The sequence below is a fragment of the Cyprinus carpio genome, chromosome B8 (genome assembly GCF_018340385.1).
Source record: "Cyprinus carpio isolate SPL01 chromosome B8, ASM1834038v1, whole genome shotgun sequence".
Classification (NCBI taxonomy): Eukaryota; Metazoa; Chordata; class Actinopteri; order Cypriniformes; family Cyprinidae; genus Cyprinus; species Cyprinus carpio.
In genome coordinates this window covers 1,732,538-1,804,626 of record NC_056604.1, presented here as the reverse complement: position 1 = coordinate 1,804,626, position 72,089 = coordinate 1,732,538, and the positions used below count along the sequence as shown (strand labels likewise).

Sequence of the window (72,089 nt, the reverse complement as noted above, 5' to 3'; positions counted from 1 at the left end):
CGGGTAGTCGCCAGTGGCGACCTCAGCAAAAACGTCACTCGCAAATTAATATTTATGGTCGCAAAGGCGACTGTTTTAGTCGCAGTTTGCGAGCCCTGCACCTCTTATTTAAAATAAATACCAAACAAAACAACATCATCATTTTTAAAAAAAATAAAAAAAAAAAATTAATATTTAACGTAACTTACAAATAAATTAATAAATAATTTAAATAAGTAAGTCTTGGAATGTCCTTATGATGTTATTTGTACTTGGTAAATGTTCTCATAATGTTGAGAAAATGTTTTAAGAATGTTAAAAATAAACGTTCAAATAATGTTAGATTTCGGATGGAAGTAACATTAGTAGAACATTTAAGAAGTCTTTTTGTAACATTCTAATCACCACAAGAAAAACTGGCCATTTTAACGTTTTTAGGATATTAAAATAACGTTCAAATAACATTTTATTTTGAGTGAAAAAGTTAACAGGATGAATTTTAAACAACGTTAAAATCACAAGAAGAAAACTGGACATTTTAACATACTTAAAGTACTTAAACACACTTCAAATTATGTTTTATTTTGTGTAAAAATAAAGTTATTGATAGAATGAGTGAACAATTGTGTAACCTTTAGATAAAGTTATAATCACAACAAGAAAACTGTCCATGTCAACATTTTCTAAACATTTTAAAATAATGTTTCCACAGCATTTTTATAACCTGAATTTGTTACCTGAGATTGAAATCTGAAACATTTCGGCATTTTTAGTTTTAGTTTTAGTTTCTTCATGTTTTTTTTTTTTTTATTTTTATTTTTTTTTAATATTAAGAGCTTTTAAGGGTCAATGCATATTTACATTTTTAACTAATTAAAGGTTTGGAATTCAGCTGATGTTAACCTTATGTGACATTAAAAGTGCACTACCATTCAAAACGGCTAGATTTATTTGTTTATAATGTTTTTGCTCACCAAGGCTGCATTTATTCAATTAAAAAGGCAGTAAAAACAGTGAAATATTATTACAATTTAAAATAACTGTTATCTTTTTGAATTTCAAATGATCTTCAGAAATCATTCTAATATTCTGATTTGCTGCTCAAGAAACATTTCTGTGCTGCCTTTCCCCAAAACCTTCTTAACTCTGCATCGTTCTTAAGTTATACCTTAAACTGTACCTTATCGATAATATGTGTTTCCCGAAACATTCTTAGTTGTGTATACCTTCTTCAAGTCATACTTTCATAAGGTTTGTCGGGACCACTCTTATCACTTTTGACACAGTTCTTTACATCTCGTTCTATATGAATATAATAGTGCAAAATCAAAGACGGTGCTGTCTGTGGAGCCATATACTAAAACTTTAGAAAACTTTTAGATCTTGTTGGAGCTCCTGGCAGCTCTCCTCTTTCTCTCTTTTTCTCTGTAATAGCCTAGTAGCTGTTGATTATATATTTCATTTTGTTGCGTTTTTATTGAGTAGGTCATCTAATAACAGAAATGAGTGATATACATCAATACTGTATGTAATGCAGCTGCTGGGCGATCAACCCCGGTTATGGAGAAAATGAAGACAGTATGGAAAATATATTATGATGATATTAATGAACCATTCAAAGGCCAGTGAAGGCATACTGTCAGTAAGTGATACAGGCTACGTTTGTGCACTCTTTTCAGAATTATATAAAATGGATTTAGTTTGCAGTTTGGATTATTTTTTTAAGATCCCATGAGTCCAGATAAATGCAATTTCAACTATTTCTGAAGTGCTTCTTGTTGGAAAGTACTCTTACCATAATGTTTTTCTGTTGGACTTGTGTAGTTGTTTTTTTTTTTCTTTTCTTTTCTTTTACTCTCTTCTGTTAAAAGCTGTTAAATTATTAAGCAGTGTCTTCTATATGCTTTTTTCTTTTCTTGTATTTTATCTGGTGACCACTGGAAGGTGCTCTGGGCATATATTTTTTTTTCTTTCTTGGTTTTCTGGTATGTTGCAAAAAGAAAACAAAAAATTTTTGCTTCGCTAAAACAAAAAAGACCCCCGTCTCTATATAAAAAAATCAACACGTCTTCTATAAAGAACACCACTTTCTCACATAACGCTTTAAGGCAGTTTAAGGCATCCTTGATGAATAATATATATATATATATATATATATATATATATATATATATATATATATATATATATAATAATCTTACTGACCCCAAACATTTGAACAGTATGAAAGTCTGTGAATGTCTCATGATAAGTCTGTTTTCCAAGTGAATGTTGTCTTGAGTTGAATCTCCTTCATTTCATGTCCTTCTGCATCAAACACAACTTTACAAATCCTGCATTGGGACAAAGGTTAATTATAGTTGTAAATCAATCATCCCGTTATGATGAAAATCTCATCAGAGTTGTGGAGCTCATTAGACAAATGACACGATTTGTGTTGCTCCTTTCAGATCTCTGCATTTATTCAGTGAAATTCCTTGGAAATCAAACCAATTTCCAGCCAATGTATTTATATTTGTATAAACATTGTTTCAATGCAATTAAGGAGAACTTTTCTACAGTTCTAACTGGAAGCAGATCATTTTTCTGTTTAGCTTTTCAGTGATAAAAAGGCATAAATCACATTTTGTTTGTCATTGATCCTTCAGTAACTGGAAAATGAAAATGGTTTTATTAGAAGTTGGTTTGTTTTTCTCTGCGTACTTCTATCATCTAATTCAATACAGAATCTCGTCACGAGGAATTTTCCATTTCTGTCTTCTCATCTGCTGCACAGAGGATTTTACACAACGCTTCATATTTCAGCGGATGATTTAAAACATTTTCCTCTGCATGTGCGTTTAGACTGGAATGAAATCAAGTCGCCAGACTCTTGCGGCCTGTTTTAAACGAGTGCCATTAGATTCGTTCACACTGTCGGTGATTTACAAGGTAATTACAGTCATCTGCAAAAATACGGATCATCTGCATAATCAGACATTAGGGTAATTATTACTGTGCACTTACTTAAAATGATGATTAAATAACGATAAACAGCTCTCTCGGACAAATAAGGAATCTCACTATAAACTTTTTCTCTCAGATTCACGCTGCGTCTGAAGCTCTTGGCAGAGCTGATCCTGATTCTGCAGGCCGTGACAAAGAGTCTCGAGGACAAATATATCGATCAGAAGTTACTCAGATGACTGAGTGTTCCTGCAGCTGATTTTTATTTTTTAATCTCACACCTGATCTTTAGAGATAAGAGTTCATTGTACTACTAAACCTGCAGTAACTTGATAATCTACCCAGCGAACCGGGAACGTTCTCAGAACGCTCTGGCAAGGTTATGAACAAACGTTCTTCCAATAACATTAATACAATTTCCTTATCTGTCTTTAATGTTCTCAAAATGTTAGCACAAAAACTTTTTTGTATTTTTTTATTTTTTTTTTTGAAGCGTTTCTGTCGGACACTTTTCTGTTTTTTAAATGTTACTCTTTGATTTAGAATGTTCAGAGAATATTCAAAAATAACGCTCTCGTAGTGTAATTCTAAAATGGAATGTTCCTCTAACATTCGTAAAAAAAAATGTTTTTTGAATGTTTGAAAGTTTTTGAATCAGAACATAGTTTTGTTGTTGTTCTCTATGACTGTGCGGACCATAAACCATCAAACTTTAGGCCTTTTTAATTTTTTTCCGAACAAAATTGAGTTTGTCTTGACAAACTTTGCCTTTCTTGTTTTTTTATTCCTTTTTCAATTTACTTTCATACAGTATATTCAAATTACAATTCTGCATCCTCAGTTGAAAATAATAAATTTTCAGGAATTAATGTGGCATGTTAACTGTGAATCAACACTACTACTTTAATGAGATAACACTTTATAGATTGAGTTTTGATTAATTTGACATCAGTTTTCACAGTTTTCTATGAATCTGATCATATGCTGCAAAGAAAAATATCTTACTCAGTATCATTGTCTTGTTTTCCATTACAAATATCTAAACATTCTGAAATCAAGTTACAAAAAAAAAAAAAAAAAAAAAAAAACACAAAAAGAGCAAATTTCCACTGAAAATAAGAAACAAAAATATATGCCAATGGGGAAAAACCAAAAAAAAAAAATGAGATAAAAGAAAAACTAAATTCATAAGAGAAGAATAAATGTTATTCAAAGTGAAAACAATTTTATTTTTCTGACCCCATTGGCCCCATTTTTATTATTTTAATCATGAATTCAATTTTTATCAAATAAATAAATAAATGAAACATTTAGTTCATGATTAAAATAATTTAATTTAATTTAATTTAATTTAATTTAATTTAAAATCTGCCAGTCTACCTGAGTGTTTATTTACTATCTTTGTTTTTAAATGAAATATTAGTTCAGTCTAATATAATCAGGTTTGCTAATGTATTAAATATACAGAGCTGCTAATGAAATCTATTTTACAGTACAGTACAGGTTCTCTAGATGGAGCATCTCTGGCTCTATAAAGGTCGACAGCCCGTGATATAAGGTAATATCTGAAAGACCTCCGGCGTCTCCTCTCAGAAAACAATCCCATCTCTGTTGTTCTGCTCTGAAGAGGCTCCTTCAGCCGCCGGTCGCAGCATTCGCTGATTGCTCTGTTTTGCTGCTTTGTGTCAAATACAATATTTCGAGGCTCATTTGAATGATCCTGCTTCTGATATCACACAGCATAACAAGCCAAGATGAGATGGCCAGTCTGAGGACATGCCAATCATCTCTTTATATTGGATTTGGCTGCACTGACATAAACACGCTGATTGTGAGTTTATTAGCCAATCGTGTTGCAGAATCACACAAGCTATTATCATAAATCTATTCATCTAATGCCACTCTCTGAGTCTGAACTTCATGCAGAATATTAGTATTTGTTCCGTTTATTTGTTTAATGCTTTAACTTATGTCTTTGACGTCGATATTTGACGTTGATTTAGGCTTTTCTCGTCAGTTCATGGCAGCCGCAAAGCATTCTTTGGGAAATGTGATTGTGAAAATCATCGTGAGATACTGCCAGACGAAAGAGGTTTGGCCGTCCAGACAAGAGCGAGCGATTCCAAGATACACAGTTTTTCAGAAAACTAAAAGCTGAACATGAGAAGGAATTGGTCTTTTCAAAACCATGATTTTAGGAATAAGTATTTACAGGAAAACTATCAAAAACATATTTTGGACATCGTTTTGATGCAAATAGTCAGATCATAATGATAAAACTATAGATTGCTTGGAAATCTCTAATGATATAATCACCAAATCTTGGATTCAATATAGTAACAACTTGGTTTCAGGGTTTTTTTTTTTTTGTTTGTTTTTTTACTCTGATTGATCGTAGGGCTCTTTGACCTCAGTTTATGAGTGTACGTTGCCAAAATTATCCACAAAAAAATAAAAAACACATCAGAAACAGATTAGAACAATCAAACATCAACAAAGCCAAAAAAGAGTCAAAAATAAATCCAAAATCTACAAAAAGATTAAAAAAAAAATTAACCCAAAATATACCAAAAAAAAAACAAAAAAAAATAATAATAAAAATAATAATGAGCAATTTTTTTGAAGGCTGGTTATTTTTGACCAGAAACACCACAAGAGTGGGGGAAAACAATCCTAAAAAACGCAAAATTTATCAAAAGATACAATACAATAATATTATCGTTTTCTGGAAAAAGAAACTTCTCTCTGAGTCAAAATGAACGGAAGAGCTAGCTGTCGAATTTAAACTGAAATAATTGTTTGCGGGGTTAATATTCAAATATGTTGAAATTAGTTAAAGAACCCTTTTTTGAGTAATCAGCTTAAACATTTGTGTTTAGGCTACACATTTTTAAGTTCATTGTAGTTTGTTGGTTGAACATCATTATAAGTAACTTAAAAATAATTACAATTTAATAACCAAAACATAGCCAAAACATAGTTTTTAACCTTTTTCAAACCTCTAGCATAACATCTAAATAAACAGTCATTAAATATTGGCTTGTTTGAAAGTTTTCAAAAAAGTTTAGAAGTGTCAGTCATTATTATTATTATTATTATTATTATTTTACACAACCCTCGTATCTGTGTTTTTTGTCTGAGAATGTTATTAACATTTTCAACAGGTCAAATTTAAGCAAAACAAGATAGTTTATTGAGTTTTTTTAATTGTAACATGGTGTTTTTACAACCTTACTATTATTATTTATAAATTTTTTTAACATTCTAAAAAAAGATCCGTTTCCTTGAGAACAAAGTACATAATTTTGATAGTTTTTTTTTTTTTTTATTTTTTTTAAATGTTAATTCTAAGCTCGAATTATCTTTAAAAACAAAAAACAAAAGTTTTGAGAATTACAAATAAAAATGAGATTTTTTTTTGATTTGCTTAGTTTTTTTTTTAAAGTTTTGCATTACAATTTAGGCTTTTTTGATACATTTTTTCAAAACACATAACGTTTTAAGTTTCATTTTTGCCTTCTCGACAATAAAGTCCAGGATTTGCAGAATTGGCCGCTAGATCTCTGCAATTTGACTGTCCAATTACTAACTTATTTCAACGCATTTTTCATAATATTTTTTGTCATCTATTTGTCCAACTCCGCCTCTTTGATTATTGACCAATAATTACAACACTTAATGATCTGGGGGAGCTTTTCCAGGCGGACCCAAAATACACCAACATTTTGGTCCAAAGAGTATTTGCACTGTTGGCCCTTTTTTTTTCAGTCTCCAATTTGATGGAAAATGCATTGTTCTTCACCAAACTTGTTGTGTTGGTTTGTTCCTGATGAGCAACATTTTTGGTACCATCTTTTAGTCAAATTTGGGCAGTAATTGTGAGTGACGCATCCCCACACATTACAACACAGACTGATGGTAGCGCTCACCCTTATTATTATTATTTCATGCGTATTACTTTGCCCCGGTCCTCAGCAGTTTTTTTGCAAATCGTTTCTAACCGTATCCAAGATGTTGCGTTCTGCGATTGTGAGTGAGCCTTGAGAGCACTCACAGTGGCATAAGATCGTTTTTTTTTTTTTTTTTATGCATCTACACCGAGGCCATCTCCAGAAAGTAGCTCAACATGCGCTATCCTTCTTGAAAAAAAAAAGGAGACGATCCTGAGCCGATTGCGGCCTTTCTTTTGAAGCCTTCTTTACAAGAATTGAACCTCTTTTGAAGTTCTTGTGAACCTATAATTGTTTGATGTTAGGTGCAATCTTAGTATATCCTGCTGTGAAGCCATTTTTTATGCAATCGCAATGATGGCCTGCACGTGATTCTTTGGCAGGTCCATTTTTTCGGAACACAGTCATAATTCTTAATGTTGAAGTCATTTTGTGCTTCAACATCTCACCTGAAACAAGATGATTATTGAAATTAAGAATGCTTAGATATTTGGTTTTTTTTGGGATTAATTTACTGGGCAAACTATGCACTATCAAATAATGTTCTGGAATAGCAGATTGCTATTATAAAAACTAAGCAGCAACGGCATGTTTCCACAGCTGAGCGTCACACCAAAAACACCCTCCCACAGCAAGGTCTGTTTCATGTGGAGTTTGTGAACTAAACTAATCTTCCGTTGGCATGTTTCCACAGCTGAGCGTCACATCAGAAAGACTCGCTCACAGCAGCGTCCCTGTGCCAGGTGAACAGAATGGCTTTGTGTCGGTCTGCCAGCCTCCTCACCGTTGCACAGAAAGCAACAGAATGCTGCAGAGTCTGCTGTGATGATTAGCACTGCGTCACACACCGGCTTCAGATCGCCGCAGACGTGACAGGTACACTGACGCAACCTCAAACTCATTTGCTTTACTGCTTCATTAAAATCAAGCTGGAGGTGTGGTGTTTTAATATCGTTTACCAGCTGTTTTCTTGTAAGCAGTGTTGGAAATCTGCATTGAAACGCACTGTACCTTGTCTGCTCATAATAGCAACAAGCTACTCGTAATTAGGTTTTAAATTCTTACGAAAAATAGTTTGCTGCAGTGTGAGTTACTAACAAAACATAGCTACGTATTTTTAAGCTACACTGAAATGTTTTGATTTAATTCGTTTAAGTTTGCGAGGAGTTAGCAGTTGGATTTACGTTGAAACAGATTTCTCTCAGAAATTGTTAGTTAATTTCACTAATATTTACAAAGAATCAGCAAATAACACTGAATTAAACAAGAAGTTTTGTAGTAGGAAAACTGAAATAATATTTTATTATAAAATGTACTCCAGTAATATTTGTTTTGCTTACAACTTCCAAAAAAAAAAAATTTTTTTTATTATTTTATTTTTTTTTATTTTTACATTATACTCTAGACAATATATTTTCAAATAGGTCACTTTTTATTTCGAATTTATTCAGAGCCATACTTTCTGGCACAAAAAAATGAATGATTTTGAATTAAGAAATCTCATTAAACTTGAGCAGATCAAATTAACTAAATTGCGTAAAATAGTAATTAAGAAAAACAACTAAAATGCAGCTTTTAAGTGAATATTTGCTTTAAAACGCTGTAAAAGTGGCACACATAGAACTGAATCAGTGAATCGTTCATTGACATGAATCATCCAAATGAACTGATTCATTGAACTGGTGACAGCAATAAACTTGAGCAGATAAATGAAACTAAATTAAAAACTAAAACAATTAGAATATGGTCTGTTTTCTGAAAGCAAGGTAAAACAGCAGTTTAATTAAATATTGGTTATAAAAAGTCCAAAAGTGTGATGTATGGAATTGAATCAATGAATCTGTTCAACTATCCAAATGAACTGATTTTTTTAAATTCTGAAAAAAATATTTTTTGACACATACTGTAGATGTTCTCCAAACCAAATATATATAAAAAAAAAAAAAATAGCCATTGACTTCCATAGTATGGAGAATAAAAAAATACTATGGAAATCAATGGCTATCATCAACAGTTCTTCAAAATATTCTCTTTTGAGTTCAGCAGAATTTTGCAACAAGTGGAAGGTGAGGAAATGATGACATCATTTTCATTTTTGAGTGAACTGTCCCTTTAAAAAGTAACGTTTTCTTATTGATTCCAAATTGATAAAATGGAATATCCCCTAAACATTCATATAACTAAGAAAAAAAAAAAAAAAACTTGAAAAACTGGACTTCAGAGAACATTGAGAAACAACATTTTCATAACTTGGGATCGTATTCATATGGGAATGTTCTTATAAGCGAGCTGGGATCATCCCACGTGTGCAGTGTTTCTCATCACCTCATGTTGATTTAGTATTCTTCTGAGTTTTCTGAAGAACTGCACCTTCCTCTCTCTCGTTTCTTTGCGCCTGAGGTTTTGGCTTCCCTCCATCAATTTTAGCGCCAAACCCTTCTGTAGATCACTTCAGCTGCGGTGGAAATAATGAGTCCTAAAGGAAACCATACTGTCGACGGTTTCGGGCCAAAAGATAATTACGAAAATAATTAAGATTTTCCGAACGCTTATAATCCTCTCGTCTTGTCATTACAGCATGGCTGAAAGTCACGGCATCAAAGGAAGCGATATTAATGCTGAAGGTCAGAACATCAATTCAGGCTGTTCTGCAAAATTCCCAGTGAAGGACAGAGGCGCGGGTGTGTGTCAGGTGAACGGGATCGGGTTCTGAATGAAAGACTCGGAAGACGCACTTCAGGGAGAGGGTGCTTGCTTTCCAGGTCATTATTCAAACTCGACGTGAGATCAGTTCAGCTGTGTTCATGTTGAAGTGTCACGTAAGCCTGTTTCAAGGCCCATTTACAAAAACACACTTTATGAATGAAAAAAAAAAAGTCACATATGCACTAGTGAGACTTTCACTAGTGGCTTGGGGTCAGTGAGATTTTTTTTTTTTTTTTTTTTTTTTATGTGTTTGGAAAAAAAGTATTTTCTGCTTACCAAGACTGCATTTGTTCAACTAAAAATACAATAAAAATTGTGAAATATTATTAGAATTTAAAATAGTGGGGTTCTATGTGAATATGTGTTAAAATTTAATTTATTTTTGTGATCAAAGCTGTATTTCAGCATCATTACTCCAGTCTTCAGTGTCACATGATCTTCAGAAATCATTCTAATATGCTGCTTGATAAATATTTCTGCACTGAAAAAAATACACTAGATTTTTTTTAAGGTAAGTGGTTGCAAACTATTTATTTTATCTACATTTACATAACAACAACAAAAAAGCTGAAAGTTAGTCAACTAAATTTGTTTATTTAAATGCAGCTGAAATAAATTGATTGCGACCACTTACCTTAATAAATCATTTAGTAAATTAAATTAATCATTTTTTTCAGTGTGATTATCATCAATGATTATCAAACTATCCAAGCCCGTAAATTTCATGGAAAAACAACTTTAAAAGATAATTGCAACTTTTTATCTCACAATTCTGAAAGAAAAAAATTCTGAATTGTGATATATAAACTTGGTCATGTGAGAAAGGTCAGAATTGGAAGAGAAAAATTGCATTTAACTTTTAATTTTTTATTCTGAGGCGGAAACTAATTAACCGTTTTGGATTGAAATAAAAGTCTGAATTCTAGGTTTACAAAACACAACAATTACTACTTCTCAAAATTAAAATTTCAAATCAAAATCACAATTGCCAAAAAAAAGTACAAAAAAAAAAATACAAACTCATAATAAATAAACCAGAAATTGTAAGAAAATGTCTAAATTGCGAAATATATGTTCCGAATTCTGAGATCACGAAAAAAAAAAAAAAAATGCGACTAAATGTTGCGAATGTGGAAACTGTGATTCAAAAAAAAAATCTGAATTGTGAGATATAAACTCAGAATTGAAGTCTGAACTTTGAGATAAAAAGTCGCAATTACCTTTATTTTTTTATTTTTTTTTTAGGAAACATATTTCTTGATATTTTTGTGGAAACTGTGATTTTTTTTTTTTTCAGAATTTTTTGATGGATAGAAAATTTGAAAGATGAGTTTACTGTGACTTAATGCATCTTTGCTGAATAAATCTATTAATTTCCTTAAGTTACAACTGAACACAAGGGCTCTGGGTCATTTACGAGTCCCCGAGTCAAACAGATGTTTATCTGGCTGTGTTTGCATTTACTCAAGCAACATTACAACTGAACACAAGGGCTCTGGGTCATTTACGAGTCCCCGAGTCAAACAGAAAAAGCGCAAATGACAGAACCAGCGGTCTGATACAGAACTCGACACCTTAATGAGCACAAAATCAGCCCACCATCATCCTTCTAGCAATTGTCAGATAACAGATCAAGTCGACCCTTGAGTCTCCCGTCTCATTTCATTACAACCGTGAGTCGGCAAGCCGGAGTTCTGGCACAGACCGGCGGCCCAAAGTTAGGCCGGTTTTGAAAGAACGCGGTCTGGGGTTTGAGACCAACTGTCTTTCTTGGCCCGGATGCCATCCCTAATATTCAGCACATTTCATACACGGTTCATTTCAGCTGGACAGCTTCGGTGCCAATGAAAATACATTCGTTCTCTTCGTCTTCGACACTGGGAGCGGTCCAGGCCTCCCTCTCGATCCATGGAAAAGTGCACAGGAAGAGAAGGAGAGAAAGATTTAATTGCAAAGCGAGCCATTCATTTAAAACCGTGGAAAGACACCAGCTAACCTTTCAGTGTTATAAATCACAGGATTGATGAGGGGAATGGCTGGAGCCGAACACAGAAGGCTGAATCTATTGTCCATATACGTGGTTGGCTTCAGGAATATATGGAGGCTTGCTTTACAGATGCCTGTTATTTGATGACTCAATGGAGCCGAGGAATATTTTTTGCTTTGAGCGAAAGAATTATGACGGGGGAAAACAACCGCATACTCAGATAAAACGCTCTGCCAGGGACTTTTATGAATGCCGTTAGATCTCCTGCTTGATTTATACGTCTGCATTCCTGAGACCAAATCATGCATTTTCTCAAGGTAACATCCTAATTAAGGCCAAATCAAGAGAACCAAAGTGACATTCGTGTTTTTTAATAAACAATTTTAATTGAGCGCGCCCCGTTTATTTTGCAATCGAAATCTGTTTTATCTGAATTCACATGATTTAAAAACTTGTCAAATGTAGTTATAGAAGAGAACAAAAAACACAATCTGGTTTTGATCAACAGACAGGCAAAAAAATAAATTACGCAGGCATCATCAGTTGATTTTTCTTGCATAATTTACAGTAAAATTTTCTCATTCTGGAAAGCTTTTGGTGTTAGACAAAAAAGTATTTATAAAAAAATTATTGTTTAATAAAATGTATTTATTTGGCATTCACTTTATTTGTTTGTTTTCAACACTCACTGCATTTATTTGTTGATTAGGCATTCATCTCATTTATTTATTTATTATAAATTAATCATCATACCAATATATGGTGCAGTCATTTATTTAAATTTATTTTCTGACCAATAGGTGGCGCAGTCATAGTCCATCTTTTCCTTGATTAAATAAAGAAGTGCATGTCCTCGGGATCATGCTGTAGTTTCTGCCGATGATAGAAATCTTTCACAGGATCTCAACAGCCGTCCTGAAGGTTAGTTTTGCACCAGAGACCAAAGCAGGTTTCAATCTCTCACCCGCTGTTAATGACGATTGACATATTCTGGGAAAGTATGAGGCTGAAGTGGAAAAAAAGAATCTGCAAAAACCCCCCAGTAATGTCTAGGGATCACAGACCTCCTTTTCTTGCTGTCCAGTTTCCATGAGTTCATGTCCTGTCCTGCCCACAGCGTACAACTCACATGCAAGCCCACACACATCCCCCCATCACTCCTTACAATCCAACTGGATATGTGAATGTGAGACACTTAAACATTATGATAGATAGAATAGACTTTTCTCTTGTTGATAAGGAATCGAAAAGCATATTTTGCTCATTCTGGAAGGCATATAAATTTGTACAAGATGTCATCAATGCATAACGTTAGAAATCGCATGCTTCTTCATCTTAAGGAGATGAAGTGAATGAATGACTCACTTGAACTTCACTGACCCTCGACACGTGTGAACAGACTGCCCTCGTCTCGCTCCAAACACATTTGTGCCTCTTTCAGACTTTTAAAACGTCCACTTGAGACGTCTCGTGACACATCCATTCCCCTGTTACTCCAAACCCCAGGCCACTGCCAAGTAACCTGCACTACACAAGCTGAAGGCATCTTATTCCTCTGAGTGGTTGCTGTGGTTTGGGAGGTGCTGTATTATCTGTAATGAATAACACATTTCAACAATTAGTCTCTGCTGAAAAACATGACGTGGGTGGCGAGTCTCTGGGCAAGCACCAAACAAACTTCAATCCCAACCACAAAACAATAACGTAATTGTGGGAGTTTTTCTACATTTTAAAACAAAGGCTTATTTGTCTACGACTTGGCATTGGAAGAAATAAAACATAATACAGGAGAAAATCATTATGGCAAGTCATTTCTTTGAATAAAAACATTAAAGTGAGTCAACATTTAAGGAATGGTTCACCTAAAAATTTATATTTGCTGAAAATGTATTCACTCCCAGGCCATCCAAGATCAGGATGAGTTTGTTTCTTCATCAGATTTGGAGAAATGTAGCATTGCATCAGTGTCTCAGCAATGGATGCTCTGCAGTGAATGGGTGCCGTCAGAATGAGAGTCCAAACAGCTGATAAAAACATCACAATAATCCACACGTAATCCACAGCACTCCAGTCCATCAGTGAACACCTGGAGAAGACAAAAGATGAAACAAATCCAGCATTAAGACGTTCTTAACTAAAATACATAGAGTCTATAATCTATAATAACACTTCCTCCAGTGAAAAAGTGTTCTGGTGTGAATCAGGAGAGAAATCTGCACAGATCAAGCAGTGTTTAAACAGCTCTAAACAAATATGTGACTGATTTTTGATGTGAGAGACAACAGGAGATGCACTTTTTCACTGGAGGAAGTGTTATTATGGATTATAGACTCGTATTTTGGCCAAAAGCAATGGTTTGAGATTAATATCTTAATGCTGGATTTGTTTCATCTTTTGTCTTCTCCAGATGTTAACTGATGGACTGGAGTGCTGTGGATTACTTGTGGATTATTGTGATGTTTTTATCAGCTGTTTGGACTCTCATTCTGACGGCACCCATTCACTGCAGAGCATCCATTGCTGAGACACTGATGCAATGCAATACTACATTTCTCCAAATCTGATGAAGAAACAAACTCTACATCTAGGATGGCCTGGGAGTGAATACATTTTCAGGATGAACTATTCCTTTAGGGTCAAATTCACCATCCAGAGCATCTCCTCGTATCTAAACTTGATCTTTATTTGCTATTATTACCGTAACCTTTTTGGAATTACATTATTGCATTAACTATTGGCAAGATTCACAAAAGACTGCAGTATCTACAACAATAGTTTAAAACAACTGAACATATATTCGACTAGATTAGGTTACACTGGTTTCTTTGCTTCTGTACTTGATCACTACAAGATGACAACAAAGTTAAAACATATCTAAGATCAGATCAAGTAAAAATAGTTGCATAAATCACATTTTCACTTTTTGCAGCCTCTACTTTTATCTGTTTCATAAGACGTTTCTTCCAGAGAGCACAACCATATTCCTTATGTTTCACTGTATGACAACACTATCCATTTCCACTTCTGGAGGAAATTGACAAATTGCATTTCACAGTTTCACTCGCTCACGTTTGACCACCTGCAGCAATGTCACACAATCCCTCCATAATCAGACGAGTTCACCTTGATTGCACCAAACATCTGTAGGCCTGATGACATTACTCATCTGAGACAAATCCATTCCAGGCATTAATGTCGCTTTAATATGTGAAATGTGACAAAGTGTATTTGTCGAGAAACGGACGTCTCTGAGCTGGACGTCCAGTCATTGGACATAAAGAGCCTGTGAAATCTGAAATACAGATGTCTGGAGCTTTGAGCTCATCTGTCTGTAATAATTTAAATTAGGTAATTAACACATTGGATACCAAATAAATAAATTAATAAATAAAATGCATGCCTAATAAATAAATGCAATAACTGCTTTATAAATAAATAAATATAAATAAATAAAATGTAATAAAAATAAAGTGATACAGTGAATGCTTAAAACAAAAATAAATAAAATGAACAGATATACTTCTTTAACAATAACAGCAGTATTTATTATTTTATTATATTTTATTTGATCTTATTTTTGCATAAAAAACATGAGGCCTATCTGTAGGTCCATTAAAACTTTTAAATTGAAATGTAAAAATTGATAGCCTGAATGCACTGTAAGTCGCTTTGGATAAAAGCGTCTGATAAATGCATAAATTTAAATTTAAATTTCAAATTTAAATTTAAATTTAAATTTAAATTTAAATTTAAATTTAAATTTAAATTTAATTTAATTTAATTTAATTTAATTTAATTTAATTTAATTTAATTTAATTTTAATTGAAAAATAACACCTTGATTACCATGAAACTATTATGAAAGTTTTCTTGTTTGTTAATTATGAAAATAATGTCAAATGGCAAAAAAAACTGCTTAAATACACTTGATTTTCTTTATGAATGAAAGAAATACATTTTTCTTTCATTTCTGAAAAAGGTAAATAAATAGATTTTTTTTTTTTTTTTTCAATATTCACTAATTTATTTTGTACTATAAAACATTCACCATAAAATGTGAGCAGCACTAGATAAAACCCGAACTGTTGATGAATGTGTCTGATAATTAGAGTTTGTCCTGGAAATCAAGAGAGCATTGCTTCATTTTGTTCATTCTATCCAAAACAGACAGAAAACACGAGTCTTTGAGAGGAAGTTAACCGTGAACAAGATAAGAAACCCATTGAGAGCTGACTGCTTCAATGATGCAGTCTGTAACATTAGATTTAAGTTGTGGATGCAGTATTCTGTTATTTCATCTCTCTCTTATTCAGCTAAATTGTTGAAATGTATATGTAAATGACAATAATTGGATTAGATCCCCTCAACCCACAACATCATGACATTTGCAGCGAGCGCTGAATTGGCAGAACTGCTAATCAAGAGGAAAGGCCATCGAGCTGGACGTGTTTCGCAGGTGTCTGGTCCAGCCAACACCTGATTAAACTAATTACATCGCTGTTCTGGCTCCAGGCATTGATTCATCGTGGGCGGCGTGTAATGCATACCTAAAAATTTAAATACAGAGCTGATGAATGAGTCAGAGTGTTTGCAGCACATTTGTCATGATTGCTAGAAAAACATAGAGGCATTTTATAATGAGATTTCAATTTTAACGGTAACTTGTGCCATTTCTGTGCTGTTGCTCACAATTTACTCCATGCTTTCTGTCGTCTGATTGATAGCTTTTTATCCAGTAAAATTTTAAAACACACATTTAAATTTCTTAAACGTTCTCTGAATATTTAAAGCATAATGTTTCTAGATTATACAAACATTCCATTTTATGGTTTTGCACCCTAGCAAAAAATAAATAAAATACAGTAGTCAGCATTTGAAGTGGATCAAAAAAGTTGTCCTAAAATGAAAACACATTTTGGTTTTAGGTTTTAGGACAACTTTAATGAAAGTTTTTCAAATTTTGACTACTGTACATTCATTTCATCCTAAGCATAGTTCAAATCTATTAACATTTACTGATGTATTACTTGAGACTTACTGATATAAAAATATAATTAAACTTTATGTGGAGTACTATGCATGCACAATGCGCATTTCTTAATAATAAGCCTAAAATGTGTTTTAATGTCAGCAATGATGAGGATTGTTTGATCTTTGAATAATATCGTTCTTTAAATATAAGATATTTAAAGTGTACTTGCAATAGTTCATCTGTAACACAATCAGATATACTTCAGTGTATCTTTAATTAAACTTCAGCACTATTTCCACACAATTAAAGTGCATTAAAATTAGTTGTTTCAATTAAGTATACCAGTTTAATATACTATAAGTACAATGGCAGGGAATTTTTATTAAGTACATGAATATGTAAATGCATTTGAAGTAGACTTAGCATGAAATAAATGTATTTCAAATACTTTTAAGTAAATGTATTTTAGGTGCAAACTTCAGCGTTACTTTTGAATGTTCTATTAATCATCTAAGATGACATCAAACTAAAATGTTTCAGTAAAACATTCCATGTATAAATAATGTTGCTAATGTTTTGAGAATGTTATTTTGAGTGAATGTTGCTGGAAGAACCTTTGTTAATAACTTTAAGAGAACTTGTGTATAGAACGTTATAAGAATGTTCCATGTTTGTGGGGTATATGAGCCATAATGCATCAAATACGACCAGCAAAAAACACTTTCTGACTATTTCATATGTCAGGCTCCAAAATGTTCAAACTTTCTCTATTTCATATGTCAGGCTTTATGTGGTTCAAACTTTCTGAAGACTGAATAGGTGACACACATGACTCTGAAATACGATTAGCAGCAGCTTGGTGTGAGAAAGTGGCCTAAATGGTGAGTCGGTGTCTCTCGCTCTGTTCTCCAGTGTTTCTGGAGAGGGTTTGTTGGCACTGGCTGTTTTTCCAGCTCTGCAGTCATTTGTATTCGCTCTCTCTGTGTGTCCTTTAAGTCTGGCTGCCTGTTCTGGCCCCTTTATAGTGTGTTGTCTCCTTTATCAATTCCTTCTTGTTCCTTCTGCCCCGAGGGTCTTTTCCCTCAGAGCGTCGGGCGTCTTTTGAAGTTGACCCGTGTTGCGCTGGGGGCCGGCGAGAGTGTGTGAAGAATGGTGTGTAAGATGTTGTGTGGAAGCCAGCGGAACGAGACTCGGACTCAAACCTCAAAACACCAAATTGGCTGTTTAGTGAAGACGGATGAACAGAGCGGAGAGGCTCTTGTAAAGGCCCATGAATAAAGAACAAATGGAGAGTTTCTGCAGAGTTTCACATGTTCTCAAAGGCCTTGCGCAGCTACTCATGTTTACTAGTCGCCTCGCTAGTGTTTTTTATGCACATGCAAATGTAACATCAGAGGTCGTTGCTGTTTTTGGCAGGGTCGGAAGGTGTGTGAGTGGAGAAACGTTGAAGCAGATTCATCTCTGTCTCCAGATTCATAAAGACATAAACAGTGCAAAAACACACATATAGTTTTTATAAGCCTCTGGATGACACTCAGTTGATTTCAGAGCAAGTTTTGTGGATTGAACAGCATGTAAAGACTTTGTGATGTTTTGTGGGTGGTTGTCATAGCATTGCTGTGTGGTTGCTAGGGTGTTTTGGGTGGTTGCTAGAATGTTACTAAGATGGAAAGGTGTTCTGTTCTGGATGTTCTAAAGTTTGGGATCGGTAAGATTGTTTTTTGAAATAAATTATTGCTTTTTTAGCAAGCATGCATTCAGTTAATTTAAAGGGACAGTTTTTATTATTACAAAAGATTTCCATTTCTAGTAAATGCTGTTTTTTTTTTGTTTGTTTGTTTGTTTTTTTACTTTCTATTCATCCATGATTCCTGAAAAATAAAACATAGTGTATCACAGTTTTCACAGAAATATGAAGCAGCACAACTGTTTTCAGCATTTATAATAATCAGAAATGTTTCTTGAGCAGCAAATCAGCATCATGGTTATTAAATAGTTAACTAATAGTTAACTAAAACACTAAAAATCCTAATTTACTTAAAATAAAACTTAAAGATACTTAAAAATTAAAATAAATTTCAAATCTCAAATTTCAAATATTTCTTACAATGTTCTAGTAAGTTATTTTTTTATTAATTTTTATGATTTTATGAGAATGTTCTAAGAACATTTTCTCAACGTTATGAGAACATGCTGTATATATCAAATGTCAATAAAAAGAACATTCCATAAACATTACTATAACATTTATATAACTTTAAAAAAAACTTGCTGGGTAAACATTACAAACACAAAATGTGTGTGTGTGTGTGTGTGTGTGTGTGTGTGTGTGTGTGTGTGTGTGTGTGTGTGTGTGTGTGTGTGTGTGTGTTTAAAAACAAATATATTATCTCAGTGATACTAAAATAATACTGTTCTGCATATTATTATGATTTCTGAAGATCATGTGACACTGAAGACTGGAGTAATGATGCTGAAAATACAGCTGCGCATCACAGAAATAAATTACAGTTTAACAGAGATTCTTTAACACATATTCACGGAGAAAACAGCTAGTTTAAATTGAAATAATATTTCACAATTTTCACTGATCAAGTTTTCATAATTTTTGATCAAATAAATACAGCCTTGGCGAGTGGAAGAGACTTCACTAAAACATTAAAAAATCCTACTGACCCAAACCTTCGAGGGTCAAACCCGCACAAATGCTACAGTATCACTAGTAATAGTGATGCTTACTTAAAGGGGTCATATGATGCTTTTTCTTTCTCTTTGGAGTGTTACAAGCTGTTTGTGAATAGATAAGATCCCTAAAGCTGCAAAGACTAAAGTCTCAAAACCAAAGAGATATTCTTTATCAAAGTTAAGACTCTGCCACGCCCTCCTAAAACGCCTCGTTCTAACACGCCCCCACATCTCTACGTCAAAAATTTGAAAAATTCCTCCAAAACCTCCAAAAAAATAAAGAAAACGAAATAACACTAACACAGTCAGTGTTGAATAATGTCAAATCAGCTGTGTCAGGGAGATGCTGTGTGTATCTAGGAGAAAGTAAAAGCACTTTATTTGGCCTTCTGAAAGTAGATGCAGTAGATTACTTACAACAGAACAGCAACGCATTTTATGGACGACCATTTCATGAACCGATGAGAGGAGGTAATTCTGACTTTACTATGAAAATATATGGCGCTTCTGAATCAGCTACTGTAAGTATGTTTTGTTATTAGTTTAAGTATTTGCTATTGACTGTTCAAATGCAGAGTTTTGCATGTCGTGTGTGTGTGTGTGCGTGTGTGCGTGTGCGCTTGAGAGAGAGAGAGAGAGAGAGAGAGAGAGAGAGAGAGAGAGGGTCACACAGTGAAGTCAGCTGTCTTAACCGTCTGTGTTTAACCGAGTTTCATCACTGTGTCTTTCACGCGATTCTGCTCCCCTTTCAGACTTGAACTGATGGTAAAACTAAGGACATTATTAACTGTCTTTACATTTATTTTGAAAGATGAACCTCATGATTATGGAAAGGGGCGTTACATTTCCGACGAGTGCTTGTGGTGTTCGGCCAATCAACAATGCACTGGGTAAGACATACAAAATCAGAGCAGACTGTGCTTGTCAGAAGGAGGGACTTTGTAGAAAAAATGCATTTGAGAGAGGCGGAGCATAGAGGACCTACAATAATGTACAATATTTGAAAAATAATGTGTTTTTTGAACATTAAAGCATGTCAGCATATTCTGTTACACCAAATACACAAAATAATGATCTTTAAAAAAGCATCATATGACCCCATTAAGAATGTTACAGAATGATTTTACTTGTTTACATTTTTATTGGTTTCAGGAGAACTGTGATGTTGCGACTGCAGGTTTTCACTGGCTTCGATTTTACCCCACCGGCTTTGAGACGAAATGAAGTGGACGGAAAGCTTCTCCCTGCACTCCACAGGTACATGCACAGATGAAAGGAGGGAAACTATTTAAAAACACTCTAAAATTCATTAGCAGCCACTCAGAGAGCTCAGCAGAGAGCGAGCGCAAGAGAGCACCTTAAGTGCTTCACCTCGTGCTGCAGAAATAAGACATGAGAGACATTAAGAGCTCCAGGACACAACGACATGTTTTCTGACCACCAAATCATGTGGAATAGAGAAAAGCACATTCCTATTGATTATAACTCGGGCCGTCGTAATGAAACACACATTACTGCCATGACAACAGATGAACAAATAGCTGGAAAGGGTGGGCTCTGAATTTACTGCCATTTATGTGGCCTGTCAGAGCTTTTTCATCATCTAATGGAAGACTGGGTGTTTCTCTTTCCTTTGCTTTTCCGTCTTTCTTATCTGATGAAGCCGAGTCGCCTTTTGGGAGTGTTAGTGTGTTGATCCTGTGCCTTTTTTCTAGTTACACTGCAGAAAATGACTTTTTGTCTTCTTTTCCTGTACAAATATGTAAATATTGTTAAATCAAGATACATTTAGTGAAAGAGCAAAATTAAATAAGATATTAATTCTTGTTTTCTATAAAACAAAATGTGTTAAAATTGAGTTTATGACTAAAACTAGAACTAGCTGAAATAAAATAAGTTAACATTTTAAGTAATGAAAATTGTTTTTTATTTTTAATTTTATTGTTTTACTTAACTATAATAACCCTGGTGTAAGTATACAATATACACAAACCTATATCAAAACATAAGGTGTAAGTTATTTCTTACTTTGTAAGTCTTGAAAAAAAAAATAATTAAAAAATAAAAAAACTTTTTCTCAGAAAAAGGGTCAAAATTAAATGAGTTTATACTTAAAACAAGAAAAAAAAACTGCCAATCTAATAATGAATAATTAGTATTGTAATTATTCATTATTAGTTTATAAAAATAATAAACTTAAACATGCTTTTTTATTGTTTTTTTTTTTCAATTAAATATAAAAAAATAAAAAAATCAAAATGCATTTACTTCAGACACAAAATTATAAAGATATAAAGAATTGTTTTATGAAAAAAATATTATTTCATAAAAAATTATGTTACTTTATGCTTAAAAAAATAACAAAAATCTGACAGTGGGGTCAGAAGAAAAAACATCAAATTTTTCAGTTGAATTGTTGATTTTTCTAAGTTTTTTTTTTAATTACTTCATCTTAAACAAATTAAAATGCTTACAAATATAAACAAAAACCACCACAAAAACAAAATCAAAAAAAAAAGAAGTACTAAAATAAAAAAAAAAAAGAAAAATAATAATTAAAAACTCAAAAACAAAAACACCATTACAACACAAAAAACCCCCCCCCCCCCAAAAAAAAAAAATATATTAAAAATTAAATAAAATACAACTAAAACAAAACTAATAATAATTCAATAAATAAATAAAAAAAATAAAAATTAATTAAAAAAAAATAAATTCAACTCACTTTTTAAATACAATAATTATAATAAATGTTAATTAATTCAAAATGATTGCATTTCACTTTTTAAATACAATAATTGCAATAAACAAATAAATGCACTAAACTGAATGTTTTTGACTGAAATTCAAGGGATAGTTCACCCCAAAATTAAATGATGCGGAGGAGACAAATTGTTGAATAAATTCTTTTTTTTTTTTTTTTTTTGCACAAAAAGTATTCTCATAGCTTCCTAAAATTACGGTTGAACCCCTGATGTCACATGGATTATTTCACCGATGTCTTCGCTACGTTTCTGGACCTTGATCATGTTAATTACATTGCTGTCTATGGAGGGTCAGAGAGCCCCTTCGGATTTCATTTAAAAATATCTTAATTTGTGTTCTGAAGATGAACGGAGGTCTTACAGGTTTGGAACGACATGAGGGTGATAAATAAAAAAACAAAATTATAACATTCACACACATTCAATCATTTTTATTCATTTTTTTTTTTATATCAAAAATGGAATTCTGATGTTTATCTTACCCCCAGGGCATCCAAGATGTAGGTGATTTTGTTTTTTCAGTAGAACACAAACTATGATTTTTAACTCCAGCCGTTGCAGTCTCTCGGTCGTACAATGCACGGCAATGGTCAATCTATGAGAGTAAAAAAAACATGCACAGACTAATCCAAAATAAACCCTGCGGCTCGTGACGATACCACAGGTGATGTGTAAAGACACAAAATGAGGTCTGTGCAAGAAAACTGAACTTTATATAGGGTTTTTTTTGTTTTACTTCAACCAAATTCCAAAACTTTAAAAACCCTTTTTTTTTTTTTGAAATTTTTTTTTTTTTTTTTATTGAATTTGCTAAGAGCTCTACAGCCAAATGCCAGGATATAATTGCGACGCATACAATGCTGGCGGTTGTACTGAGAGTGTCCAGGGCCAGATTTAAGTTCCTTATAGAAAAGTACAAAAAGTAGGGCTTAGCATCCGTGAAATTTACCATTTTATGTATAAAAAAATTTTCGCTAGAGGGTTATGAAAAAATATTGGTCCTTTACATATTTATCGAAGTTGTGCTGACCAAATAAAACATCTTTATATATAACAAAGAAAAAACTCTGTGATGAAAATGTGTGAAGACAAAGATACCCACAAAAATTCTTCCAGAACAGACTGTATATGTGCATCCCAGAAGAGATGAGAAAATGGATTCGTGTTCACAGTGCACCACAAAAAGAACATAAAGTGTCAATATCAGAAACATCTTTTTTAAGTAAAGCTTCACAGGATAGAAAAGGATGAAGTAATTTTAAGACACCACATTTTTACCTTATTGGTTATTAAATTATTTAGATGACAAAGTCCACACTTTCTTCCATGGAATATCAACAAACTGGCCATTCCAGTACGACACAATGTATGGGAAACTGTTAGAACTCTTGTGAACATGCATCCACAGCAGCCTGCATCATCATCTTCTTCTTCTTGCTTTATGGCAGATCACAGACTTATAAGTACATTACCGCCACCTATCTCTCAAGTGGACCATTGACACTCCTAATTGAGATTGTAGATAGCGTGTCAATGGTCCAGGGCCGCAGGGTTTAATTTGGATTTGTCTGTGCATGTTTTTTTTTTTACTCTCATAGATTTTGTGACCATTGCTGTGCATTATACGGCTGAGAGACTGCAACGGCTGGAGTTAAAAATCATAGTTTGTGTTCTACTGAAGAAACAAAATCACCTACATCTTGGATGCCCTGGGGGTAAGCAGATAAACATCAAATTTTCATTTTTGGGTGAACTATCCCTTTAATGCAGAGCGATTGAATGTTCAGTGCTGGAGAAACATTAAAAAATAACTCTTTATAAGGAGCTGGAACTACTTCTCTCATATACACTGTGGATTAGGACTCTGTAAATGGAGGCTGTTTTTCATTATACCACACACAGCTCATGCTCCAGCACTCAATGAAAAATCATTGTCCCCCGACGCAGCCTTCAGTAAAACTTCACGACTCATGTTTTATCAGGAATTGCTGGATTCTGGGAGTTTCAGGCCTCACGCTGGCAATGCAGAAAACTTGATGCAGTTACAGACGTGCACTAGTGACTGATGAGCAGTTCAGTGCTTTACAATTAGTGCTTAATGGGTCTGATTTTAGGGGATTTTTTAAATGAATGTGCCACATTTATAATGACTGTCGAGCTTCATTCTGATAATGGACCAGAGTGTAATTTAGAGACGTATGGATGGAAAACACCACCGTGTTTCTCTTTGTTTTAGAGCGCAGAACAAAAACTAGAAGGAAACATTCAGTTTGAATCATGACTTTACAAAGCCTTTTCTAATGAGTTATTTAGATGTTATGTAATTAATTTAATTCATTTGAATAAATTCTAGGTTTGAAAGCTATATATTTGCTATAGATATGTGTATATTGTTTGTTTATATCAAGGTTATTATAGTCAACTAAAACATTAAAAAATATATTACATGAAATAAATGTTAACTAAACTAAAATAGTACAATAAATAATTTAGCAAATAATATTTTTTTTTTCATTTAGTTGACAAAGCAGCATTTAAACAACTGAAATACAATTAAATTAAATATAAATATAAATAAAATAATGTAAAATAAAAAACAAAACTTTAAAATAAAATTAAAAAAAAATTCAGCTAGCTGCCAAAATAACATTTAAACAATTGAAATGCAATAAAATAAAAGAATAAAGTGAAATACAAATAAAATAAAATGAATGAGTAAAATAAAATAAATAAATAAATAAAAATACAGTATTTTGTTTAGCTAGTTGCAATAAAACAGCATCTACATGATTATTTGTAGATTTCTGAATGTAATTCATCTTGTAGGTAAATAGATTTGACCCAAATAGTTGTTTTTAAGGTCATGATTAAACACTTTTCCATATCCCTTTACCCTTACCCTTAAATCCAAAACACAAATACAATTAAATTAAATCAATTCAAATTACATAGAAAAAGCAAAAAAAAACCTGAAAAACCTTCCCAAGAATTGATTTCTATAAATTCAGAAATCCGTTCGTCCGTGCCAGACACAAATATGAGCACAAGTCAGGGTGGAAAGTTTCATGTAAAATGTGGATTGATGCCCTGATATGATTATATGCATGATAAGGGTGTTTGAGATGGAGTTGCTCTTTAGCTAATAAATGTTGTAATCTGCTGTAATCTCCTGAAGCCTTTCGCAGCAGCTCACCGATGCTTTAGTCACACATGATTCTGCTTTTATCTCACATTAGTTCCTGAAGGCCATGCGATGAAGAGGTCTTATATCCTGAAGGGAGAAACTGAAAACCTGCAGACTCCCTGAAAAATCAGTCTTCACCTCACCGCTGCTGTCATCCGTGACCTTCTGAACATTTGACCTCTCTGAGGTCAGTCACAAATAAGGTATGTGGCACAAAACATCCTATCACTTTGTATTTTATTTTATTTTATTTTACCACAGTTTACTGTATTAACAATTACTTATTAAATATGGTGTGCATTTTTTTTGTACATTTTTAAGGATAAACAACAGATCCATTCTTGTCAGCCATCATTAACCGTTTTTAATGATTTGCTATAGTTATGATTAAACCAATATTGCATGTAGATTATATCAGACTTTATTATATGTTGTTTAAAAGTGATATAACAATAATCTAATCTAATCTAATAATAATAATAATAATATAGTAATATAAATGTGTATATATATATATATATACACACACACACACACACACACACACACACACTTTATTATAATGTTTATTATTCATTATTTATTTTGTAAATTGTTATTATACATCTGTAAAATAAAGTAAATTAAATAGTAATTTAAATAATATTTCAAATTAAAAAGACTATAAAAAACTGGGGTTTAATTAAAAAAAAAAAAAAAAAATTACCATAAATAAATATTATATAATAATTTAGATACTTTTTGTATGTGTGTATATATATATATATATATATATATATATATATATATATATATATATATATATATATACACACACACACACACTTTATTATAATGTTTATTTTTCATTATTTATTTTGTAAATTGTTATTATACATTGCTAAAAATAAAGTAAATTAAATAGTAATTTAAATAATATTTCAAATTAAAAATACTGGGCTTTAATAAAAAAAAAATCTAAGTATTACCATATACAAACATTATATAATAATTTAGACACTTTTTGTATGATAGAAAAAAAGGGTAATTCATACTGAAACATTAAATTAGAAAATAAAATTTAATTTTAATTAATTTATTTTTTTATTTGTCATGTTACAAAAGTACAGATTCAGACTCCCTTAATTCAGTTTCAGTTCAGTTTTATAATACATTTGTTTTGCAAAAGCATTTGAAAAATAAAATATCACCAGTACAATAATAGATACAAAAAATTAATAAATAAATAAAGTAAGAAGTTAGTTCTCTGTTCTCATCTTTTCATTAAAGTGAAACTCCTGGCTGGTGTTTTCTTATCCTCCCAACACAGAAGAAGGCGAAGCACTCCATATGACAGGCTTTTGGGTAAGACTCACATGTAAAATCCCCGTCATAACTCACAACTCCATCTGCGCTAAATTGTGCTGATGAAAGCAGCCAAGATCAGCTGGCGTTTGATGAAACGCTCGTATTGGTGCTTTATTTGCCTCGATGATCTAATCTCAGCATTAACATTATTGCTTTTGTCTACATAAAGGTTTATGTTTCACCGTAATATTGTGTGTTGCTGTTGTGCAGCTGTTTAGCCCCAGAAGTGTAGTGTAGGTTTAGTCATGGTCAGTATTGTTCAGATTTTATCTGAATTTATGAAATCTAAGTGACGTGACATACAGCCAAGTATGGTGACCCATACTCAGAATTCATGCTCTGCATTTAACCCATCCAAAGCCGCGCGCGCGCACGCACGCACACATGCACACACGCACGCACACACGCACACTCACGGAGCAGTGGGCATCATTTATGCTGCGGCGCCCGGGGAGCAGTTGGGGGTTCGGTGCCTTGCTCAAGTCGTGGTATTGCCGGCCCAAGTCTCAGTCGTGGTATTGCCGGCCCGAGACTCGAACCCACAACCTTAGGGTTAGGAATCACACTCTCTAACCATTAGGCCACGACTTCCCCATCTATTAAACCAACTTTGTTTTGGATGTTACAACCAGGGTTATTTTAAGTATCAATGATACTATTATAGTTCTTAATTAATATTTTATTAATATAGTTTTTATTTTTACAATTTGTGTTTTCATTTTAGCTTTAGTTGAAGTTTTAGTAATTTTTATTAATTTAGCAGTATTTTTGACATTTTATTTATTTTTTTATATTTCTAATATAGCTTTTATTATTTTTTGTTTTAGTTATTTTATACAAAATATTTATAACAAAATGGAAATGAGAAATGTCGCCTTGGCTTATTTTATTTTATTATTTCAGTTAAAGATGATTTTATTACAAAAATTGCTTTATGGTTTTAGTTTTACATTATAATAACCCTGTGTACAACAATATTTAAAAAGTCTCAAAGTCTAAAGTATGATTTCAATTAATTACAAATTATGGGTTTGTATGATTGTGATGTTGGGAACAAAATTTGTTCTGTTGACATGATTGCATTATTTAATTTATTCATTTACAGAGATATCGTTGACTTGATTGCAAATTATTGCACAGATACTATTTAAACTAACTGAGCTGCATGATGACATCACTGAATTCAATGATGAACTGCCTTTAACTGTCATTTTGCATTTTTGACACACTGTTTTCCTAATTAATGTTGTTCAGTTGCTTTGACGCAATCTTTTTTGTTTAAAGCGCTATATAAATAAAGGTGACTTGACTTGACTTTACATAAGACTTCATAACAGATAAATGAATGACAAAGTTTTTTTTAATGAGAGGTCATTTAGACAATTATCTAATATATTCTTTAAATAATTACATCTGAGATTTCAAATGAAGGTTCGAGGCTTGGTATAAAATATAACATGCCTTAGATTATGATTAAAGTTATGAAGGGCTCATGAATAATTTATACATTTATTTCACAGGAAACCAACTGTAAAGCATATTCCTCTCAATACGTTCTGCTCTGCCATATATTCCTCGTATATATCTCCACAATGCTGATGGATAGCGTTATAAAATAAACTAATTAAATCTGAAAAATGAATTGTGCCAATATTTCATTCCCCGCATCGTTACGGAGTGGAGTTAAACTATTTTTGCCATCAAAGTATTAAAGGCATAAATCAGCGGTCAAATAAAAGCATGTGCTGGAGAGTTATTGTTTGAATGGAACGACAAAATCATTAGAATCAAATTTATGACCCGCGGTCACAGAGCCCGAGAGACGCTCACACTCGCTTCGCTACCTAATGATGTCTTCAGACTAAACTGATAAACCCTGTTCATCTTTACCAGTCCATCAGCATTAACCTTCACAAGTGTCCAGTGTGTATGTTGACTGTTGATGCATTACTTTAGGGAATAGAGCTAAAACACATGCAGATACATGAACAGCAGCAAACTATCTCTTCTGAACATGCAAAATTCAGTATAGCATTTTCTCTATCAAACGTTCCTTTATGTTAAGGTAAAACACCCCAGGTAAATAGGGTAAAAAATTGTAATTGATATCTTCATCTTTTTTAGTTAATTTTAGTTAATAGTTAATAAAATAAAATTTTTGTTACAAGTTTTCTGAAATGTTATGTTTAAATATGCAAATAAGGCATTGTGTAGCATTGTTTGATTTTGTTGACATACTACAGTCAAGGATATTTAAAAATAAGGATTTTTGATTTTTTTTATCACTAAAAATTATAAAATACAGTCAATAGACAGAAGAAATGAAATTTCACTGTGTTTAGGAATAAAATGTTGTAAAAAAAACAGGCGAGTGATAAATTAACAAACCTTTCTATAAAATCTTCAGAATATAGATAGAAATAAAGCTGTATATTTTGGTGTATGTGAGTGCTGCTGAAGTGAAGTTAAAACTCATTTTGTGAAAATGGCCATTAAATACACGTATTGTAATTGAAATCTACAGGCGCAAATAGATAAAGTGCAATAATAAACTTAAAGTGAATGATATATGAACAAACCCTTCTGTAAAAATTCTATAGAATATAGACAGGAATAAAAATGTAAATTTTGGTACATGTAAGTGCTGCTGAAGTGGGGTTAAAATAATTTTAAGACGATAGCCTTTAAAGATACGTATTTCAATTAAAATGCACAGATGCAAATAAATAAAGTGCAATAATAAACAAGAGATGAATGATATCAAAACAAACCCTTCAGTAAAAATCTTCAGAATATAGACAGGAATAAAACTGTAAATTTTGGTCTTTGTAAGTGCTGCTGAAGTGGAGATAAAACTCATTTTGAGAAAACAGCCATTGAAGATACATTTTGTAATGGAAATCTACAAATGCAATAAAGTGCAAAAATAAACTCAAGGTGAATGATAAATGAACAAACCCTTCAGTAAAAATCTTCAGAATATAGACAGGAATAAAACTGTAAATTTTGGTGTATGTAAGTGCAGCTGAAGTGGAGAAACACACTAAATTTGACAAAATGGCCTTTATTGAAACATACAGATGCAAATAGTGACATAATTAAATTAAAGTTAAATGATATATGAGCAAACCCTTCTGTAAAAATCTTCAGAATATTAATAGGAATAAAACTGTAAATTTTGGTGCATACAAGTGCTGCTGAAGTGGAGAAACAAGCTCATTTTGAGAAAACGGCCTTTATTGTAATTGAAATGTTCAGATGCAAATAGATAAAGGGCAAAAATAAACAAGAGATGAATGATATCAAAACAAACCCTTCAGTAAAAATCTTTAGAATATAGACAGGAATAAAACTGTAAATTTTGGTGTATGTACGTAAGTGCAGCTGAAGTGGAAAACACATTCAATTTGACAAATTGGCCTGTATTGAAATATACAGATGCAAATAGTTAGCGTCATAATAAAACTAAAGTTGAATGATATATGAGAAAATCCTTCTGTAGAAATCTTCAGAATATAGATAGGAATAAAACTGTAAATTTTGGTGCATGCAGGTGCTGCTGAATTAGAGAAACAAACTCATTTTGAGAAAACGGCCTTTATTGTAATGGAAATCTACAGACGCAAATAGATAAAGCACAATAAAATAGACAAATAAATGTGTATTTTAGATGTTTTCTTTCCCCTAGTCTGTGTTATGAAAAGCCAAATTGCCCAACATTTCAAAACTGACCAATGCACGATAAAAAATTTTTTGCATTAAGTGTCTTGCCTTAAATATAGGCATTAGATGGTGTGTGGTATTATCAACTTTGCAGTGTCCTAATGATTGCACTGTATAAATTTATTACAGAATTTTTAAAGAACAAATCGTTTTATTACTATGTACCTTCTATTACGATGAATTGTTTAATCACTTTTATGTACAGTAAAGCACTTTAAATGATCTTTGTGCTATATGAATGCAATTCCCTTGCCTACTTTAATACCTTAAGTGTGTAATGCATAATAACTTTAACAAAGCATGAATTTATTTGTAGCTTTTTTCTTCCTGAAATATCAGACATTTTCTTGTCCCCATTATTACACTTTAATGAGCTTCAATAAAATCAGTTCTACTTAATTTTTCTTTTGTTAAAATTAATATGCATGCTTACTGTGCAGTTTTTCTTCATGCTTTTCTGACTAAATGATTCCTGTGGGAACATTTCTTTTAGTCTTTATCAGTATCCATTGTTCACATTTATACAGGCCTCGTCAAAATGAACTCACAGTGATTCATTTTTCAATGGTAACCTTTTCAAATGAAGTGAGAAAATGTAAAAAAAGCCATTTTCTTGAAAGTGTGACATATGGAGCATGAACCAAATGGTCTATTATTCACGTCATGAAAAGTATTGAGAATGTATTTGGACAATTCAGAGCTTTCTTTCATATAATCCATTAATATGATGATTTGTGATCTTTTCATTGAGCTGAAGTGACTCAAACTGAATCATCTGAATCTGTCAGTAAGTCTAAGTGCCCTAATGGAGATCATTACAGCGCTCTTTATGTTACAGTGTATATCAACTTTTCCTATTTTGCCATTTCATACATTTCATTGAGTTTTATGTCAAACAATCATATTCTCAAATGACCATTACTGAGGTAAATGTATTTTTTTTTCATGGTCATTAATGTAATAAAAAAGGTCAAAAGCTTTTTTGTAGCCAAAACTTTAACTTTTGTGTCTACACCAAAAAATATAAAAAATTATAATTCTGCCCTGAGAAATATTCATAGGAGTGTGACAACTTGCCCCGACTAAACAAGCACAATAAACCAGCCAAGCAATGTATTTTTTTATTTGATTTAATTATTATTTATAGTTGTTCAGACACGTGTATATACAAATACAGACCTTAGATTTTGTTCTTTTTTTTCCCAAAAGTTTGTTCCTGTTTGTACAGTGGGGAAAAGCAAGTACAGCATCCAGAGATGCAGAAGAGGAAATGGAAAGAGCAGAACCAGTGTCATCAGAAGTACAGGAGTGAGTGAGATCTGAATCAACACACACACACACACACCGGTAGGATCTCTTGCGTTCGCTAGGAGTGTGTTGATTAAGGCATGTGTAAAACTCCATCACTAAGACTAGAATGACTGCAGTCTGTAAAGAGTGAAGCAGAATTCAGAATAGAAGTGGAACTGAGCTGCAAACAGGACGCAGAATTGACATATAAAAGTAAATAATGCACTTCATTTTTCAATATGAATTACCCATACACATTTTATATTATAGAAAATGTATACAACAAAAGTATATTTCGGATGTATTAATAAAATGTGAAAGTAGAATGGTGTGAGCTACAACTTTGTAGTGTACTAATAATAAGCTTGTGTTAGAAAACTCGATGCATTGATTTTAAACAGCTTTGATTAATATCATGGTTCATAAAAGTTAATATTAAGTTAACATTTTTTTTCCCCAATTGTATTTTTCAGATTGAAGTACCCATAAACATTTTATATCATAAAAAGATGTCAAAAACAGTAGATAGTTTTTTTGTTGTTGTAATAATTCATTGTAAGTCAAGTATTTTATAGTATTTTTTATTTTAAATATTATTTTCTATTTATAATAATAATGTATATATATATATATATATATATATATATATATATATATATATATATATATAGATATATATATTCTATAATTTATTGTTATAAATATTCATAAAGTAATATTTAAGTAGTTAAGTAATACAATACATTTTTTGTATGATATAAAATATTTTACATTTACATTTACATGAGTTTTCAGAATTAAAGCCAATTAATGCATTATGAAGTTTTCTGAAACAAGCTTATTATTAGTACACAAGGTTATAGCTCATACCCTATAAATTTCAAATTTTATTAATAGATCTTGCAAAAAAGGGGGGTGATTCTTTTTTTAAATGGAATTCAGAAATGTCCTCCTCCTGTGATTATAATTTCAATTCAACATCCTCTTTCAGTTCAGTTCTAATTCACACACAAACTAAAGAGATTCCCACTCTTAAACTCTGACAGAGAGTCAGTCTGTGGTGCTCGGTTGATGAGAACTCATGACTGATGGCAGATGATTTATTCTCAAAATCATTGAAAACAAACAAATAAACAAACATCTCTAGAAAGATTTTAAAGCAGTGCTGGACGCTGTTAGCCAAAGCGCTTTGTGCAAAACTACAGCACTCTCCTGCGTAACCTTCTCATTTCAGTGGAACTACAGCACACATGAACGTGTCGAGAAAAGAAGAGGTGAAAACAGCCAAAAGAACACTTTATTTAACATGTTTTTTCATTATCAAGTCCATGCACATGCCACGTTATGAAACCAGCAAGTTCCTTCCGTTAAAATCACAGACAGTCCGGCAAACACAGCATCATCTGAACAAACGCTGCACCTTTGAACTCTGATCCTTCCATCTGATCCTCGTGGAAAACCAAAAGCATTTAAAAACAGATGAAGCGATCCTATTGGCTCAGGGCTTCAGACCGCAGTTCAAAGGTGGCCACTGATTGGCTGCGTATGTCGTATGCAAACATCCCAACGTTTCACTTTTTGCACTCATTTTTTTTTTCTTTTTTAGAAAAGACGTGAATCAAATTAATACCTTAATATCAAACATTATGTACAACACATTTTGATCATAACATTTAATGTGGTATCCATAATAACAAATAGCAGTGATGCTGAATTATAATAATTAATGTTTTATGACGTGTCTATTTTTCCTAGTCCTCCAGAAAGGTACAAAAAACAAGAAGTATTCTAACACTATAATGTTATAATTTTGACTACTTTAGGATACACAGTATCCATTTAATAAGCTGATTCTGTTTCCCAGTTCAAAGTGTGTACAAAGCGTGGTATTAATGGTAATAATTGGAGTACAAATGATACAAATACTACTGAAGCTGACGTTTTCAAAAGTTTCTTTCATGGTTTCTAGTGTAAACCATGAAACGGAGCACATATGGTGTGTTTCCTCGAGTCCTGATGTGGCAAAGGCAAGCTGCTGAAATCGCTTGGCTAACAAAAACAAACAGGACTAGCAGAAGCTAACAGGCTTGTGAGAGTCAGAAAGGCAGAAACCATTATCCAATTTGCAACTGTTTGAAAGTCCACAGTTTTGTTTGATATCTTCTGTCTCTTAATGAGTTCGTGTTGCAGCTCATTTCGGCTCTTAAACAGAAACAGCGGCGGAGCGAGTAACCAGGCAAACTACAGTTTGGGTGAATCTCAATAAACACATCCAGATCGCATTTCACTGCACACAATTATATTTTCATAAAGAAAATTAAGCCTTTTGCATGTTACACGTTAGAGTTTTGTTCTGCAGTTTCCATTATTCTCAATGAAGTTCACAACGAGGTTGCATTTATTAACATTATTAACAATGACTTCTTGTATAAGTCGATTTGAATAAAAGCATCCGCTACATGAAGTAATGTAAATGTAGCAATACTTCTACAGCATTTATGAATCTTTGATAATGTTAAATTCAACATAACATGACCTATTATGATTATAACAACTGTATTTAACATTAATAGATTTATTAATGATGTAAGAAATGCATTGCTTATTTTTTAGCTAACATTAATGAATGAGACCTACACAATAGTACCTTTACAGTAGTAAAGTGTAACTGATTTTTGATTATTGTAACTGATTTACTAATTACTGTATCTTAATCATCAAATATTTAAAAGGTAGTACAACAGATGCTATGATGATAAATAAATACTTAATAAAATAATACAATTTAATAACTGAAAAATGTAATGTAATAATTTTTATTGCATATAAATTATATCTATATAACTACAATAATTTATTTGTAATTATATATTGACATTTTTTACAATTATTAAGTTACATTTTTAAATTATTATAATATACACACAACACCTTTATATAATGTACTCTTTTAAATAAATGATCAAATTAAAATATAGGACAGAATAGAAAAATTATAAATGCAATTTAAAAAATAAAAAATATATATATAGATATATATATATATATATATATTATATATATATATATATATATATATAAACAAAGGGGGGAAACATATTAATTAGTCCTAAAATATGCTTAATTTTGTTTGTTGAAAATATAATATTTTTTTTTTTGATTCTGTGGTGAAATATGATTTAGATTTGGTGAGATTCACCCATCAGTTCTTCTATCATATAAGGCTTCGGGAGGAGAAAAATGCCCATGTTCTAATGTTTGGCGTATGTCGCATCAGCATATTAAACGAGTCAGAACTGCACCAATTAACAGCTACAGAACAAACAAATGCATTAATGAAATCAACAAATGATACTAAACTTTATTTTCTCCGATGGAAACGCTGAACTCGAAGCACTTCCAGGAGATATTAGTATAGTGTACAGTATAAGGCCTATTCAAACAAATGCTTATTTTTTCCACCCATGTAAAGGGGAAACACCTTTCCGTATTTGGTTCCTAATAGAGAATCGGACACACAGTTATGACAAGAAAAGAATTTCCATGATCCGTTAATGTTGATATCTCATATCAATTGATAAAAGGTCATAGGAAAAATATAGATATTTATGTTGCAGTTAAGTTTATCTTACAAAATACAAAATCATTGTTTTTAGTGGTGTGGTCTACTAAGACAAGTCCCTCGAATTGCAGTAGAGAATCAAATCCAAATTCAGACTAACGAATACAGACTAACCAACGTCTTCCTGCGATTGGGAAAGATCCTGCGGCGAGATGCATAACAGACCGTTTCCTCCGATGCATTCTGCAATTTGTTAAGGGAAGGCAGACGAAGGACGAAAGGCAAGAGTCTTTGTGTATATATAATATCGCTAACAGCAGAGCCGGTGAACTCGGGTTTATGTTTATGTCTGTTTTATGTGAAACCCACCTAAAAACCTTCAGTTCTCACAGAACGTTTCTTAACGCATTCTCTAATTACCCACAAAAGAGCGACTCGCTCCCAATGGACCCAAATCAATTCTGAGACTCCGCCCCCTTCCTCCCAGCAGCCAATCCCCAGCGACCAGCCGCCAGTCGATTGGTTAAACGGATGATCTGCATTTCTTCTTTGCACGGCTAATCGACTTTTCTTAATCAAAGACAGCAAGGACCACTTAAATATTGGAAAACTAAACGAAAGCGCAGCAGAAGTGTTCCTGGTGGATCTCAAGACGCTTGGGGTTTCCCGGGGGCTGCTTGAGGGGCCGGTGAGGGGCTATAAGGTGAGGAACACAGAGATGCAGAGCAGCAGGAGGGCCAGCAGGGGCCCCGATGTTTGGTGCCGCAGGCCTGAAGTCGACACGTCGCTCCGGGACGGTTCAGCCTCGTGACTGGTGTCGTCTGGAAGTGAGGAGACCAAAAAAACATCAGCCACTTCTATATAGAATTTCAAAAATTTCTGGGAATCATTTCAACATCACCAAAATTCTGTGCTTTTTTTTTTTTTTTTCATTTTTATGGATTGCACCCCCCAATTAATATGTAACATATATACATACATACATACATACATTCATATATATATATATATATATATAATTTTTAAATTTTAATGATCAAAATCATGTCTAATCAACTGAATTCATAAAACATTTAACAATAAAAGTTTTAAAAATAAAAATTACAATAAGTTTATTTCACTGAAAAAGTTTATTTCAGCTAGTTGAAAGACAACATTTCTCATTTTCATTTAGTTTGACAAAAATGTGTAAAAACTACGCAAACATGTTTAAAAAAAACAACAAAATTGCTGAAACTTTAACTAAATATTTAAATAAAAACATGAAAATTCAAAATAATAATACAAACTGTAACGAAACTAAAATAATGTTTTGTACAGCAGGTTATAGGGCCCTATGAAATCTGTTTTATTGTTTCCCCCATTATTTATTTTTTATGTATTCCATTTTATTTTTATGGATTGCATTTTAATTAAATAAAAAAAAAATAACAACAACAATACTCAAAAATGTGTGTTTTTTTTTTTTTTCATTTTTCAGTTTTTCAATTTTCATTTTGTTTCTCCTCCCAGAGTTAGTACATTATGTAGTAGTAGTTTACGTAAATAATGGAACAAATTAATAAGAATTAACTATCTAAATAAGCTGCCTTATAAAAGAGCAAATAAATCAAGGAAACAAATAAACATAAACACACACACACACACACACACACACACAAAAAATAAACATAAACACACACACACACACACACACACAAACACACACACACACACACACACACACACACACAATCACACACAGGTGCATCTAAAAATGTTTAATATTGTTAATAAAATTTCAAAAAGTGAAACTTTTTAATATATTCTAGATTCATTACATGTAAAGTAAAAAAAAAAATCAAAAGTTTTTTGTTTTAATGTTTATGATTAGAGTTTACAGCTCATGAAAGTCAAAAATACAGTATCTCAGTAAAAAAAATAAAATAAAAAATAAATAAAAAGAATTTGCAAAACAGAAAATCTCAAGTTCTTTAAAGTATGCTCATTTCTGCACTCAATACTTGATCAGGGCTCGTTTAGCACAAACTCCAGCATCAGTGAAGAGTGGCGTGAAGCGATCAGCCTGTGGCTCTGCTGAGGAACTATTGAGCTTCAGCTCGGATCCACTGTTTCTCATCTTTCTCTTGAAAACGTCCCATAGATTCTCTATGGGCTTCAGGTCAGGCATGTTGGCTGGCCAATCAAGCACAGTAATATCATTGGAAATGGTTTTGGTCTGTGGGCAGGTGCTAAAGTCCTGCTGGAAAAGGAAATCAGCATCTCCATTAAGCTTGTCAGCAGATGGAAGCATAAAGTGCTCCAAAATCTCCTGGTAGATGGCTGCATCGACTTGTGACTTGATAAAACACAATAAACCAACACCAACAGACGTCACGCACCCCAAATCATCACTGACTTCAGAAACTTCACACTGGACTTTGGATTCTGTGCCTCTCCGGTCTTCCTCCAGACTCCAGACCTTGATTTCCAAATGAAATGCAAAATTTACCTTTATCTGAAAAGAGGACTGTGGACCACTGAGCAACAGTCCAGTTCTTTTTCTCCTTAGCTCAGATGAGTTGCTTCTTATGTTGTTTCTGTTTCAGAAGTGGCTTGGTAGCCCTTTTCCTGAAGACGTCTGAGCGTGGTGACGCTTGATGCACTGACTCCAGCTTCAGTCCACTCCTTGCGAAGGGCTCCCAAGTGTTTGAATCGGCTTTGCTTTATTCTCAATCTTGCGGTCATCCCAGTTGCTTGTGAACCCAATTTCTTCCTTCCAGTCAACTTTGCATTTAATATGCTTTGATACAGCACTCTGTGAAGTAATGAGCTTCTTTGACTCTCTTTGTGGATGATGTCAATGATTGTCTTCTGGATCACTGCCAAGTCAGCAGTCTTCACCATTATTGTGGTCTCAAAGAACAAGAGATACCCGGAGTTTATACTGTAGGGATGGTCATTTAATGAAACTCAAATGTAAATATTCTAATATTTTGAGATACTGGATTTTTTACTTTCATGAGCTGTGAGCTCTAATCATCAAAATAAAAAAATCAATTAAAAAAACTTTGAAATGTTTTACTTTACATGTAATGAATCTAAAATGTATTAAAGTTTCCCTTTTTGAAATGTTTACCAAAAAAAAAAAAAAAACGATATTCAAAATTTTTTGACATGCACCTGTATATAATACATAAACATATGGTTTTATATATATATATATATATATATATATATATATATATATATATATATATATATATTTATTTTATTTTCTATTTTTTTTTTTACTTTTATATTAAATTTTAAATCCTTCTAGTTCATTTGTTCCATCAATACATTAAATATATATAATATATATATATATTATATATATATATATCTATATATATATATATATATATATATATATGTATATATATATATATTGCCCAGAATGTAATTTGCAGGACTTCATACATTTATTATCAAAAATCATGGTAATTTAAAGTAGAAAAAAAACACATCAAAATTACTCAAATTAAAACAAAAATTCAAAATATTAATAAAAACTATAATATCATGATCTCAAAGATACTAAAATAACACTAGCGCATGTCCATTTGCCATCTAAACATAAAGCAGCAAATATCCCCAGAATCCTCAGTAATAACAGAGTCTCAGTGCAGTTCTGCTGGTTTATTGGAGCAGACACAGACTGCGGTTATCATCAGTGAGCGTGATATGGCTTTGGAAAGCACGGCGTCTCTCTGAAGACGTCAGTGGGAGAAACAGACAGGTGTGGCGCTAAAGGAGACAGATAAATATGCTTGGGAGGGGAGGACAGAGCAGTTTGCTGGCTCATTCAGGCGGGCAGACAGACACCTCCAGCCTCTCAGTGGGGATCTGGACTAATAAATCAATGCCTCCATCATGACACGGCGCCATGCCTGGGTGGGTGTGTGTTGGCAAGGTGAAAATGCATGAGAAAACAATACTGTGTTCAACAACACTGACACATTCTGCAGTGTTAATGTGCAATTTCAACAGCTTTTCACCATGATCACCCACGGTCCGCTCACCGAACTGAAACTGGCTCTGTGTTAACTAGTTCACTACTAACTATAAGTAACTTTGCAACGTAACTTATTCTACTAACCCAAACTCTAACAGTCTACTAATACTCTGAGAGTTAGTTCACATGTAGTTGCAAATATGTTACTTAGTTTGTAGAATGTCTGAAGCAGACAATAGAAATAAAGTGTAACCTGTGAAATAATCTGTAAATCTACAAGTTAGAAAGCCTAAATTTGTCAGGCATTTATTTTGTAGCCAGTTGTAGGCCTTTATGAAATGTGTTTTATTTTTTTCAACAAATTCTGTTTTATCTTTCCCCAATTCCAATTTAAATTAATATTTAATTTAATAGTTTAATTTTATTGTAATAATCCAAAAGCATGTTTAATAAGTTGAATTCATAGAACTTTAATTTATTTAAACTGTAACAATAATAAAATAATTAAATGTTGATTTTTTTTTTGAAATTCTGTTGTGTTTTTAAATTATTCTGTGATTTTTTTTTTCTGTATAATTTTCATTCTTTATGATTTAATACAAATTTATCATCATAGACTTGTATTTAAATAAATGAATAAAACTTAATAAGCAATTTAATTAATCTTTAACAAAAACGCATACCTAAAGAATTGAATTCATAAAACTTTAATAATTTATTAAAATGGCAAAAAAATAAAAAAATGCACAAATGTCTATTTTTTCCAGAAATATTGTTGACTGTTCTTAATTGTTCTGTTTTATGATTTTTAATAAAAATTTATTGTCAAAAACAATGGTATTCAAATAAATGCATATGACTTTTAAAATTTAATTAATATTTTTAAATGCACACAAATTAAATTTCAACAATTCCTTTTATCTTTTTGGCAAACAAAGTGCTTCAAAAGGTTTACAGTTTAAATTAAAATGTGAATGAAAAAAAAAAAGAAACATTATGCTTTAATAAACTGTATTGCTATAACTGTTATTATGATTATTATTTTGAGAAGAACATTCTGTTGCACAACAGTAATATGTTTCTGTCATAACTTCTTCAAGTTTAACCAAACGTTTAACCAGACTAATTTTGGCTGTGTGTATTTTAAGAGTTTTCTTAAATTAAATTGTGAAATGCTGACAAAGTGACTGTCAGACTTCTTAATTTAATAGAGTTTTTGTGCTTTAATATACTATTCCATATTGTGATTTTATTAAATGTACAGCACCACTTTCCAAATTGTGCCACATTTGTGACATTCTGCATTTTTTATGACTGGATTCATATGGTTATGGACAGATTTGCTATTAAACGCCACATAAAAACAAAGCAAACGGTGGTTGGTCACAGTCAGATGGTCATGTCATGTCACAGTGGTTGGGTAAGATTTTATACCAATAGTCATCTTTCAGATTTTTCCCTTTGTCTATTTCATTACATCTTGAATTTGAATGCAGCACCAATGTTTGATCATGACACCATGAAAGTCAAAGCTAGCGTGACAGAAATGGCAATAAATATTACAAGCCGGTAGTCGTGCATGTTAGTAAGTGCCATGTGTTTGGATGTAATAGGTTTCATCAGGGAGAAGCCAAAACAAGCTTGGCATCGTCCCACGTGACACTGCTAATTTGGCACAAAACCTTCATGCATATCCAAGTTTTGGATTTTAATTCTTCCTGTAACCAACTTGCATGCATATATTGTGAGTATAATCCATGCATTTCAGCTGGAAGGCATGATAGACACTGACTGACTTAAGCTTTTGGCTCGCTGAAAGGTCACATGGCTAATTTCTGGTCGCTTAATTGCTTGAGCACAGGGTGGAGATGTTGACAGACAGCCCTCAGCTATTACAAGAGAATGCATTATTAATACGATGTGTACCTCATGCATAAATAAAACAGTCTTTGTGGTTCGAAGTGTCAGAGAAGCTGCAGGCGCAACTCAATTCGAGGTACATTAATACACATGCACAGAGTGATTAGAGGAAGTAAAGCACACAGACTGAACAAAGCGAAGGTGATTTCAAGCCATACTGACCTCTTGGTTCTAATGCATTGTCTACTTTGTCATCGACAAAAACGCGGTCATGAACGCCTATGGTTTTCTCGCAGCCATCTACAAAAACAGAAGAAATGAAAAAAGATACCGTAAGCCAATCGTGTTAGTGGTAATTCAGCAGCCCGACCCACCTGCCAATCAGAGGAAAGCACACAGAAGCAGTCACCTGCCGTTAATGTCCATTAAAGTGTGTTGCATTGGAAGGCATGGGAGTTTCCAAACCAGATGTCTCCGACAGAATCATACGTGTGTGGTTTGTAATCAGTTACACTTACTTGGTGGTCTCACAAAGACTTTCAGCTTGAGACACGACCTTCTCCCGGTTTCTGTGATCATGGATGCTGTAAAACACACAAGAGATAAGAGAAGGTGAGTACACACACACAAACACCTGAGAAAGATATGGTCTTGGTCTCCCACTACACACACACACACACACACACACACTATCCTATAAAGCTGCGGCTTGCGGGTGTATTTTGTGGTCTGAAGTAGGAAATTGCTCCTTTCCTGTGGAATCTAAAGGGCGTGTGCACACACACACACACACACACACACGGCGCCTGCGGGGTGAAGAGTGGAACGTCACGCTGTCATTTGTGGTTTTCTGTCACTAGCAGTCTGCTGGTTTATCAGAGAGTTTTGAAAACAAATACACTGGACGGAATTCAAAAGAGGAAAATCGCAGCTGAAATTATAGAGTGACTTCATCTCAAGTTTATTTTTAGGCAAAGTATGACATATGTTTCTTGAATGCTACATTTAAGGTCCAGTAGGGAAGATAAATCAAACAAAGATCTCCCCAGAATATCAATTGTTTCTGCTAGAGAGAAACAGAAGTAAATGGAGATCTGACTGAAGTATCCTACGGAGAGAAATTCTAAAATGGAAAAATTATATTTCAGTGCTTTTTCTAAGAGAAGTCAAGTTTGCTCGCACAAAACCTGCTGTGTTCCAAAACATTTCTCAGAGAACGCAACATTTTGCAAGCGAGCACAAATGTTTTGCAACCAAACAATTGTTTTGTAAGTTAACAGTTTCTCGGGAAATGCAAAAATTTTGCAAGTGACCAAATACTTTGCAAGTGAAAACAACATTTCTTAGAGAACACAAAAATTTTGTGCGAGAATACAACTTTTTTGCAATTGAGCACAAAGTTTCTTGGGGAATGCAAAAATTTTGTATGCAAACAAATGTTTACCAAGTAAACAAATGTTTTGCAAGCAAAAAAAATTTCTTAGCAAATTCAAAAAATCTAAAAGCAATTCTTAGGTAATGCAAAAATTTTGCAAGCAAACAAATTATTCTAAAATCAACAGTCTCCAAGTGAACAAATATTTTTAAAAATAAAGCAAGTTAACAAAAATCTAAAAAAAAAATATAAAGAATCACAATTGTAAAAAAAAAATCTCAGAAAATCAAATATTTTGCAAGTGAACAAACACAAAGCTCTTCAGCGGAATGCAAACAATTAAAGAGAGAATCACAATTGTTTTGCAAATTAAAGCAAAGTTTCTTGGGGAGTGCAATAGTTTTGCAAACGTAAAGTTTCTCGGTGGAAGGCAAAAGTATTTTTCTTTTGAGAAAAAAAAAAAGAAAAGATTTGAACAGTGTCTGAGAAATTACCCAACATGCCAAAGATCTCAATATGAACTCAAACACAAGTCTCCCAAGACTAAATGATCTGTGCTTTGCATCTTTTAACATTTGACTTATTAATGTCTATTTTTACTTCTATTTTTACTTAGCAATTTTAGGAGAAACGGCAAGAAATCATATCTTTCAATGAGTCATAAATGTGAAGTTTCTTAAGCCGTGAAAGAGAAAACTCTGAGGAATTCTATGTTCATCTGAGGTTATTCTGTGAGCTTTATTAAGACGGACAGCACAGTGCAAGTTCAACGTTTAGACTAATTAAGGCTAATTACTCTCAACAGGGGATTTTATTCTGTGATCTTTGGTGGGAATGTGCTGTGGTGTGTGTAGGATGTGTAGAGTTCCTTCATTACAGTCCACACTGTCTTTTAACACCTCAGAGTCAACAATCACAAGCCGTTTACCTCCATAATGTGATGCATTTCTGAATGAAACAGATGGACAATAAATGTAAGGCCAGGACTTGGTTTAATCCATGAGGAATTGATTTCAGAAACAGCCAGAAAAGCACCATTATGAAGGTACATAGTGTCAGTTTTGATTTCCATGCATCAAAATTACTGATGTTTCACTTAAAATGCGATCATTGTTTCTCATGCCTTTCAATGCAAAATGTTACACTGATATCTAACGGTGCCTCAGAATCGTTTTTGGAGCATATCAATCTGCTATGAAACATACTGAATATCTTTAAATCATCACATATTGACAGTTTAATAATGACATCTGCATGTGTAATGCACATTTATGAAGTGAAACGCAATCTTGATCAGTATTCTGTGCCGCTTGAGTTTATTAATAGAATAAAACATACACCTGAAGCATGTCATGAATCCAAATGATAGTTTCACAAAGCAAGAGCCAAATAAACCCAACAAACAGAAATACATGACTGTCAGTGTATTCCTGCTTGCTAAACTGGATTCCATTACAGGCAACATAAATCATTTACAGAAAGTTTTTGTACTTGGTGCTCTTTAAGGAACCTTGAATTATATTTTATATATTTTTAATAAACGTTTTAAGGTTTGGGGTAAGTATTTTTATTTTTTATTTTTTAATAGATGCTCATCAAGGATGGATTAAATTGATCAAAAGTGAAAATAAAGACATTTATAATGTGACAAATATCTGTATTTCAAATAAATGCTGTTCTTTTGAACTTTCTATTCATCTGTGAACCCTGAAATGTATCATAGTTTCTACAAAAATATTGTGCAGCACGACTGTTTTCAACATTGATAATAATCAGAAATGTTTCTTGAGCAGCAAATCATCATATTAGAATGATTTCTGAAGATCATGTGACACTGAAGACTGGAGTAATGATGATGAAAATACAGCTGCACATCACAGAAATAAATTACAGTTTAACATATTCACATAAAAAAAAGTTCTTTGAAATTGTAGAAATATTTCACATTATTACTGTTTTTACTACATTTTTAAACAAAAAATGCAGCCTTGATGAGCATGTGAGAGTTCTTTCAAAAACATAAAAAAAATGTTTTACTGCCCGCAAAACTTTGAGCACCAACTACCAGAACAATGTACAATTTGTAGACGGAAACAAGTTTTCCACGTGTGCTATAATGAAATGAACACATTTCCAGGAACACTGCCTCCTGCACTTCTCCTCCATGCGGCTTAATAATCAAACAAATTTTACGATTGGAAATCTGGCAAACGTGTACTACTGTCAGAGTCAGCCCAGCCTTTGGGCAAGTATGCTAATCAGCATTTATTTCATTTGACAAAGACAACATATGAATGCAGAGCTATTAAATATGCAGCGCTCTCTTTTGAGCGCCGTAGCCAGCGGCAGAGCTTTCTCAATTTGTCCTCATCCATAAAGAGCCTCGACTAATAGCATCAGCAGAGATGAAGAGCATTTCTCACAGCCCTCATCTGCCTCTCCGCTTTAGTGCTGCTGTCTTTCTCATCATGTACATGCAAATGAAAGATAAAGTGTGTGTGTGTGTGTGTGTGTGTGTGTGTGTGAGAGAGAGAGCGAGAGAGAGAGAGAGCGAGAGAGCAAGAGAGAGATTGAAGTGTTACAGGTTCACATGTGAACCTATTTATGACAAAACCTCATACATAATTTGTAATTTATTTGTGTAACCTGAAGTTAAATGAAAATATGACATTTTCTGACATATAAAATATGTTGCTAAAAAATCAGTTACGAAGACCTGCATAACAACACCCTGGAAACCACTCAGAATAATTTATCATCTGCAGAGCAATAGCCTAGTAACAACAGCACCCTGGAAACAACACAGAACACCCTAGCAACAACATAGCAACAACCTGGTAACCACCCAGAATACTGTAGAGCAATACCCTAGCAACTGAAACACCCTGGCAACCCCTTGGCAAATACACACCCTAGCAGTCCCATAGCAACACCCTGGAAACCACAATGTAACCCTAGAAACCTCATAGCAACACCTTGATAACCAGCCAGGACACCCTAGAAACCACTATAGCAACCACATAGGAACACCATGACTACCACACAGAACATTCTAGCAATCACACAGAAACACCCAGCCAACCAAACAAAGTACCCCAGAAACCGTATAGCAACACCTTAGTAACTGCATAGCAACACCTTGGCAACCACCAGAACAACCAACCAATTAAACTACATAGAACACCCTAGAAACCTTATAGCAACACCTTAGTAATGGGATAGCAACACCTTGGCAACCACCAGAACAACCAACCAATTAAACTACATAGAACACCCTAGAAACCGTATAGCAATACCTTAGTAACTGCATAGCAACACCTTGGCAACCACCAGACCAACCAACCAATTAAACTTCATTGAACACCCTAGAATCGGTATAGCAACACCTTGACAACCACCTTGAATCCCCTAGTTAGTTTAGTGATTTTTGCATGAGTCACATTCATCAATGCAAAAAAAATTGTTATTTAAAAAATACCTGAAAAGTGTGAAAATGAAAAAGGACAGATATATTTCCATGTCTCTGCCATCTCAGTATGATAGTAAGACTTTCACAGGAGACGGCACAAACTCATTCACACCATGCAGCGGATCAGCAGCAGGTGCTCATCATGTGTTTAAACATGTTCTCATTACTGCCAATTCAGCTCAACTGCACTGTTATCTGGAGGGAACACATTGTAATTTAATGTGCTTTTAATTTCTACAAGACACCAGAGACTTTCATCATTATGACAAGAACACAAAATTCACAATTATAAGAGCCTTCAAAAACATCAACTATTAATATTAGCATACACATGTTGCAAAATATATTTTTCCAATCAGAATACACAGATATTTTTGAAAGGCCATTAATGGAAAAAGAGGGCCGTGAAACAAATATTATAAATGGACCACTGAAGAGTCTCTTAGTGCTGTAAACAAGTTATTACAGACGCACCTGAATTTATATTCATCAGAAGACCTGCTGGCAGGACATGTGGATTCCACTTCATACAGACCATACCGAACACCCTAACAAATGCAAAGCAACACCCTGGCAACTGCAACCCCCTGGAAATACCCAGGCAACTAGACAGAACACCCTAGCAATTGCAGAGAACATCCTAGCTTCTGCATAGCAACACCCGAACAACTGCAAAACCCTGTTAACACCTTGGCAACTAGACAAAACACCCTAGCTATCACAAAGCAACACCCTGGCAACCACTGTAAACCTGTTTTTTACTAATGCATAGCAGCAACCTAGAAACTGCAACCACCTGGTAACACCCAGGCAAATAAACAGAACACCCTAGCGTCTGTATAACAACACCCTAACAACGGCAAAACCCTGTCAACACCCTGACAACTAGAAAGAGCACCCTAGCAATTGCAGATAACACCCTAACTTCTGCATAGCAACACCCAAACAACTGCAAAACCCTGTTAACACCTTGGCAACTAGACAAAACACCCTAGCTATCACAAAGCAACACCCTGGCCACCACTGTAATCCTGTTTTTTACTAATGCATAGCAACAACCAAGCAACCGCAACCCCCTGGTGACACCCAGGCAAATAGACAGAACACCCTAGCAACTGCAAAGCAACACACTGGCAACAGCAACACCTTGACAACTAGGTAGAACACCCTAGCAATCATATAGAACACCCTAGAAACTGCACAGAAACACCCTGGCAACCACTGTAAACATGTTATTTACTGATGCATACAGTAGCAACACCCTAACAACTGCCATCCATTGGAAACACCCAGGCAACTAGACAGAACACCCTAGCAACCACATAGCAACACCATGGAAACCACTGTAAACACGTTTTTTACTGAGGCATAGCAACACCCTAACAACTGCAACCCACTGGAAACACCCAGACAACTAGGCAGAACACCCCAGCAATCACATAGAACACCCTAGCAACTGCAAAGCAACACACTGGCAACAGCAACACCTTGACAACTAGGTAGAACACCCTAGCAATCATACAGAACACCCTAGAAACTGCACAGAAACACCCTGGCAACCACTGTAAAAATGTTATTTACTGATGCATACAGTAGCAACACCCTAACAACTGCCATCCATTGGAAACACCCAGGCAACTAGGCAGAACACCCCAGCAATCACATAGAACACCCTAGCAACTGCACGGAAACACCCTGATAACCACTGTTAACAAGTGGAACACCCAAGCAATCGCATAGCAACACCATGGAAACCACTGTAAATGTTTTTACTCATGCATAGCAACACCCTAACAACTGCAACCCTTTGGAAACACCCAGGCAGCTAGACAGAGCACCCTAGCAACTGCAAAGCAACACCCTGGCAACTAGGCATAACATCACAGAACACCCTAGCAACTACAAAGCAACACCCTAGCAACTAGGCAGAACATCACACAGAACACCCTTACAACTGCATAGCAACACCCTGGCAACCACAGTAAACATGTCATTTACTGATGCAGTTAATGTTCATTTCCAGATCTGCAGGCACACGGATCACACTTCCATCAAATGTGAAAACACATTTGGAGAATTCCCACAGATGCCATTCACAGACACGGTCTCCGGAAGTGCACAGCCTCTGGCGAGCGAGTGTGTGTGTGTGTGTGTGTGTGTGTGTGATGATCCGTTCACAGACGCTCTTTGGCAGAGTCTTTCAGTAAGTGTAAGATGCTGTCTGGCAGGCGGGCAGGTCCGGGCCGTGTGCCACCGAATGTTACAGTCACACACACAGGAAGAGGAAAACAGCGGGATGCCGGGAAGTGTTGCGACCCAGAGGACGCAGAAGGGAATCAGACGAAGCAAAACAGAGAAGGAGAAGGTTCCATTCATCAAAGGCATGATAATGGCTGACATGCTCCTTCACACCGCAGGAGAGGCGATGAAACACCAGGAGTCTTCATGAACGTGAGAGATGTGCTGGCTCCGTCTAGAGCTCATGCACAGAAATATAATAAACTCAGTTTGTCTGTCATTAAACTGATCTACATCACTGCGCTCATGCAAATGGATCGCCGTTACCGTGGCAACCAGGGGCAGGCAAAATACAGAATTTAAGAATGGGCTTCCTTTGTATGAGTTTAAATTGAATTGACCACAACATGCAGGATGCTGAACTGGAATGAAAGGAAGAGAAATTTACTGAATTGCACATTTGGATTAATTTCTTATTAGTTTAAAATGATGTTACAAATAAAAAGCACACTTATAATATTGACAAATAAACATATAACTCTTTACTTTAATTTTCAAAAATAGAATTTTTTATTGTTATCATGTTTTTGTGTTTTATTGTGCAAGCAATAGTTATTTTTAGTTATTTTTAGTTATGCAGTTTGATTGAGATTAACTGGAATGTGCAAAAAAAAAAAAAAAAAAAGAGATTTTTGAAAACGTTTTAATGTTTCTGAAAGAAGTCTCTTCTGCTCACCCTGCATTTAATTGAATAAAAATACTGTAAAAATTGTGAAATATTATTACATTTTAAATCAGCTGTTTTCTATGTGAATCTCTGTTAAAGTGTAATTTATTTCTGTGATGCGCAGCTGTATTTTCAGCATCATTACTCCAGTCTTCAGTGTCACATGATCTTCAGAAATCATTCTAATATGATGATTTGCTGCTCAAGAAACATTTCTGATTATTATCAATGTTGAACACAGTTGTGCTGCACAATATTTTAGTGGAAGCTGTGATACACTTTATTTTTCAGAATTCACAGAAGAATTGAAAGTTCAAAATAACAGCATTTATTTGAAATAGAAATCTTTTGTAACATTATAAATGTCACTTTTGATCAATTTAATGCATCCTTGATGAATAAAAGTATTGATTTAGCAGTCTGTATGACAATGTATTTAATTACAATAAATTAATTATTTTAATTTAAATTAAACACACAACATTTTGTTGAATGTATTCCAGTTATGTACCACAATTTCAAATTTGAATTCCAATTCGGAATCCTGTTCATTGTTCTTATTCAAATCCAGGAATGTAAAAGTCACTCCGAATGTAATTCTGAATGGCATCAACCCTGACAGCATCTATCAAACCTGCAGCAGTCACTAGACAGTCGCCAGAGAGGGTAAAGCGTGATTTAATAAGCGTCCGTAAGGTCATAAACCCCCGCGCCGTTCCTGACACTCCAAACCGCATCCAGATTTTCCAATTCCACTTGCGTCAGACAAAAAATGTGATTCATTCTCCTTTCATCCACTGACTCCCTCCTGTAATATTGGATTTGGAGACCTTGAGAGATTAAAATCCATCCTTAAATTCACAATATTAGAAAAAGATGCTGTCTCAAGCATTTCGAGGTGGGGGGTCAGCAGTACGCCGTGACCTTTGACCTCAGAGAGACATCCTCAAATGGCTCACACTGTATTCAGCTTAATAGGCTGCAGATGTGAACGTCACTAAACAGCTTCCTGCATTTGCCATTTTCAGTGTCACTTTCTACAGCAGCGCAGAAAGAAAAACAGTGTTTGTCTCAGATAAGAAATCCCTCCTGATGGACACCGTCTCCTCTCTGAGACAAAAACTTGATGATTTAAATCCTTGTTTGATTTCACCTCATGTCTCAGTTAACCTGCTCAAGTGGATAACAGCATAAAAACACAAAACCTCACTGACTGCGCTGAAGGAACACAATACAGGTTTTTTTTTCTCTCGCAAACAGCAATTTGTTATTTTAATCTTCATTGTACATTTCCAATAAGCTACAAATCTCTGACTAATGAAAATCACAGGCACATTTGTAAAACAACACACTGCTGCTGAACGCTGGCCCACATGTGTCACAGTGAGGTGTTTTATTGATGTAGAAAAAGGAATAGGAGCTTTTGATGTTATATTGTTTGCAGACTGTATTACACACACTGACATTACTGACACCCTCAAACATAGAATGCCTTAGCAACCCTATAGCAACACACCGGTGATGACACAGAATGCCTTAGCAACTGCATAGCAACACCATGGTGACTGCACAGAACACACTAACAAACAGAAAAACCATGGCAACCATACACATCACCCTGGTAACCACATACAGTGAAAATACCCCGGCAACCACACAGAACACCATAGCAATCACAAAGCAACACATTAGCAAATGCATAGAAACACCCTTGTGAAACACCCCCACCCCCCACACCATAGCAACTACATACAACAGAAACAACCTGGCAACTAAACAGAACACCCTAGCAACTGTATAGCAACATTCTGGTGACAACAAAGTACACCCTAGCAATCACATGCAATAGCAACAACACAGAACACCCTACCCACTGCAAAGCAACACCCTAGCAACTGCATAACACTCTAGCAACTGCTTAGCAACATCCTTGTGACCACACAGAACATCCTAACAATCACATAGCAACAGTCTGGAAACCACACAGAACACCCTAGCAACCACATATCAACACCTTGGCAACTGCAGAGCTACACCCTGGAAACCACACAGAACACTCTATCAACTGCATAGCAACACTCTGGTGACTGCGCAGAACACACTAACAATCAAGCAGCAACAACATGGCAACCATACACAACAACCACATACAGTAGCAACACCTTGGCAACCAAGTAGACCACCCTAACAACCACAAAGCAACACATTGGAAACCACACAAAACATTTTAGCAACTGCATAGCAACACCTAGGTGACCAGACAGAACACCCTAGCAACCACATAGCAACACCGTGGCAACCATACAAAACAACCTAGCAATCACATATCAACACCTTAGCAATTGCATAGCAACACCCTGGTGAACACACAGAACACCTTAGGAACCACATAGCAAGACCCTGTCAACCATACAGAACACTCTAGCAACCACATAGCAACACCCTGGCAACCATACAGAACACCCTAGCAATCACATATCAACACCTTAGCAACTGCATAGCAACACCCTGGTGACTGCACAGAACACACTAACAATCAAGCAGCAACAATGTGGCAACCATACACAACAACCACATACAGTAGCAACACCCTGGAAACCACACAGAACACTCTAGCAACTGCATAGCAACACCTAGGTGACCAGACATAACACCCTAGCAACCACAAAGCAACACCGTGGCAACCATACAAAACAATCTAGCAATCACATATCAACACCTTAGCAACTGCATAGCAACACCCTGGCTAACACACAGAACAGCCTAGCAACCCCCTGGCAACCATACAGAACACCCTAGCAACCACATAGCAACACCCTGGCAACCACACAGAACACTCCAGCAATCACACAGCAACACACAAACACACAAGCTGGTTTCTTTACCATCTACATCTACCACCTTTACTTCTCAGGTAAATTTATCTTGATTTATCTTGATTTAAGAATCTTTAGATATTTTTAATGGAAAACAAGACAAACATATTAAGGATTTATTTATTTCTTGCAGTGTATACCCTTACGAAAAATAAGTTTATTAGTATACTTCTTTTTAAACTAAAAATAGGAAAGTATGCTTTTAGTTTACTTTTTATGTACTTTTCAGAAATGGGCTTTATGTACTCCTCAGAAATATACTTAAAATGACATTTAAGTATACTTGACATACTTAAAAAAAAGTCTAAATATACTTGAACTTTACTTAAGTATACTTAATAAAATAAACTTGAAGTATACGACTTTTTGGTAAGGGTAAACAGGTAAGAGCACCACTAAAAATCCGGTAGACTTCTCTCAGCTGCTGCTATCAGAGAGAGACGTGACGGTCTGGAGTGATAATGTCAGTCAGTGAGGAACGGCCGCAATCAGAGCGAGCGATAACATTTCTACTGAGCGCCACCTTCACGACTGCTCCAGACGCCGTGTCTCTTCAAACAACGATTTAGAGAAATGTCACTGATAACCACCATCTGAAAGTGTCAGTAAAATCACCATAATGATCTTCTGTATTCTCAAGAGTTCATGTGAAAATTCAATCAACAACAATCCACGAAAACAGACATTCTAGAGTCGCTAAGCTAGCGAGCTGTGATCAAACACTATAAAAACATAAAAATACATAGCAAGCATAAATACTGGGTAAAACATAATTAGACTGAACTAGTTTCTATACCTTTTGTTATTGCATGACATATATTTAGTATTCATTTCTCTTGTTTTGAATAATACCAAGTCAGCGACTCTGACTGATGAACTTGACAATGTTATTGAACTGAACTGAATCAACATTGAACTGATTTGAGCTGAATAATGACACTGCTTTATAGTTGAAAAGACATTTCAAAATGATTGAATTTCGCAACATTAGCACTGTTATTTTCCTGTTTATTATTGTGAAGCTGCTTTGAAACAACATGTGTTGTATGAAGCACAATCTAAATAAATTGTATGAATGCAATTTACATAAATAATGAATATTAATAAATAACTCGACCAACTTATTATGCCTCCTTCCTTTTTGTATTTTTTTTCTCTCCCTAAAAAATACATGCATGTGCCAAATTTCCATTTTTTTTTTTTTTTTTTCCTATTTCTGTAGTAATCTGATGGACAATAAAGATTCCTTGAGCTTTAGAATGGCACAATATAAATATAAATTGTTATTATAACCTGTTTTTAAAATTGTTGTTAAAATCTATGAGTCCTGAACATTAAATTATTTTAATTAATTAAAAAAACTAAAATACAACATAATAAATATAAAAGATATGAATGTAGTGAAATGGAATATAAATAAAACAATTATAACATAATTAATAATATAATTAATATATAAATAATAATAATAAAAATAAACACTGGCAAAATAGTTACAATATTTTCTTACAAATTTAATAAGTATAATATTTCTATTTTGCTTACAACATATACATTTTGAATGTCTGTCAATGCAGAAACCGACATGAGCATAATAAACAATTATAATAACATAATCAAGAAATAAAAAACTATTAAAAAGTAATCATAAAATAAAACACTATTAAAAAGGAGTTTGACAGGTTTCATTATAGGCGAAATGAAAGCTTGACGGATGAACTGGAAAGAAACATTTGCTTAAATATTCCTGCCAGAGAAAGCTGACGTCTATAACCATCCCTAATTGCGAAATCATTTTTCTTAATACCGATATTAATAATACGACGACTCTTTCAGTGTCTGCGAGACGAGTCATTGTAAAATATGGCAGCTAAAAGTAGGACTTCAGCTTCAGCTCTGACTTTCTGTTTAGAATTATGTTCAACATGATTGTCGTGATGTATATTAATTATGATGTTCACCAGAGAGACAGAAGCTGCCAAGATCTCTCTGGCAGGAGCTGAATAAAGACTCCGGTGTGAGACAGAACAATCAGTCAGAGAGGGCAAACTGATTTCACAGATGTTCGCTTTGGACCGCGAGTGAGGATGATGGGACTCGTGAGAAGAGCGATATGCTGGATGATTTTCCCGTTCTTAGCAGCTCCGGCGAGTCAAGCACATAATAACGGCTCTCTGTGTAACGATATGAAGGTCCTGCAGGAGCCGCGCTCCACGTTATGAGCGAAAACTAATGAGTTTGCCTGTATTTTCATCTCACCTTGTCGACAGGTGTCCTTCGGTGAATATTGACTCATATTGATTTCTGCCCTGCCTGGATTTCATACGCGTTCGTCCTTGAAAGTGAATCTCAAAATTTACAGCCTCAACCCAGCGAGAGAAAACATTGCATTTTCTTATAGTCTCCATGCAGTTGAGAATTATGTACAAATGGCTTTGTCACTGAAATACAGCGAGGGAAATAAACTTTTATTACACCCGAAATGAAACAACCTTTAGCCCTAAACGCATCAAACTCCATCAGAAATGTGAGCAGTTGAAAAACCAAAACACACCTGGATGAACAGGTATTTCTGGTTTCTGCCTGATTTTTCACCTAATAATGTAACTCTACAACGTGACCTCATGTTTATACCTCATTTTGCGCGCTTAAATATAAAATACGATCTCTTATAAAACAAACTTTGGAAATCTCAAAAACCCCCAAATAAGTCATAAATAAAAAAACAAAAAAAAAAAATAAAAATAAAAAAAAAAAATGTAATATAATATAAAAACTTGAAATTTACATTTTTTATTTCTACATTCATGGTATTTACATTTATGCATTTGGCAGTTGCTTTTATGCAAAGAAATTTACACAGTGTAGATGTTGTACATTTAAATCAGTTCATGCATGGTTACACATCATCTTATCAAACAAACGATCTCCACGCATCTAGTTCCAAAAATTTCTATAAAATAGTTAATATATCTATATCTATCTATATATATATATATATAAAATAAAAAAGCATACTATATATGATACAAAATTATAAAAAATATAAAAAATATAAATAATAATCATAATAACCAAAATTTTCTTAATTTTTTTAATTGTAATTAATGTAATTAAGTGTGATTTTTGGAGATTTATATTGAACCCACCCCATAACATTCATACCCAGAATACGAACAACCAAACAACTTTGCATGCTTGCTCATGATCCTCAACAAGAAAAAGTCTCAAAATATCAAAATCATATGTTAACTAGTTATCCATACAGCTCAAAAACCAGGTCAAACTGACCCGCAACACAATACTTTTAGAAAGAGCCTTTTGACAATCATTCCTTTTCTAGTGAAAACTCTTAAAACGTCAAACAGCTATATTCTCTCTATTTAAAGATGCAACCATAACGTCATGACTGACATGTTTGATTTTAAATGAGCCATCGGATGCAAAATTCACTTATACATGTTGTTTGAACTGAACTGTGTCTTGGCAGTGTTTGTACACAGCCACCCTTTAATGATAAAAATCCACAAACGATAACCCCTTTCTCAAATCAAGCCATTCTCAGATTCTTGTATGTGTGACATCACACGGCCCCAGGCTCCTCCCACTATTGTTGATTGACACGGGTCTACATAAATGTGACTATGTTTGCGCGAATCCTTCATGATCTCAGCCTCCAGAAGTGAGTATAATCACCTTTCCTAATAACGTGCTAGTTAGCAAGTTCCGCGGGTGAAGTAAACAGTGTCATGAGAACGGCACAGAAGAGAGGGGCGGGGTCAGCACAGCTCATTAGTATTTAAAGGAACATGCACTAAAACGGCTTGCTGTAAACAGAGCTGTTTTTGACAGGGTAAAAAGGCTGTTTTTTACACTACCACTGAGAAATTTTAACCAAAGTATGTTATAGACTTTTCATTAAGACCTTAAAGAATCATATAAAGTTGTGAAACATCCGATGATCTCTTTAAAGTAGCCTACGGCCTTCACTCGGACTCCCGCTCTCATACTCACAGATGTAGTAATACTCTCGGCCCGGTCGGAACTCGAAGCCCAGCGAGAAAGGCGTGAAGAGCTGGAACTTCTCGGAGAACTTGAGCGGGCCGTTGGGCGAGTGCGGCCGGTTGCACTCCCAGCGCTTGAAGCCTTTGGCCGTGTGGTCACACGTGCTGTAGCCGTCGTAGTTGACCATGTAGAGCACGTAGCGCTCCGCTCTCTCCTCAGGGACCGAGTCTTCATAGTGCGGACAGTAGACGTCCAGGTAGTCGTTTATACACACCTATATGATATACTCCACACTGAAAAACCCACAACACACAGAGACACATACGCCACAAAAAAACAATACTACTCTTCCTACACAGAGCTTCACGCTCCTCAAAAAGACTGTTGTATTTCAGAGAGAAATGTGTGATAGATTGCACATGCAAACATCTCCTTAATTTTTCACAGCGACGGGAACACGAGACTGAAACCGCTTCTTTGCTTTAAAAATGAACGCTCTTCTAAACTAAAACAATCTTCCAGTAAATATGAGATGATGCTCTTTAATCACTCGCAGTGATAATTTAGTATCTTTGATATACTATTTCAGTTTTTGTTAATATTCTGAATTATATTGTAATTTTTTATTTTACTTTCATTTGAGTTGGTTGTAGTAAATTTGTTTTTTATTAATGTATTGTAATGTATTTTTTTATTAATGCATCTACAGTACATAGTTTTTATAAAAAAAATATATATATTAGCTGTAGTTGTAGTAACATTTTAGAAAAAGGTTCCATTTTTCACCATTAGTTAATATGAACTAACAATGAAAAATACTTCTAAAGCATTTATTAACATCAGTTAATGTGAATTTCAACATTTCCTTCTAGATTCTTAAAATCAGTATCAACGAATAGCTGTATTTTTATTAACTAATGTTAAATATTTTAACTAATATATTGCTCATTAGTTACTAACATTAATTAATGGTAAAGTATTACTGTTTTAGTTCATTTAGTTAGCGACTATAGTATTTTGAGTTAATCTAAATGAAAAAGAAAAATTTAGCTTCTGAAATCAGAATCAGAAAAAAAAAATTAAATTTATACAAAATAAAATTCTGAAAAAATAATAAGCTTTTAAAAATTTTCCAAATGTAATAATGTTATATTTTATATTTAATTTTAGCTTATTTTATAAGATTTTTTATTTACTTTTTGTATTTTATGTTAGTTACACTAACTAATGGAAACCTATTAAAGTGTTACCATTTTATTTTATTTTATTTAGTCTTAGTTATTGTAGTACTTCCAGTTAAACTAAATGAAAACGAGAACTGCTGCCATGGTAACTAGCTGAAATAAAACTTTTCAAAATATTTTTATACATTTTATATTTTACTTTAATAAGTTTTTTACAAATATTTATTTTATTTTATTTCAGTTGAAATGTGTTTTGTTTCAAATAACTTTTCTTTAATTGTTTTAGTTTTAGTTTCAGTTACCTCTAATAACTAAATTAGGTTGCATCTTACTGAGATGAGCGCTGGTTTGCTTCCAAACACTCCTCTGACTTGTTTGCCAAGCATCTTGAAACAACTCCAACGTGCAACACAAGAAATGATCTCATTAATCACAAAAGAGACTAACATGTCCAAATGCGTGCCTGATGTGTTTACGGATGACATCTGCTATCATCTCACTGATGAAATGCATAACGTGCCCTTATTCAAGAGAATGACCTCTGACTGACAGTATTTCCATCTTTGGGCCGCTGACCCTCGTGTGCACGCATCACCTGTAAATACTCTCTCCACCTCGCTCTCTAAACTTTCAGCGAATGACTAAACAACCCCATTCCTGCCGCTAAACAGCCATTTCTCTGGCAGCTCAAAGTTTTAATTGAGAATCAGTTAGAGAAATTGCCTGACAGAAGCTTGTGGAAACTTTTAATTGAAATTCTCCATCCTTGAATTCCACCGAAACAGAGTTAAAAACAATTCTATCGCTGCTTTAAATCAGAAATCAAAGCGTGTGGCGAATGGCGATGCTGTTGACAGTCTAGAGCTGAAATAAATCACAGGGTCAAACGGGCAGAGACCGATCCGATCAGGCCAAATATATTCAAGAGCACACAGAAAACCTCTCCTCGTTCATCTGCATCACTGTCTGCATCTGCACACAGTCAACTCAATTAACAAAGCTAATAATCCTCTTCTCAATGACGGCACGCTTCATTAGCGGGAGCCGCTGGTGTTCTGGAGGTGTAAACAGCGAGGACAGACAATTAACACACGCCTCAGTTCATCAACACCAGACCGTCAGAGCTCCTGCATTCACATCCGGAATAAATCCATTCAATATGCAAGAAACTGAAAAGTGATTAATGCATATCCAGCTAATGGTTAAGGTTCTGACAAGGTTCTTTTTAAATGTTATAAACAAGCGTCTTTCAATAACATTTATGGAACGTTCACTAAACGTTATCTGGTAACATTATCAAAACGTTACTTTACATCGTTCATGGAACGTTCAACTTTTAAAAGTTGTATCTACTAATATTATTTAATGGACCTGAGCTGATACTTTGTGACACATAATTTGCTCATTGTTTGTTTTAGTTACTAAAATTAACCATTTGTTACATATGGTAAATGGTATGTTACCAAATGTTACAACTGTAAAATCACACCATTTTTGCGTATTTAGTTTTAGCCACTTTAGTATTTCAAGCTAAACTAAATGAAAATGAGAAATGTTGCTTTGTTAATTAGCTGAAAAAAAAAATCATTTTAAAACTTTTTTTTATAATATTTAATATATATATTTTTTATTTTTTATATATTCTCTATTTATATATTGACCTTGAAAAATGTTTGTGAATCATTTCAGTTATTTTTAATAAGCTACTTACTATTTATTTTAGATTTTAGATTAGATTTTTATTAACTTTATATGAACATGAACATTAAAATGTTCTTAGCACTATATTTAAGCGCATATTAAATATTTAATACAAACATGAGCTATAAAATCTCTAAATAGTCTACTTTTATAGAATATTTTATCACATCAGTCCAAATAATAACAATAATAATACAAATTATAATAATAATATACTTATTTATTTAAAAAATATATTCCGGATAATTTATATAGTAATAATAAAAAGAAAAAAAAAACTATATATTTTGCAAGATATAAATATTTTATAATACACACACACATTGTATATATTATTATATAAATATTGCTATAATATTTGCAAAATTATAAAAGGGAAAATTTCCTTAATGGTTTCTCTAACATTCACATAATCAAAAAAAAACTTAAAATGTAAAAAAAAAAAAAAAAAATCTGTATGTTTTGATTGTTCTGAGAACTTTCAGAAATAATGTTTTCATAACTTAATGGTAACATTAGCAAAACATTCTTAGGACATAGTTTTATTATGGTTAATTGCTTTTATTGCTGCTGAAAGATCATTAAACTTAAGTGTATTCTAGCTTAAATGCACTATGTAAATACCATGGTAAAAAATACAGTAAATATTACTACTAAAATCTCATTCAGTACTACAGAATTATATTTCTGCTTTCAGAGGGAAATGCAGAGATTTACTGTGAGAACAGAGGTTTGGAAATATCTGCTCTTATCCATAAAATCTAATTTAATAGACACATAATTCAAGAGCTGAAGGAGCTTGTGGTCTTTTGAAGTTTCACAAACAATATTTCAATAGACACAAATGAATATCACAAGCTTTTTCTCTCATCTCGAGCTCCGTATGAAGAACAGCGGTTCTAACTGGTTACAAAACAAATATTCAGTAGACGCTGCTTCTGAAGATCTCACGCCAAGAACTGCAGAAATACAGACAGATTGTTGAAAATGAATATTACGTTTCTCTGGATGAGAATAGAGTTGCAATATTTCTTTTGAAACCCCAGGATCCTGAATATTATTCATAAGAGGAATGTCCCTGTAAAGTCTAGCAAGGTTTTAATCTGTTTTTATTTGTTACTGATATCACGTCATCTGCACATAAATTCTCTGATTTCCAGGAACCTCTTGGCAATCTATTTTAAATTCAATTCAGTTGCTGTCTTTCAAAAGCAATACAGTCTGACACAAATATCCTGTGTTCAGTTGTGTGTGTAACATGACCTAATTTAGCAAAAATCATTTCAACAAGCTCGAAGCACATGTACAGTAATGGAAGTCTATGGGCAAGGCATTCAGGAGGGTTGAAAGCGGAAATGTGCCGTTTGTGTTTTAATTACAGCACATATTAAATCCTGAAAATGAGCAGTAAATACAAAAATAAGCTGTAGAGTCTCTAATTAGGACACTTTTCAAGGTGATTTTTTTTAACAGTCAAAAATAACAAAATAACAAAAACAACCAATACTACTAAAACAAAAAATAATAATATAACTAATACTATTAATAATAATGTTGTAAAATATATACTTCTTTAATAAAAACACACACACACACACACACACACATATATATATATATATACTGTATAGATATAGTATGTATGTGTGTATGTGTATATATAACAACAACAATAATAACTACTGCGATTAATAAAAAGTTATATAATTTACTTGTAAATATATTATAACTATCTATCATCTATCTATCTATCTGTCTGTCTGTCTGTCTGTCTATCTATTATATAATAATGTTATAACTGTATAGTAATAAAAGCTATTATAATATACTGTAATCATACTATCTATAATAATCTTAAGATTTAAATAATAATGTTATACAATATAATTATTTAATAAATGTTATACTACATTACTATAAATAATAATGTTATACAATATAATTATTTAATAAATGTTATACTATATACTATAAATATATATATGTATACTACAATATAATATATTATAATATAATATCCTATATATATATATATATATCAAATTATTGCAAATATATAATAATACTATTTTGCAATATTTTAATATACACACACACACAAATATATATATATATAGATTTATATAACATTATATACATGTATATTAATAATAATATTATGTTACAGTATTTGTATTAATATTATTATTATTGTTTACAATTCTGATGAATAATAATATTATGTTACAGTATTTGTATTAATATTATTATTATTTACCATTTTGATGATATGTTAAATGTGTTATTGTGATGCTTTTACTTTCAAAACAGTGTGTATTTAAATGTTTATCCGGGTGAAATATCAAACCCCATTGACTTCCACTGTAAGTGCATTACTGTAAATGCAATTTTCCTTTGTTTTCACAAAGTGGAAATGATTTTCTGTGTTAATGGCCCGGATGTCACAGATGCCGGATCTTGTATTGATTCCATACATTTCCTTTAATTCTTTCATCTGGGTGATTTTTTCCACTGTGATTCTCTCGACCTCTGCTGAAAAACAAGTATTAAGAAACTCAGTTCTGCTGCTCCGGTCATACGAAAGGCAGTAATTAAAAACTGGGAATGGATGGCAGGCTAATTGTCAAATTATGATAATTACACGTCTTTGTTATGCTCCAGCTGTCTGGGAGAGAAGCTGAGGTCAAACGCAGCTCTGTAATCAGAGAGGAGGATCGGCCAACTTTAGAACATTTATTACAAGCTGATTATAAACCCGAGGAGCTCGCGATGCTTTCTGTCTTTGACTCTGTACTGGGTCTGTTTGGGACTGAGGCGGCCTTCCATACGGCCTCCTGATTGGTCTATTTCCATGACAATTACACAGCTCACTGAAAGCGGCCACACAGTCAATGAAGAGCCGTCTGACGGCACAGTGATTACGCTGCTCGACCGCCCGACAGAGAGAGAGAAAAACCATTCGCTGTGATAAGACCTGCAGGTGTGATTGCCCACTGCACTTGACTGAGAGAACACACACACACACACACACACACTTACTGAGTATCTGAATGAGGACAATATGGGCTTCTTTTGTTTATATATATATATATATATATATACATAACCCTGTTTTGCATTATTCTGGAGAGTGAATGCATGTCCAGGATGGGGATGTAATACATTCTGGCATATTTCTGCACACTGTACATCCAGTATGTCTGTTTCCACACATCTCAATACCCGTCTGCTGTTCTTAAACACAGTATCATTCTACTTTGCATCCACTGCGTGTGTTTCTCCTGTGTTTTACCTCACTGAAGCTGACAGCTGCATTTACCTCTCACTGTTCACTGTGCAAAGCTTACATAAACATGCCTAGCTGTACTGTATTTACAGTGATGCTGTCATCAGTATAAAACAAAGTACAACAAATACTAATATGATGCATCAACAACTTGACCCTCTTACACTAGCATTATCTATTCTATTTCATCTACTCGTTTTCTTTTGTTTATTAAAAAAATCGACCCTCTAACACTAGCGTTCTCTTTTCTATCTACTTGTTTTCTTTTATTTATTATTAAAAATAAATAAATACAATAAAAACTTGCTAAGTGTACTGTGTTAGACCAACCAGGGCTTGTCATAGCAAGTGGAATAGAGTATTCATTCTAAAGATCAATCTCATATTCACAATAAAACATTAGTTTGAATGTCCGCTGAGGAAAGCGATATCTTTGTCGTACTATCCTTTCATCTGTTCAGGGTGATTTCTGATGACAGTGCTGTGTCTTACCAGTTGTTATTGAAAGTACAAATAACTTTCTTGTTTACAACCACATTTCAGTCTTTGAATATAAAAGTCTTTACTGCTGACTCACTCATAAAAACATGTCACCATCTAACAGTGGAACAATGTATCCAAACACAGACCGGTTCTCAATATTAAACACATTATTTATAACAAATATTATGTATTGAATAATAATATTTACTAAACAAAAACAGCCACCATAAAGGTTGCTAGGCAATCCAGTCAAAAGTACAAAGGCAGCGCTCTGATATACAGCATTGAAGTTATATAAAATATTATGAAACTTTGCACTCAGCCAAAACTATTTGCTCTAGAACAAATAATAGACTACTGAGACCAAAGACTGCTCATTTGATTTACCCAAAACAAATTCTATCTCATGTTTAATCACTATAGAGACATCAGAGCCAGCAGTAAATTCCAGAAGATCTGGCCGAGGTGAGGCACTCTTAGTGTGTTTTTATTAACGCTGAATGCCCGCTTTCCTGATAAGATTAATACAAATGTGTGTGTGTGGGTGTGTTTATATATATATTACAATATGTCACACTTTCTGATGAGATTAATAATATCATATATCTGTGTATATAAAATTATGCCAATCATGTAACTGTCAAATAACATGAACATATCCATGAACATACAAGCCACTGTGATTATGAACAGAAATTAAGTTTCCTATTTGTTATTGAATCATCATCAATCCACACTACATGTGTTCTCAGCCCGTTCCCAGAAGACCGTTAGAGACCAGGAATTCGGAAGTCCACCGTGAGCCTTTTTCCCATGTAAAGTGGTGGGATGTGTGACAGGAGGCGTCAACAGCCTGTCTTTATATCAGATCTCCACCTGCTCCTGTTCCAGCAGCCCTGCCGAATACCAGCAGCAGCTGCCTTCAATAAATCCTGATGCTGCTGCAGCGCAGGTAATATCTGTAACTGAAGAGGCCTGATCGTAAGTCCTTCCGCAGTCAAGCAGGACGCTATTTAGGAGGTTAGGCATGTGGCGCTCACCCAGCGCGCGTCTAGAGTTTTCATACGAGCTGAGATGGAAACAGCAGCCGTATTTCCATCACTGCGAGAATGCGGAGGGAAGTTGTGCTGATGGTTTGATGGGCTGCTGGTTGGACCATCTAACCTGCTTCTGGCTAAAAACACCAGTCAACACATGCTGGACACATGTTTGACTTCCTCTGTCTGGCTTGCAAACATGCTTGCCAAAACCCGCGAGGAGAATCTGGTTTAGAAAGACACGCGCATGAACCTGAAGTGCCTGAGATCCCACAAGAAACAGGAGAGGAGAAAATCAAACAGACCAAACAGAAAATGGGCGTCAATCTTTACTGTTACCATGCAAAATTAAGACTATTGCTTCCCAAATTATATATATAAGCATATATTATTTCTGTCATGACAACTCTCTGAGGGATTGGCATAGTAAGGTATATGACAATCTTAATGTATTTGGTCTTTAGCGGATTAGATCTGTTACGCTGCTGCTGCTGCGGCAGAGCAAGTACCGAGACTTGCTACTGCCAGTACATCCACAACATGCTGCTGTGAGCATGTGAGAAATATTGCTGCTGCAAATATAACATACATGAAATAACCCCCATATAGCATACATGAATCCCCTCGTAGCAGATCTATACAGGTGGAGCTGGGGAAGTTGGAGGGAAGGGGGTCTTGAAGTTGAATGTAGATCAGACAGATCAATACCTACCGAAACACTTGAATGTTGAGCAGCGAGCTCATTGGTTACCGATACAGGAGAGAACCAATCAGCTGTGTCATGTGATGATGTCATTAGGTCAGACTGAGTTAGACCTATCGGATTGCACCATGTAGAGTTTCATGCCAGAACTCTGTATATATAGCCTATAAACTTATATATTATGCACAACTGATGTAATATTTCTGTCAGATTTATTTCTTCTGGTTAATTTGCATTTATAACTGAATTTGTGTGTAAAGATTGTGTTAAAAGATGTTAAAAACTATGGATTAGAATATTCCAAATTATATATATGCACACTTATATGTAATATAAAAGATATATTATATAATATATTATTACAGTAATTATATATATATATATATATATATATATATATATATATATATATATATATATATATATAGATATATATATATATATATATATACAGTATATAGCATTGTTCTTATTATTAATGTTATAGGGTTTTAGGGTAATTTGCATATGCATATATATATATGTATGTATGCACACACACAGTACATATGTGTGTTTATAAAATATATTATTATTATTTATGTGATGATGATTAATGTCATTATTTATATTGTTTTATTTCTATAGTATATAATATTTTTTATTTACATACTATTTATGTGCATATAAATTTTTGGCCTTTTTTATATATCGTCTGATATGCCCGATTAACAAACCATTTCTTCAAGATTTTTTTTTCTGCCTATTTTGGATTTATAATTGCACTTGTGTGTAAAAAAAAAAACTGTGGATTAAGATGATCTTTCATTAAGCAGGCTAGAGGCTCGTTTCTGCTGTGATTTTGGGTGGTCATTACACTGGTTAAGTTACGAGGTTCATGCATCAAATTTCCTGAGCAGCACACATGTTGATCAGAATCACCGCCACAAGCAAACATCTGCAATTATGAATCGGCAGTAACGAGGTTAGGCAGGCTCTGGTCTGAGCATTTTCTGCGGGTCAGAGTGAGTTCAGCTCCCCGCGGCGCTGCACATTTACTGACGACTAAATCATGGAAACGCCGCTCTCCTCCGGCTCTTCTTAAAGAAGACAAACAGACGATGCCAATGTAAACCGCGCTCCATCTTTATTAATATGTTTATCAAATATCTTCATTATCCCCCACAGGAGAACTGTGTGAAAATTTGAAATCGCAAATGCATGGCTTGAGGATTTACATAATATCATGTAGATTGAGGCTGCTTGAGTTTACTTCACTCAGTAAAAATGAATATTTCCCTTTACAGATGGCTTTAAACTATCAAACTCGTGTGTCACCTGATAAACACATTCAGAGAAATAAAACCAATCTGGACCTGCTGCCTTCAGATCCTCTAAGATCCTCCTTATTCTTGTTCATTATGATTCTGGTTAAAATAAAATATAGTAGTCAACATCTGAACTGGATCAAAACCTTGTCCTAAAACCAAAACAATACCCGTTCTTGCCTTACTAAGTTAGAACTTTTTTTTTTGATCCATTTCAAATGTTTACTGCTATATACAGTACGTCTTGAGAAATGTCATATTTCTTTAAACCTTTTTATATCCTATTGATGTGCTAATGCATAAAATGTACAAATAATGCACATTATGTTTGCAATTGCCACAAAGGATTATGGGAAATGTAGTGCACAAGCCTCAAAGCAGCTCATGAGTAAAGTTTTCTGTTTATATTGTTAACTTAAAACTTAAACCAGAACCAAAAATATATAGATTTTTTTAATTATTAAAAAATGTTTTAATAAATTTATTTTAATTTTTGTTAATTAAAACAAACCTGAAATAACATGTAATATTAGATAAAATGCTTAAACTAAAAAAAAAAGTAAAGTACTAAAACTTATATAATATTAGTAGTACTATATGAAAATAATAATAATAATAATGCAGTATATTTAAATAGTATTTATGTTGATATCATTAACTAAAACCTAAACCAGAATTATATTTTATTGTTTTTAAAAATGTTTTGAAACATTTTAAATGTTTTGTATTGAACCATGAGAAATGAGAAATCTAGCAAAACAAGAGCAAACAGAGCAAAACATCCAGCATATGTGATGGATTTTATTGAACAGAGTCAGTGTGTAAAAGCCTCGTGTGTAAACTGAACACATGTCGGGATATTCTTCTATTAGTTCTTGTATTTTCATCTAATTCCTGCTGATTCCTGTTCCCAATGTGATCAGAGACAGTTCATGCTAAGATATCAAAGAACACACATCTCTATCACTGCCTTCATCTGCCTCGGTGACTCTACACACACACACACACACACACACACACACACACACACACACACACACACACACACACACACACACACACACACACACACACAGCAATCACAGTTTCCAAGGACTCTTGGTGGATAATTACTTTGCCTGCTGCATCTTCTGAGTAAAGGTAAATTAAGACTGTCACCTAAAAAATAGAAGAAACATAATCCAGCTAACCAATGGATGCCACACTATCCTCTCTCTCTCTCTCTCTCTCTCTCTCTCTCTCTCTCTCTCTCTCTCTCTCTCTCTCTTCTCTCTCTCTCTCTCTCTCTCCTCATAAAGAGAAACAGTCTGAATAACACTGTAAACTATAGATTACACCCCTTACTATCACACTTACACTCACAGTTTAACTATTAAGATAAATATAAAACTATAACACTGTGATTTACTCACACAGCCAACACCACATTATAATAAATAAAATATTTACAGTTTTTTTAATTGCTTACATTTTCAAAACGTTGCCTCTTTTTTTCAGAAATTTTACACACAAATCCAAGAACTGCACACACAATGAAGCACTGCATTCAAAATATCACAAACACATCCCAAAAGCAAACATTTGCAAACACCTTTGACATAATATTAATTTCTGTTATATTTTTGTGTTACACAGAGAATTGTGTGTTGTGTTTTGCAAAAAGTGTTTTATGAAATTGAAAACTGAGTCAAAGGCGGAGAATTAGTTCATTGTTTTGCAGATTTGTGTGCTTCTATCTATCTATCTATCTATCTATCTATCTATCTATCTATCTATCTATCTATCTATCTATCTATCTATCATCTATCTATCTATCTATCTATGTATGTCTGTCTATGTAACATTTTATCTTTCATTTTCTATCTGTATCTATCTCTATCTGTATATCTATCTATCTATCTATCTATCTATCTATCTATCTATCTATCTATCTATCTATCTATCTATCTATCTATCTATGTATCTATCTATCTACCTGTCTACCAACCAACCATCTATCTATCTATCTATCTATCTATCTCTATAATAGTATATTTTAAAAACTATAGTATCTATCTGTTTGTCGTTCTATCTATCTATCTATCTATCTATCTGTTTGTCGTTCTATCTATCTATCTATCTATCTATCTATCTATCTATCTATCTATCTATCTATCTGTCTGTCGTTCTATCTATCTATCTATCTATCTATCTATCTATCTATCTATCTATCTATACTGTATATGTACACTACACTACATAAGAACTATCAACAATCTATCTAAAACTTTAGCTGTTAAAATTGTAAAGTGTAAATATATAATGTTAAAATACCACTGACACTGATCAGTAATAGAAAATACCACTGACACTGATCAGTAATAGTCTACAGTGGGTTACTATGTGAAGGTGAGAGTGTGCTGCGATATCAACACTTTCATCAAAAACAAAACTGCCACACACAGAAGTGAGGAAGAGAGAAACTCTCTCTGTGGTCTGCCGGACTCAAGCTGTCGATCTGGAGCGGCTCTCTCCTCTAATGAGGCCAGGATGCCTGCAGATGATCTGGATGATTTGTGTACGAGATGGTGTGAAATGTCTGGCGGAGAGCACAAACACAAACCTGGATCTGAGGAGACACAAACCCACACGGAATGACGCGATGCAATATGTGTAACGCGATCGCTGCATGCCCTGTCATGCCTCGTATTTTTGGACTCTGCGCTTATAGTAATAATATCTCTCAAAGCATGGCTTTGCAACCAAGACAGCAACATTTGAGTGTTTATTACAGATGATTATTCACAAAGCTCTCTAATCAGGGCTGATATTAGCAGGGCTTTTCTACTGCTCTTCACACAGACTCTCACTCGGTGTGGTTTATGGGTTAGTTAATCAAATACTAGTCTGTGCAACGCCTGTATACACACTCCTCATGCAGACCACACAACAACCACCGTCTGGAAAACTGCAGTCCGACTGGAAAACAGTGTTTGGTTATGATGTGCCAGGATAAAGTCTTAGATAAGCTAGCTGATATAACAAGGTTTGCATGGCTAATTAACAAGGTTCATGTCTTTTTCATCAAGAAAAATTACAAGATTTCACCCACAATAATAATAATAATAAAATATATATGGAGTTGTAGTTTTTTTTTTTGGGGGGGGAGTTTTTAAATGAAAAAAATGCAAAAAAAAAAAAAAAAAAAAAAAAAAATTAAAATCCACAAAAAAAGAAAAAAAAAAGAAAAAAAGAGAAAAAATTTTATACTTTCAAAAATATGCAAAAAATTTTAATTTTTATATTTTGAAATCTATTTAAAAATATATTTGCATTTATAAATTATATGTAAATTACAAAATGTATATTTGCATTTATATCCACACAGAGCTCTGATCTTTCTCTTAAAGAAACCTACCTAAAATTAAAGACTTAAAATTACAATAAATAAAACATTTATTGTAATATTTAATATATTAGGAATAATATTTATATAACATTTTTGGGTAAATAATATAAATAATAATATGTAAATATAATATGTTTAAGTTAAAGTACCAAAATCATCAAAAAGAAAACTAATAAAAATCACTTTTTTATTAATTAAAATGAAACCATATAAAAACACATAGAATAGAAAAAGAAATAAAAAGACTTAAAACCAGTGCTCCACACAGAGATCTGATCTTTCTCTTAAATAAACCTACCTGATAATTATTATAAAAAATAAGATTATAAAATATAAGATATTTAATGTTTTGTGTAAGAGCAACTAGAAAACCCAGGCGATCAGAGATGAGACTCATCTAATGCTGGATGTCTCTCTCTCTCTCTCTCTCTCTCTCTCTCTCTCTCTCTCTCTCTCGAGCAGGTTTGATCCCGGCACACATTAGAATTCAAATCAATGGCAGTCTGAGACTATTCAGATAAGTGAGCGTCCACAGGTGAGCTGCTAGAGAAAACACTTTCTCCACCAACACAAGAACATGTGCACCTCTCACACGAGACAGAAACGACTCAAGCAGGAGATTTACAGCCCAAAGAGCTCAGGATTAGCACGGTGCCATGATTTACTGACAGAGACAGAGAGCAGCTGCAGTTCCTGCGCTACAGAGGAAGAAATCCAGTCTTGTCAATTAGGAACTGACACCTGGGGCAGGTCTGTGAACTCTGACCCCGCCGGGCCGTGCCACGCTCATTCAGGAGCAGCTAAATGAAGAATCGAACGCGAGGTCAGACCCCCGCGGAGGAGCTGCAAGGTCATGAGAGTCGACTGAATTATGTGTTCTGAGACTGAACCTGCGGCGGCAATCAACCTGTTACACAGCTCTCTTCTGCTCACCAAGACTGTGTTTATTTGATCAAAAACACTGGAAAAACTGTGAAATATTTTTAGAATTTAAAATAAGTGTTTTCTATGTGAATCTCTGTTAAACTGTAATTTATTTCTGTTATGCACAGCTGTATTTTCAGCATCATTACTCCAGTCTTCAGTGTCACATGATCTTCAGAAATCATTCTAATATGATGATTTGCTGTTCATGAAACATTTCTGATTATTATATTTACATTTTGTCATTTAGCAGACGCTTTTATCCAAGGTGTCAATAGAAGCAATCAAAACTAACAAAAAAGCAATGATATACAAGTGCTATAATAAGTCTCAGTTTGCTTAATGCAGTACACATAGCAAGCTTTTTTTATTTTTATTATATAATAAATAAAAAGAAACAGATAGAATAGAAAAAGAATAGGGCAAGCTAGAGTTAGATACCTTTTTTGTGCTTTTTGTCAATAGAATAATAAATAAAAAGAAAGCAAATAGAATAGAGTAAGAATAAAAAGAATAGAGAAGCTAGTGTTAGTTTGTTTTTTTACTTTATCAATGCTGAAAACAGTTAATAATTTTGTGGAAAACCTGATCCATTTTTTTTCTTGATTCTATAAAATCAAGACAAAAATATTGTGTAGCACAACTGTTTTCAACATTGATAATAATCAGAAATGTTTCTTGAGCAGCAAATCATCATATTATTATGATTTCTGAAGATCATGTGACACTGAAGACTGGAGTAATGATGCTGAAAATACAGCTGCGCATCACAGAAATAAATTACATTAAAACATATACTCACATAGAAAACAGTTATTTTAAATTCTAATAATATTTCACAATTTCTCCTGTATTTTTGATCAAATAAATGCACCCTAGGTCAGAATCTATGGTGAAAATCTATGGTTTGTAGTTTTTTGAGTGTGAGAACATGATGCCACACAAACTGATTTCTGAATGATCTATCCTTTAAACTGAGCTGCTGGAATACGCACTGGCTCGAATGAAAGCGGGAAGGACAGAGGGAATATTCAGAGGCGCGAGAGGAGACTCTAAACATAGCGGGCGCTGACAGCAAGCCGAGCGTCTCGTTGTCCGAACCCCTGCAGCTGTTGCCTAAATCTCCCGTCGAGTCTTGGCAGGTCTGTCAGAGCCTCGGGGCCGAGCGTCCGCTCACAGCAGGCCTCGAGAAACAGTCCAAACACACTCCAGCTGACCCACACCACGCCGGACGCTTGACACGCTCATCACTCCCGCTCACATCACAGCCCAGCGCTGACCGAGTCAGGTTCAGAGCGTCTCAGCGATCACGTGACCCTGGGCCACAAAACCAGCCATATGGGTCATCTTTTGGAAATTGAGATTTATGCATCATCTGAAAGTTGAATAAATCATCTCTCCATTGATGTGTGGTTTGTTAGGAGGACAATATTTGTCTGAGATACAACTATTTGAAAATCTTGAATCTGAGGGAGCAAAAAAATCTAAATATTGAGAAAATCATCTTTAAAGTTGTTCAAATGAAGTTCTTAGCAATGCATATTACTAATCAAAAATTAAGTTTTGATATATTTATGGTAGGAGATTTACAAACTATCTTCACTGAACATGATCTTTACTTAATATCCTCATGATTTTTGGCATTAAAGAAAAATCTATATTTTGACCCATACCATGTATTGTTGGATATTGCTACAAATAGACCTGTGCTACTGTGGTCCAGGGTCATATATAGACTCAACGAGCCTGACTTATGGGAGCTTGGCTTACCTCCAGGTGCTCCTGCTTCAGATGGACGTAAATCTGAGCGCTGCCCGTCTAATCAGAGGAGGATTTATCTGGATTCGGGTGATGCTTAATTCTCCAGTTCTCATTAATATCAGTCAGAAGTCCACTGGCTGAAGTTTGTGAGCAGGTTAATGTGGCATAAAAATATTAGACAAAAATGTCAAGGTCTTTGCTATGAACCTGATCATTTCTGCACCAATACTGCCTTCAGATGGCACTTAAATTGCCTTTACTTCAGGTTTTTAGTGTCAACTAAAACTATTCACATTTAAAATTTAAGTTCTTTGAAATAAAACAAATGTTAACTAAAAAGACATAAAACTTTTAGTTATACTTTCAGTAAATATTTCATTTAGTTGCAAAAGGTAAAATATCATTTTTTTAAGTGTTTTTTTTTTATTACTAAAACCAAAAAAATATATATCTAGACTAAAACTGATAATATTAATAATAAATAAAACTGATGATAATAATAAATAAATAAACATATTTTCTAAAAACAAACAAACTTAAACTAAAATTAAAGTCAAAACAGAGAATATTAAAATAAAAAGTAATAAAAATTAAATGTCATAATACTATATAAATAATACTAATTAATTTACTGAAATTAAGCAGAGAGAAAAAATCTATATATAAAAACTAATAAAACCAACTAAAAAGACAA

The 72,089-nt window shown here is 33.8% G+C and overlaps 1 long non-coding RNA gene and 1 pseudogene across 1 annotated transcript in view; one reads left to right on the top strand and one right to left on the bottom strand.

The window, feature by feature from the left end:
* LOC122138168 overlaps window positions 1-9,756 on the top strand; it is a 15,253-nt gene extending 5,497 nt beyond the window's left edge. Inside the window, exons 2-3 of the long non-coding RNA XR_006155349.1 lie at window positions 7,570-7,751; window positions 9,453-9,756. This is a non-coding gene — a long non-coding RNA (uncharacterized LOC122138168). The remainder of the gene's footprint in view (window positions 1-7,569; window positions 7,752-9,452) is intronic.
* A 25,681-nt stretch (window positions 9,757-35,437) lies between these two features.
* On the bottom strand, window positions 35,438-57,397 carry LOC109045488 (annotated as a pseudogene).
* Window positions 57,398-72,089: the final 14,692 nt, after the last annotated feature.